At 29.8% G+C, this 72,089-nt stretch overlaps 3 protein-coding genes across 4 annotated transcripts in view; 1 reads left to right on the forward strand and 2 right to left on the reverse strand.

Annotated features, from left to right (window-relative positions):
• Positions 1-1,900: 1,900 nt before the first annotated feature.
• Positions 1,901-9,627, reverse strand: LOC112689772 (DNA (cytosine-5)-methyltransferase 1-like). Its single transcript, XM_025563618.1, has 2 exons — positions 9,359-9,627; positions 1,901-5,675 (listed from the first exon to the last, which is right to left on the reverse strand). Exon 2 carries the CDS (start codon positions 5,561-5,563, stop codon positions 1,937-1,939), a length of 3,627 nt encoding a protein of 1,208 aa, XP_025419403.1. The 5' UTR covers positions 5,564-5,675; positions 9,359-9,627; the 3' UTR covers positions 1,901-1,936.
• A 12,418-nt stretch (positions 9,628-22,045) lies between these two features.
• On the forward strand, positions 22,046-29,820 carry LOC112689799. 2 transcript variants are annotated; one of them, XM_025563651.1, is made up of 4 exons: positions 22,046-22,512; positions 23,709-23,819; positions 24,270-24,799; positions 29,124-29,820. In XM_025563651.1, exons 1-4 carry the CDS (start codon positions 22,386-22,388, stop codon positions 29,139-29,141), a joined length of 786 nt encoding a protein of 261 aa, XP_025419436.1. In that variant the 5' UTR covers positions 22,046-22,385; the 3' UTR covers positions 29,142-29,820. The 2 variants fall into 2 exon arrangements, with proteins under 2 accessions (XP_025419436.1, XP_025419437.1); XM_025563652.1 differs by lacking the exon at positions 22,046-22,512 and adding an exon at positions 23,443-23,529.
• A 14,832-nt stretch (positions 29,821-44,652) lies between these two features.
• Positions 44,653-72,089, reverse strand: part of LOC112689733 — a gene marked incomplete in the record, with an annotated part of 415,778 nt that continues 388,341 nt past the window's right edge. The window contains 2 exon segments of the mRNA XM_025563560.1: positions 44,653-45,326; positions 59,206-59,747. Coding sequence (XP_025419345.1) covers positions 45,294-45,326; positions 59,206-59,747 — 575 coding nt within the window.

The raw sequence follows: 72,089 nt of genomic DNA on the forward strand, positions 1-72,089 counted from the left end.
GTGATGACAAGAAATGGCATGGGCCTGTCAAAATGTAATTTCCCGAGGCGAAATATTGCCCCAATCCGCTCCTGGTGGCGAAGATCGTCAAATAATCATTTATAACAATGATTTAATTTATTAAATATTTTTTATAATGCAGTACAACCTACAAGCTAATAATTGATTTTTTTTTATTAGTCTAATTCCTTCGAGGAAATAATGTTTCGATAAATGTATAATTTGAAATATTAAAAATATTAGAAAAAAATTTTTTTAGATTAAAATATCAGTTTTTAAATATTCTGTTATTTTTACTAGAATATATTAATATGTTGTTTTCCAGTTTTTAAATAATATAATAATATCAGTACTCAACTAATAATAAATATTTTGATATAAAACTAATTTGATTTTTATTGGTTACAACATAATATTGTAAGGAACAAATACATAAAATACTTAATAATCATAAATACAATCACAATCATGTTTTAATCATATATAAAGTAAATATAATCAACATTATATTACATGTAGGCGGCCTTTAGACTTACTTCATAATAGAACATGATATATATATATATATAGAACGTGTTTCAAGTGACTCACCCTTAAATTCATTATTCGTAATAAAGTATAACTATCATATTTATTAAAAACTAGGCTCTTCTATTTCACAGCCAGATCCTGACCCTTTATATTAAAGTCATAACTAACAGGTCTATAATAATACAATTATTCTCATAAAATATCATATCAAATTTTAAAAAAAGGCTAATTTTCTTATAACTAGTAAATAAGGCAAAATTGGTACATTACTTTAACGTTACATGCTAAGTTATCTTTTTTTTTCTTCAAGTGAATATTATTAATTATAAAAAAATATATATGTATCTATTATTATTAAAAATTATTATTTAAAATAATTATACAAAAATGTAATAATTTAATTAATACATAATTACATTATTTTGGTAATTATTTATCATCTCAATGAGATTTATTTTGTAGAATTCCAAATTTGTTGATATTTGGTTTATAATTAGTAACTTTTAATTAAGTACATGCTATAGGTACTACTTTTATCAGTTAGTCAGTTTGTTAGATCAGATTTTATAAAATTAATTTTTGAAAATAGTGGACTCATATGAATAAGTTCAAGAAAAAAATAGACAAAACTGTTAATGCTACTATATTGGGTCATGTTACGTTAAGTATATGTTCTTAACGAATCAAAAATTGAATTAACCGAAAGATGTCAACATAGCAAAAAAGTGCTAACATTATAATGTTATAATTTATTTTTAAAGATATTATTCCCTCAAACACACACATACATAATACTTGTTTCTAGTAACAATTTTAAATTTTAAATTAAAAATGTATATTTCAACAAACCATTGTAATCTGATTATAATGAATACTACAATAAATAAGGTGTATATTGTACACATATATTTCAGATAAAATACAACTAAAAAATAATAAACTGTTACATTGAATCCATTTGACATTTTTTTAATACAAAATATGTAAAAATATAAAACACAAAAATAAAAAATAAATGTTTAGGATATTAAATAGTTTATAACTACATTTTACATATAAGAATAAAATTTAATATTAACTTTTTTTTATAAACATAATAAAAACCAATTTTAAGATAAAAAAAAAAAAAAATGCAACTTTCATATAAAATCAGTATAATCTGAAATTTTCTTTTTCTTGGAATAGGTAAAAGTATTTGTTCCTTATACTTATTCCTATTTCAGAATACGCAAATTTTAAATTAGATTTAATAATGAAAATGAACATGGAACATATTGAATAATTTGTAATAAACTAAATTTGACACTTAAGTATAAATAATGATTATTAATTTTTTCTTTTTATTTAATTTTTTCTTTTACATAGTTAAATATCTACAAAAAAATTATATAAATAGCCTATTTGTCTATTTATTTTCTTTTATATCATTTTCCAAATATTCAGATTTATTATGAAGAACTTTAACGATTTCAAGTCCAATAGCTTTACCCATTGGAGGAGGAACTGCATTACCAATCTGTCGATGTTTGTTAACGATCGGCCCATAGAATTTAAAAGAGTCTTTGAAACCTTGAGACCGAGCACATTCTCTTACACTAACAACACGGTTCTGATCAGGATGAAGCACCCTGCCTTGTTTTCCCATTGGTTCAGGATTTGTAATCGTAGTTGAACAAAAACCTGTCCATGCAATCCGGCCATATAAACCTGCCCAGTTGTTATGCCTATTCGCAGTATGTGGTAAACACCATGGGATAATTGTATTGTTTTGACGATCCTGTGGGTTACATTCATTACCGCTAGCACAAGAACAAACACCACGAAGCGCATTATGTTTACCTTTGCCATTCTTCAAATCATTATGATTGTACACAAGTTTATTTGTCATAGTTCCATCTGACAACTGAACTTTTATGTTGGGTAAGTCTCTCCAATCACTGCCTAGATTCACTGGAATTAATTCTATTCTTGCTTGTACTAATGGTGACATGTCCTTACAGATATGATCAATCAATATAGATTCAGGAAAACAATTATTTGGGTATCTAAATAACTTTTGTAAGTGTGTGATGGGTTTGTTTTTGTATGAAATTTTTTCATAATATGCTCCATTTAATATCTTAGGCAGATCAGACCAAGCATCATGAACAGTAACTGTTCTCATCGGAGCTGATTCTTCATACTTGCAATTAGTTTTAAATTTTTTATCATCAACTTGAATATTCAAGCTAGAACTTCTTTTGCTGAATACATGAATGGGCTCTGGATATAATGGTAACTCTTCGCCAGGTGCTGCTGCGATAATAATTAATCTTCTTCTGGTTTGAGGCACACCAAAATTACCAGCTTGAAGAATACCAAATGTACATTGATAGCCCATGCGTGTAATACATCTCAGAGTTAGTTTAAGAACCATGCTTCTTTTGAAAGATGCAAAATTTCTAACATTTTCCAGAATAAAGAATTTTGGTCGATAAAAATCAAGGAATGATAAAAATGTTACAACAAGACAGTTCTTAAAAAATGAATACTGACCAGAACTAAACCGATTCATACCACTAAACCCTTGACAGGGAGGTCCTCCACAAATAAAATCAACTTCACCTTTTTGTGGAATCATTTGATTTTTATCATTCTTTTTTTTACCAGACATGGCCAATTTCAACAAAAGATTACAGTCATCATTGAACACTGTTGAGTCTGGATTGTTTAATTTAAATGCAGCGGCAGCTTTATCATCAGATTCTATAGCCCACTTGGTTACAACAAGACCACTATCTTCTAAGCCTTTTGATAAGCCTCCACAACCGGCAAATATATCTAAACCTCTCAATGGTTTGATTTTTTTATACTCTGGAATATATTGCAATTTATCTTCCATTACAAATGCATGTTTCATGTTGGGACCTACTTCTTTTCCTATCAGTTTTGCTGTACTTGGAAGTTGATGCTCTGGGATAAGAGAACCAGTAGCAAAATCATATTTTTTAGCGAAGTAAAATCGATCTGGTCCACCAAGATACCAAGCAGTAGTGTCTAGAATATTACTAATGAAAGAAACATAACATTTACCGAATACTTGATTACATTGGACCCTAAATTGTTCTTCTGACCAATATAACATATTCATATCAATATTATTTTTGTTATTTTCTAAAGGAATTTGTTCAGCTCTATACATTCGCTGTACCAAAAGCTTGACGTTTGATTCATCCCCTTCAACAACATAAACTGCTATTATTTCTGCTATTTCAAAAGGATTGGGAGTATTTTCATTGGAACCACGCATTGAATATTCTAACTTCTTACGGTAATATTCTGGATACTTACTTTCATCAACGTTAATCTGTATTTCATTACTACTAATTGTGTTTGATTTTTTATGGTCAAATGGTTTTACTTCTAATAAATTTGCCCTTTGACTTGTTGAAAATATATTGGGTGGTAAGTAAATAAAACTTCCTATTTTATATTCTACATTGTGCAATTTGAATTTATAAAAATATGATATACCGTTAGATTTTTCAATGAATTCAAGTGGTTCAGGTATTTTAGATTTTTTTTCTAATTCTTTAATTTGACAGTTTTGACAGTTTTTTATATTTTTATTTTTATTAATTTGATTTTCTGGTTTTGGATATTCCAAACGTCCAAATTCTTCATCATAGTAGAATTGATAAAAAAATGAATTTTTACTGTTACGATTAACAGGTTCCAAAAGATCTTGTAACTTAGAGCCACCAAGATTGAACCAATTAGCACTGGGTATTTTTTGTGTGACATCTAATATTTTAACTATATCATTAATGTCAATGTTAAGACATTTTTTAATAGCAAATATTTCTTGAGGGTCTGATGTTTCACCAAGAATTGTTTCATAACCATGAATGAATAAGCTGAGGTGAGCTCTATCTTTAAGATTTGTTTTAAAGAAATATTCTATACAACCAATCATTGGTTCCGCCAGGACATGTTTTTTCACGACTACAAACATTTTTTCACTCAGTTTATGATTTTTCCACCTCACTTGATTTCCATCAATATCATTTATACCAGAACACGTTTGTTTAGCTGATTTACTGTCGACACAATTGTCATTATCAAACATAGTTTTAATAAGATCTTTTTCTACTTCATGGTTTTCCTTATCATCAATTTCTAATTGAGCAGCAAACATATTTTCAAATATGTCTTTTACTAATTCTGTGGTAGTAGCTTTAGTAAACTCCCGCTTACTTATATTAGTCCTTACACCACTAGTTTGATTTCTAGCTCTTCGTGATCTTCTGGATGGAGGTTTAACAGATTTTGCCGCTCCTGAAAGTTGACTTAATGTTTCAATAAATTGTGTATCAGTTAATGGTAAAATATATTTATTATTTGAATCATAGTCTTCTACTTGATCAATAACAAACTGAGCATAAGTAATAAGATCTTCTTCGCTGAATTTATTTCCAGTTGCAGGATTTAATGAGTTTACTACATAACTTAGAATATCTTCATAAGTTGGATCATCATAATCACTATTTAACATATATGAAATTACTTTTGAACTTAAATTAATTTTTTCAGTTACAGACTTTATATACTTCTTATAATCACAGTGTGGTTCAATTAATAAATATTCAGCATATTCTGTTGATATACCTATTAATGTCTGCTCGGAACCACCATCATATGTTGTTAGCCACCATTCCAATATAGGCCCCAACAACTTCACTGCAATTCCATTTTCTGTACCCGAACTAAAGTCATGGATTGGTTTTATAAGGCCAGTTAAGTACAATGGAATATCTCTCTCCATCATTCCTGAATCTATTGAGCACAAATGAAAATTTTCATCATAAATACTATAATTAGTTATAGTGTGCTGTACAATATTCGAATCGTCTGTATCAATATTGGTCAAAACTTCGTTTGTTAGTGCAACACACTCAATTTCTGCATCAGGAGGTATGACCACATTTTCCGTTTTTGTTTGTTGACAAAATTCACAACATACATCACTTTCCTTATTACTATCAATACCCATTATAATTTTATTAATATTAATGGCTTTGATCTTTTATTGGTTTTGGTTCAACTTTAAGGTGATTTGTAAGATTTAATAGGTGCCAATTTATTTCTGAACATAAATATTGGACCTAAAAATAATAATAAGCATACATTATTTTCAAAGTTATAACTTAAGAAAGTAGGACACAGAAAGAATTCATAACTTTTAATTTTAGTATGTTTAAACATAAAGATGATTATATAATTTTGATATAAAAGTTATCAATATAAATATTTATCACTAATACATAAGTACTGCTGATAAAAATTTTTATAAACAATTTTTTTTAGACCTATTAAGGAGAATAAATAATTTTATTTTCATAGTTACATATTAATAAAAATAATAATAAATTGTTAACCAAGAGAAACAGTTTTAAATTCATTTTTTCCACTAAGAAAGTAAAATGTAAATTATATTTTTATAATGAAATATTTAAAATTTGGTTTAACTTATTTTTATAATCAATATTCAGATTTTATATAATAACTCTTCTACTTAACAAATGTACCACTTGACATTAAATCATTGAAATATAATTGATTTGATGCATTTTAATTATGCCTTATTTGAAACCTGTTTGGAGAAAAATCCTTTATACTCAGGTTTAAAAAAATCATATATATTTTGCATAGTTTTTGTTTTAGAATATTTGAAATATCAATATATTTTTTACATTTTTATCTCCGAAGCATTTTTTTTTTTTTAATTTTTTTTAAGCTAAATTTAATATTTTATTATTTAACTATAGAATGTTATTTATTTTTAAAATTTAAATTACTATCTATTTTAAAAAAAAAAAAAATAATACAAAATTCATATTAGTTTATTAAGCAATACCTTTATTCAGTGCAGAACTGCTACCCATGAAACTAGGCAGTTATCTAAGGGCCTCAGTTAAATAGCAAAAAAAAAAAAAATTATCATTTTTGAAAAATATTTCATACATAGAATATTATTTAATTATAAATAATGATAGAGAGGAATGAAGGAGGCTATATGTAGCAACGATGGGGCTTAATGCCATATAAAAACTGAAGAATTTTTTATTGTATAATGATAACTTAAAAAATAAATTACCTAAGAAGTCGTTAGTATATTATACATTTTATCTTATAAATGAGAAGTAAAATTATATTTATCAATTGTTGGTAAATGTTATTAGTATTAGTGTATTATAATTTAATTACTAATTATTGATTATTATTTTTTCGCATCATACAACCACAATTAGATGATTACAAACAAATGGTAATAAATCATTAGATAAGTAAAAATAAAAATAAATATATACAATTCTGAGTTTATATGGATATAAATATAAATATAAATATAAATAATAAAATATAAAAATGCTTTAATTGGTTAACAAATATAATTAGAGATATAAATAGAATTTATTGTAGTTAATGGTAACATAGTTGTCTAATTATTGATGTTAACCATTGGGAGGTGTGGGGAATAGCTCCCCAAGGATTAAGTTGAGATTAATCATTGTAAGAAAAGCTAATTTTTTTAAGTCTAGGAGTCCCTTTTATTTTATTTTTCCAATTTGAGCACTGAAAGTAGGAATATCTTTAAGGAAGCTATTAAGTAAATCAGCGTCAAACTGCTTAGCAGAACGATCAATTTCAGATTATTAAATTCAGATAATTAAAAATGATTTAAGATCAAATACAGATGATAACAGACTTGATTCACTATTCATGTTTTATATTGAGTCAGAAATAATGAAATAAATGGACTACAGTGAAGGCATATGTTCTTTTGCAGAAAAAAAGTTTGTTCTGTAAAAATTTAATTTTGTCATTTCAAAATCATGTTAAGTAAACAGTATTGTAACAATTTACTAAATTTATTTCATAAATCTGTCCTTTTATATTTAATACATATACTTACGTATATTTATTTTTTAATTGTAATGATATATGTATACAGGCACAGCTCAAGGGAGGCCAACAGGCTCACGTCTAGTGAGGCATTTAACATTTTAATACTATAGATAATTTAAAAAAAAAGTTTATAATTCCTAGTACCTACTCATATAAAATTATGTGTAATAAAAAATAACTCTATACATTATTTTGTTTTATTCAAACATAGATTTTAATATTACAAATACAATAAAATTTTTAGATATAAATACAAATTTTTACAAAAATCTGCCAACATTTTCCAACACAGATACAGTTATTTTTAATAATAATTTAAGTCCAAACGTAGGTATAACAGATTAAATATATAAAAAAGATCAAATAGCTAAGAACAAATAAATTTAACCAACATTTTTTTACAAATTAATTTTTTCTTCACCTAATTTATATATTAACTCAGAAAAATATGAAAGATATGACTGGACCCACTTAAACTATTTTAATAAACATATTAATGATAAAACAATTGAAAATAAGGTAACTTGCACTTACATTTGAAGTGTTGTAGAAACAGGAAAATCGTTACGTGTAAAATTAGTGTTATAATGTAACATTAGCCAAGTGTTTTATCGGATGTAATATATTTATGTTAAGTTTAAAATGTCCAAGAATGAATAGGTTTTGGACAAAATCTACTAGAGTTGCTCTTAATAGTAACGCTATTGCTAGAAATTATTTTTTTTAAATTAGTGGTTTTTTGAAAGTTGTAATTGAAAATACAATAACTTAGGAAGAAAAAGGATTTTTTAAGGAATATTTCATCTGTTAGAATCTGTAAGAGCTGTTATTTGTTTGTCCGAATTATACTATTATATATTTATATAATTAAATAATTTTAAACACGTACTATAGTCGTAATGGTATCTGTTAAAAATTATCTAATTAAAATTTTTCCCTCCAAATTATTACTAGTTGAAAGTTAAGTTGTCATAATATGACACTTATTAGAGGTGAATGTGGATTATAAATGTATTTTTTGAAATAAAAAAACAATATGAAATTAATTTATAATTATCATTGTAAAAATGTATCTTATTTTATTAAATCTTACATGGGGTCATAGGGATGTTTTACTTTACTATACAATTAAACCAGTGGCATCATTTGAAGGGAGGGGGTGGAAAATGGAACATTTTCCAGTTTAATTTTAACTAATAGTCGGCACATTTAAAAATATAAAAAGTCTTCAAAGAGGTCAATTTTGTCAACAAATAATAATTGTAGGTTAGCTGACCTCATGAATCACTCCTAAATCCTAACCTCTGAGCTAAAAGTAACCACGCTAACTTGAAAAATCATAGTAATTATTTTCTTGAATTAAATTGAAATTATGTTATTCTAATGATAATCTTGAAACATTATTGACGTAATTTAATAGAACTAGATATTATCAATACATTTTTGTTCTCTTGATAAAAATCGAACAAATATAAATGCTTTGAAAAATTGAGATAAGCGTTGTTAACGGTCATTACACGAACACAATGATAATTCGATAATATTGGCTTTGAAAAAATATAAAAACAAATATAAATCAAAATTTGTAGTAGAGTTCGAACGCAGGGAGAAAAAACATTCTCGTATAGTATGTGTTTGTTGAATCTCGCTCAAATATTATGTTGTTAAAGGGCCAGCTGTAGATTTTTGTCGGAGACCTATTCATGAGTCGGCCGGACACTGGTCACAATATTTGTCCATTACAATGGACATTGGGCCTCAGGAGTATAATGAACGGTTTGCGGACATAACAATTTGCGAACGGCGATTCCGAAAACGTTCATACGAAACGATCCGAGTAGAACCGGTTGAACGTAAATATCACAGCGCACATACTTACGGGTGAAAGTCGAAGCCGGCCTGAAATGCCGCGCGATGTGACGAACGGCAAAATCCCCGTACACGTGGGCGACTCGGCGAGAGGTGGAGACGACGACGACGGCAGAGGAACGTACAAAAGACGAACCGAGGAACGATAGTAGACCGAACGGTGGAACGCGCGAAAAACGAATGGCGACGAGTCGGACCGACGGACGGCGCGTTACTTCGGGAAGGGCCGGGCAAGCGAGCGGGTCGGCGGGAAAACCACCGGGACAAAGCGATAGACGGAACGCGTATCGATCAATTGACGGCGATAACAGAGTTTTTATTATTTTCGAACCGATAATTTGTTCGCGCTAATCTTTTAGCGACCGACGAGATTTTATCTACGTTCCGCGTTGGAATATAATCGTCGTGCGTTATTACAATCACGTGCGTGCAACGATTATCGTGCAACAATTAGATGTTATCGGGGAAATAACGACGTCGCGGAAAACCGATAATGTCTCGTTGTCGAGCAAATCTATTTCCGAACGGTGAATAAATATTACGAGGTTTTTTCCCCTCGTGGTTTCCGTGTTGGGCTACGACGTCTAGATTGGACCCGTTTCCGATCCGACCATCCGACTAATCGGACGAAAAACAAATAAATTTTATTTTTAAAACCGACGTATCCGACTAGTCAATACGTCGGAAACGGATAAACATGGCCACTATCATCTGTAATACACACGGTTTTGTTTAATCTCCGATTAGTCGGACTGTCGGATCGAGTCGAAAACGGGTCCTACGTAGCCTTGGACACATCGCGTTCGATCGCTGTTCTCATAAAGGTGCGTTTACACAACGGCCGTGAACGCGAACGAACGCGAATTCGGTTCACTAACGATTAAGTGTAAACAGTACGCCGAACGCGAACGAACGGCCGTTTGTACCATTCGTTCGCCTTTTCGGTGCGGTTCGATCGATTAACGTTAAGATCAAAAGAAATGACATTCAGTGTGAACGTCTTTCGACCCGTCACAACAGATTTGCTTGTGTTTGCGGGTTTTGAGCTGGTTACACACTGCATTTTCGCGTTTTTGAAACGTCGCGTATCGAAACGCGAACGCTGTAAGTAATTACACAAGAAGAGTGTACCTGCGTTCTGAGCGCGTTTTTCTTTACCAAAAATGCGCAAAAACATATTTAAAATCATAGTCCATACGGTCTGGTCATTGTTCAGTTCAAATTACAACGTGCTAAGAGGAGGAACATGGGGCTCTTAGGTATACCAGTTCAAATTTATTTGCTCAATAATAAATATAATTGTTTTAATTTATATAACTATTCAGTCATAAAACAATAAAATATGTATTTTAGTAATTATTAAATGTGTAGGTACATTATAGTTTATGTAATTTTCGAAGGATTATATTTCTTTATACAAGTTCCATAAAAAACAATTAAAGAGTATTTTTAAAACATAAATTTTTCATAATTTCATACAAATTATCTATATAAATACTTATGTATATTTCACATACATTATTCGCTTTGAACCTCAAGTATAAACTTTTCTGTGTCGAATGCCATTGCAGAAAAAAAGTAGGTAGGTAGGTACTAAGGTACAATATTCACTGACAGCTTTCGAGCGCTCCGTTTATGCTTATCGTGTGAATATACATATTTAAATATGAGTATTTAATTTTAGATGGTAAAACGCAGCGTTTCCGAAACGCGAAAACGCAGCGCACGAAACGCTACGTGTGTAACCAGTTTAATAATCAACTGTTTTTTTAGTGTCACTTTTATTTGTAAATTAATTTATGGGTAGTTAAATATTAGTTTATAAATTATGGATTTCACTGACGATCAGTGTATCACGCTAATTAATTTATACAAAGCGCGTCCTATTCTATGGGACCCATCAAATCCTAAGTATAAATTAACGAAACTTAAAATCGATTTTTGGCTCGAAATAGCAAACGATATTTAATGATTTCATGACCACGAAACTAGCCCATGCCATTAGAAGATCGTCCTCGCTTGACGACATTATTATTAAACATTTTAAAAACACAAACATGATTCAAAATCAATGTGTTCGATACTTATTCACACAACAGTAGAATTAATACTAAATAGTATTTTGAAACTCAAATTCCGAGCCAAGGCAAGCGAATGCTGACGAATGCTGAAGAACGAACATGAACGAATAGTCTGCACGGTGGTACCGAATCTTTACCGAATTCACGTTCGTTCGTTCGTTCACAGTCGTAACGTAGACGCACTTTTAAGGGGATCGGTGGTGGTGTATATTTAAGAAGTTAGGTATAGGCAATATTTAAAGTGATTGTGTGAGTCATTTGTGACTGTGTGCGTAGTAAATGATTATTAGTATGTGTACGGGTCTCTGCTCTACATCAGGTACTACCCACTCTACATCTTATCTGCTAATTGACCAATAACTATAACAACATTGTATAGTAATACATGGTAATAATAATTACGTAAATACGTTGTCTTCTGCATTTTATATTATTATTGTTTGACGTTCATTCTACACACCTATTTTTGGCTTTACTGCAAAAACCTTCACAATTTAATTTTTCATTATGTATTTACTATAAAAACAAGAGTTTTCTATTTATTTTAAGTAGGTATAAAGGATTATGTTATAATAATACACGTTGTGTGTATTAATTTATAGAGTATATTAAAAAAATATATATACAAATATTAATGGTTAAGGTAAACCAGATCTTATAGGTAATCCTCGATCAAATCTCGATTCTATAATTTCTGGGACTAAAGATTCCATATAAAATGTTGTGCATTGTGGTTCAATATTATATTTCCAAAATTCCTCGTCTCTTAATATTTTATCGACTACATAACCTATAAAAATATAAAATATTAGATAATGTTGATTTGAAATAAAAAATAAAGTAAAATGTATAAGTTACCTTTGGGCGTCCACACTACAAAATAGCACCATTTTCATTTTGTAATATCAAGTTGTCCTTGTACTTGAAAATAGTAACAATTATTTTTTTTTAATATTAGTTTTTCATCATTATAAATCATGTATTTTATTTTTTGTTATTTCCTCTATTTTTTTTCACTTTGGATAGTTTTTGTTTTTTATTTCCCATTTTACCAAATTATTATAAATAAAACAAATCACGTTTTATAAAAACAAAATCTAAGTGACAAAAAAGTACGTAAAAATCTTACTATTTTACACTAGCGAAAAATACATATACCATGTCCAAGTGTAGTGATGACGTGAGGCGAAGCTCAAATGAACAATATTTCATATTTTCCTGTTGTATTATTATACCTATTATATTTCATTCATACCAAATTATCAATATACGCAAGATATCTTATTATACATTTGTAACGTAGTAATACCTAGAATAGTATAATTACGATTTATAATCTATCTATCGCAAACCGTGGCATGCGATGTAGTTGAAGGAACGGTAGTGGCGAGGAACTCTTCCGCACGCGGCACGCGCTACAAGCCACTGCCGCACTGTCGCGCGTATGAACATCCAAAATATGTATTTTTTTTACTAAAACTATGTAATTTTGGTCCATCATACCGATCGATCCCATAATGCGATGACATTTTTGAAAACTAATCTGAATTCGTTATAATGTCTACTTGAGATCGATCAGTTCACATTTTAAGATTTCTGATTTATATTCTGAATAATCAACGCTTGAAAATGCCGAAATTTCAAAATATTCAAACTATGATGGAATAAAAATTGGATGTTTTGGCTAAAATAACTGTCCTCTACCGATCCCTTTAAGGTTTAAAGCCGTGCACCGTCCGTAATCGATGTTCGTCAAAATGCCAGTCGATCCCATAATGTTTACGCCGGACTCGCATTATCGCAATTACTTGCATGTTTTTTCCCCAGCGCCTATTTTTACTCGTGCAAAAATAAAACCAAACGAACGCGAACCACAGTGATGGGCATACGTATTCTTGCGTCAGTTAATGGTTGGTTAACGGGTCGAAATAACTCTCCCCTGAAATGCCTATTGTAAAATAATTTTAAGACACAGTTATAATGTTATATCGTGTCGTCAATTCTAACCGCTTCCATTAACTAAATATAATAACATTTTATATTTTAACTTACGTTTGATCGGCTTATAGAAATTGAAACGTTAGTAGTTTTGTAAGAGGATATTGAACATTTAAAACCCCCTCAAAATATTTTTTTGGTTACGTTACTGTCTTGCGTGCTCAAATTTGCGGGCAATCCGACATGTTAGATAGACATTTAATGAAATTGGCCGATTGTATGTCAGTTTAAAATGTATATCTATTGAAAAAGGATGGACGTACAAAATGCGCGCGTAACGACGGACGTATTTTTTAACGCGCGTACTAGAGCGGGCACACGGAGCGTTGACAATATGACGTCCGTTGAAAATAATTCTAATTGGCATTGCTATTTATTCGTGCATTTACCATATTGTACCAGTGGTAGTGTTACTTACTGTTGGCTTAATTTTTACTTTTAACGATGTATACAAATTATGTTTTATACTTGATACACTATATACTTGTTATAATTACACATTACTCGAAAAGAAATCGAATGAAATGCCCAACGTGTTAATATCAATATTTAATCAGTATGAACCTTTTTCTAAGTAATTTCGGGTGATAGTTTTGTTAACTTTTTCAATACGTCCGTGCTTTGTGCGCACGTGTTTCCACTTATATCGAAACCGATATAATTCTAAACGCGCGTCGATGATTTTCGACGTGCGTTTTAGAGAAAAATTACGTCGATAAAAATATGAAGTCCGTACGAACGCGCGTTATTTTTAGCGCACGTTCCTCGCGTGCCCACTCCTGCGAGTGACAATGTACTTCTACGACGCGCGCACCGACGTATTTCGTACGTCCGTGTGACACCAGCCTAATCGTATACGTGTCCGAAGCAGCTCTGCGTACCGCCACCGTCCGCATGGTCGTTGAATGGTAAGCGCGAATCGGAGCCGACCGGTGCACCGGGAACCGGTTTTGGTCCGCAGCCCATCCACGTTACTAATTCCACGGCATGTTGCAGCTGCTACAAACGTAACGACGTCTACGTTTCGGTTGAACGATACGATTTTACGGGACTATTTTGAAAACGTAGCGCGGGCCATATGAGTACGCCGCCGCCCTTGTTCCTAATTAGTGATCGCAGCAATATCGTTAAGATAGCGTACACGCGCGCGTGTCTTACCCGCGTATTATTTATACATTTATTTATACATCCGTCCACTTATTACGTTTCGATCGCGTTGGGTTTTACGTGATTTTTCAATGCTAGCGAAATATTTCGACGACGATGCCGAAACCGTCGGGCCATATCTTGATCATATCGATGCATCGCGGTCGGTGGCGGTTCCAGAGACTTGGTTCGGGGTGGGGGGAGGGCTAGGTAATAATTTTCACAAAACAATAATTTTTACAACGCAAATTCCAGTCGTCTATTTTTTGAATTATTATATATTATGTTATATATTTATACTTCACTATAATAGTAGATTACTATCTACTAGTATAATACTATGTTTTCTTTTTGTTTTCGTGTTTGTAATAATTTTTTTCACAATGTAACATTTTTAGAAATACAGGCTTGGGAAGAGGCGCTTTTTTAATTGTTCATAAAATTAACAAAAACAATCGTACTTCATAAATGATTGTCATTAGACATGGTCAGTTGGATTCTGTATCTATCTCGAAGAGAGAACCAACTTTTTGTTGGTGTTCCATCTATTTGTAGTGCTTGGATTTATTTTGTACGTACGTGCGCTGTCTTATTGCCGTATAATTTATGACATAATGTACAATTATTTGGAATTAAGGTATTAAATATTACTATAATATGAGCTTATTATTACAATACGATAATATGGCATGTCTTAGGTCTGTTTTAAAAGTAAATGACCTTAACTAATTTTTATAATTCGATGCGATTATATGATACGATTTTGATACAACTAATCTAAATTGTTTATAGTAAAACGATATAATTATATGTCAAATGTAATGTTTTACGTATTTTATATAATATAATAAATTACAATTAAATATAACTATGTTAATGTCTAATGGTGATTATTTGTTAAGTACAGGCAATAGCGCACACAGGATTTTTTCGGGGGGGGGGGGGGGGGGCGGGTCAAGGTAAAAATATAACATAGTTTAAAATTAACAAAATCATGAAAATCCTTAATATATTTTGACTTAAATAATAGCATTGATAATAGAATAGACTATTCTATAATCAATGATACTAGGTATTCAATACTAGCTCTTCATATTTCAAACTTGTAAAATTTGTAAATTTTAACCTAAACATCGGAGAAAATTTCGGGGGGTTAAAACCCTTTATCCCCCCCCCCTCCCCCGCGTGCGCCACTGATATAATCAATATTTTAAATTAGCTGTAGTCTTTTAAATAAGTGATATTTCATTTTCTATATGTAATTTTATTAAAAGAAATCTATACAAGATAAATTTATTTTGATTAATTTTAATCCTCAAATATCTAGTAATAATTTTTTTTAGATATAGAATATGGTTTGTATTTTAAATTTTATTATGATTCTTAATCTTAAATACTGATGATTATGCAGTATAATAATTATACACAATTCTTGTGCATATCGTTACATAACGATGAAGTCTACGTGACAACTTTTCAAGGTCGTTATGTATATGTATATATTTATACCGTACCAAGTATGGTAGCCAGTGGCGGAACTAGAGGGTGGAAGACAGGGATTTATCCACGGGCGTAAAATTGTAAATGATGTAATTTTTGTAATTATTAACAATCAATTTGATATTTTTAACTTTGTTAAATACTGATATTAGGTTAATACTCAATTAGTATGATTGTATATTAATTATTAGAAAAAATTTCTCGAGAAGAGTATTTTATTATTAGTCTATGATTGGGTGTAATTTTAACATTTTCCCCGGGTGTAAAAATTTCGAGTTCCACCTCTGACGGTAGCATTATATATAACACCGCGAAATAGCGTTTTCACACATAGATTTATACATTCATCTTAATCTTTAACACATAAAAATTGTCTCTACTTATATCATTTATGCTTCCTTAAACTACTTAATCGATTTTGATGAAATTTGGCACAGAAATAGATTACGAGTAGATATACTTTTTTCACAAAAAAAAAAAAATGCAAATATGTTAAAATTAATTTATACTTAATATAATCTAATTAAGTTAAAAAAAAAAGTTTTAGATTTATTCCAATAAACTATTTGTTATTTACGTACCTATTTAGGTTTACATTTTTGCAATGAAAATAATTGAAATACAATAGAACCTCGCTATCTTGAACTTCGGTATATCGAATTTCCATATGTCAAATTTTTCTATAAGTCGAAGTCATTATCCGGTACCCACCGCCTATTACGATTCACTAACTCGAATGTATGACAGATTAGATAAAGTATAAAATGTTCAGACTATAAAATATAAATAAATGACAGAGCTTCTACACACAACGTTGTAATAACATTGATATTAATTGTAGTTCGACTGTAAGTATAGTAACCGATAACGGCGTTAAAGTTATACGGATTTATATTCGATACGTCCAACAACATTCAGGAGTTAATAAATACTTCTAATACTAAACAAAAACAAACAAAAATGACTGATTTTCTACTTTATAGAAAATAATGCGGACTTCCCTAATGACGAATACTAATAATATCAGTGACGTACATAGCGGAATGCAAGGAATGCGGCTGCATTAGGACTTTAAACATAAAAGGGCCTTTCTGACCTTATAGAGCAGTGTTTCTTAAACTGTCTTAAGTAATTTTTTAAGAATGTTTAAGAAAATTACTTTAAAATTTCCAAATAAAGATTAGTAATGGTGTAAAAATGTTTGCACTATAGAAAAAAAATCTTTGCAAATTAGATATCAATATATAAGCCATATGAAATAGTCTAAATTTATATTTAGTCTAATTAAAGTAATTATTATTAAAGTTTTATTATGTATGTATGTAATTATTATTATTATTTTAATTTTAACATATTTTTTAAATAAATACCTTTAATACAATACTTTTATATGATTATAATTTATTTACAAATAATTCTAAAAAAGTAGGGATTTCACGATAAATATGGACATCAAAAAGGGTTCCACGGATAAAAAAGTTTAAGAAACACTGTTATAGAGATTATAGTAGATTTATTATTATATAGATTATTTATACCAGACAAACTTTCCATCACCAAGAAGTAATTAGTTATATTTTTGATCATACTTCTATAATGGATCAGAAATATTATCTATATTGTAAATTTCTATACGTGTACGAATATACATATACTATAATCGTGTATGATATGACTGTATCGATTTACTATCAGTTGTGTTCGGTGTTTAAATTGTGTCAGTGTTAAATTTTATATTGATTTTTTAAAATGGAAAATGAAATTCGCCGTATTACTTCAGAAAGGGTAAATGATTTGTTGCTAGTGAATGGGCACAAATTTAGATATATTAGGTAGCGGGCTGATGGATATGTGAGATGGAGTTACTGTAAAAAACAGTGTACGTCCACAGTGTTAATGACGTTTTATGATTTAGTTTTAGAAAATGCTAGTAAGCATAGCCATCCTGTTGATCCAATACAAAAAATTGATCGACAAGTCAAGGTTTAGAATCGAAAGAAAAAATTTCGATTTTAATTTCAATTTTGATTATTGATATTAATTTTTTTTTAATTTCGATTTTGGTTTCAAATACTGGTATTTATTTTTTGCAATTTTGTTTTTGATTTCAAATATCGAAATTCATTGAAAATTTGGAGATTGAACACAAACATTATATAAATCATAAAACATCAGAAAATGTACTCATAGTAAGTATCTGGATATAGTTGGAAATAGGTATCGGAGTTTTAAAATTTAATTTAAATATTGAATTATTTTATTTAATAAACAATTTGGCGACGTCACGCCCAATTTCAAGCGCAATCGTATGCCTTTGAGTAGTAAATATTTTGGTCTTTTGTTATTCTGGCACTGCGCGTAATCGTATACCTTAAAAAGGTAAGTCGCATCCAATCGTACTCCACCGATAAAAATAGAATCGAATATTTGTATTTATTTATTTGTTATTTGTATTATAATATGCAGTGGCCCAACTAGGGGGGGGGGGTTGAAGGGTTGTGTAATTTTTAATTCCCCCCCCCCGAAATTTTTCTGAAGTTTTTACAAATTCTACGTAGGAAAAAAATGGTTTATTTTGATCACGAAAAACGGCTGATTGATATGAAATATGAATATTATAATTGATAAGAATAAGAACAAAACATTATGAAAAGTTTTGTAACTTTAAAACATCAATAATCTTGCTATTATGATTTCTCGATAGTTGATTGTATAATACTTTTTAATGTGGTATCCCAATATGAAATAGAAGTTAAACAGTTTAATTTGTAATTTAAATATTTTACTCATAAATCCAACTTAATCTTACTTCATTATCCCCACCAAACACCTGCAGAAAATGCTTATTTTTATCAAGCGACATTCGTTTCGCCCAGTATATTAGTTAAAATATGCATTTCACTACGTGCTGATAGACTAAATAGGTGACAGTGGCAAATCTAGGATTCTCTTATTGGGGGAGGATATAAAATAGTTTTGTACATAACAAAACTTAATTAAGATAATTCTGATCGTAATAAATAATCTTTTTTGACCCACGCGGGAGATCTATCCCCTACAATCCCCTCTCCCGTATATCAACTACTGATAGGCAGAAATTTAGGGTTTCGAGGTGCCCGCACTCGAATTTTATTTGCAAAGATGATCACAATATTATTGTGTCGTAAGCGAATTTAATATAATTTCGTTTATACGAGCGATTTCATTTCGCATGTTATCGATTTTCAAACACCGATTGATTGATTAACTCGACGGTGGTTTTTGATCACATTTGAAATTGTACGGTGTGCGAACCGTTACTGTTTCGATGCGATGTACACGCTGATGTTTGTAGAAAATCTCGGACAAGTGTAATGGTTACAAAAGTGGTTGTTTTACTGATTGCATTGAATTAAAAAAAATAATAAAAAATGACAACAGTTCTGCGCAGTGGCGTATCCAGGGGGGTTAGGGGGTTATAACCCCCCGAAAATGTTTAGTGTATGTATATTGTTTATTGATTATAATAAAAACACACAAAATTCAAAAAAAATTTAATGTTCCATTTTTTATAACCCCTCCAAAAAAAAATTCTAGATACGCCACTGGTTCTGCGACAGTTACCCGGATTATTTCTTCCCAGTACGGACGAATCCAATATTGCATTTTTATTATTTGCCCTTTACTATATGACCTTGATTGGTTGGGATTCGGAAAATATATTTACCAACACCAACATTAATGCAAACTATTTTTCTATCATACTTGATGATATTGTGATGATCGAGAGGCCCCCGAATTAATTAGCCCAGGTCATAAAAATCCTTAGGACGAGTAAGTACTTGTACCGCATTTGTGTATTGTTTTAACGGTAATTTATAATTAGTGCATATTAGTATGGAGCAGAGCCGTGTCAAACATTTCAGCGCCCCGAGGCAAAATTTTTTCTACGGGGCCACTGGGCACAGGTAGCATATTAAGTGCAGATAAGGGCGCCCCCTTACTTTTAAAAAACTACGACGCCCAGGGGCAATTGCCCCCTTTGACCCTCCTTTAACACGGCCCAGGTATGGAGTCAGACTACAATATTTTTGGCAGCCGATAAAACATAACCTATCGGCAGTCAAATAACATATCAATAACTTATAAAACGCGTTTAACAAAATGAAACAACTTTTATGGTGAATAACGGGTATGATGTAATTAAATAAATATTTATACATTTATGTATATGTTTATGTATTAGCAAGGCATGTAAGGCCTACGCTATGGATTTGAGATTTCTTTTTTAAATGCAGTACTTTTTTTTTTTATTTGCCTTTGTTTACACATTACAACAATGTAATGCGCTACATTATAAATCATAAATATAATATATTTACTATATTTACATAGGCGGCAACAATGGGGGTTGGGCGTAAGGACCTATAGTTCCTCAAATAAAAAGTTATTATTTAATCAATTATTTTTTACTTTTAAAGCAATTTTTAGTACTTATGACTGAAAAGAATTGGAACATATGTAAATATAATTAAAAATTAAATATAAAATGAAATTTCATATAAAAGTTTTTAGTAACATTTGTTATCTCTTATGAACTTATAATGTATACTTATTATTTAAATAGATTAAAAACCATATTTAATTTTTCAAATTAAAATGTTAACATTTTATTATTTTTATTTTTTTGATTTATCGTATACGATAAATCAAATAATTAATAATTCGGTATCTTTCCATATGCTAGTTAATAATAAATTAACATTTTAATTAATAAATTATAATACCAAGTAACATTTAATTCATATATAATTTTAAATATTACTACTAATATTTGTATAAGGAATTTTTTTTTTAATAAAGATTATTAATGTACTTTGTTGATACATAACAATTGCTTACTTAATGCAGACATTCTCGTTTAAAATTAAAAAATTAAAATTAAAATTTAAGGAATAAAATACAGGATGAATGGAATTCCTAGAATACATTCAATTTTTTCTTCGGAGAAGGGGGGATGTTCATTATTAAATTATATAAAACTATATATTTTTGATAAAATAACTCACATAATTGTAAAAGCAACACATCCTTTGCTTAGTTCAAAACCTAAAGAACTCACGGGGAATCTATTTCCCTATTTGTAAGTCCCCGTAAGGGTCGTCAATATGTTTTCGCCCTGGGGCGCAAATCGTTTAAATGCGACACTGGATATACTCAATCCCGGCAATGATAAATATTTTAATCTTGAGACGAACGTTGGAGGGGACGGGAGGCGGGCGCTTATGACTCGAGGCCATTGTTAAACACTGCCGTGTGAGCTCCGACGTCGACGTACAGTAATGTCCTACCTTTTTTCCTCGGCGGTCCACTTTGGTAAACAATTATCTCAAAGCGGGCCACCGAATATAAAAGTACGAATAATATCAATATTAATATAATAATGTTATTTCGTTACACATAGTAGGGTATACAATGAACATGTTGAATTTGTTTTCAACTATTTTATTGATTACAGAAAAGATTACTGAAGATCGAAGTACACGCTGTAGGTACACATTAATTCGATCAGTACACTATTTCAAGTGCACGGGTTGTACCGTGAAATTTCTACATGAAAATGCTCGAAAATCAAATTATTACATTTTTTTTTACATTTCGTTAAATTTAAAAAAACCGTAACGGTACACATTGATTACCTTCGAGGGTCGAACGTGTACCGAACGTCGCCGGATAACAGACCGTCAGACGTACGCGATCGGAATCCGTTCGTCGAACGGTGCGAAATACGTCGTAAATGTCGACCGTAACAATAGGCCGTACGGCGAGGGACGGTCGTTGAAATGCGTTTGGGGTATGTTCGGTGGTAGTACTGCGTTTTCGGTTCAATCGCCGCGGCTCCGCGAACACCACTCACTACCGGCCCACAGCCTCGGTTACAGTTCGTCTCATCACCGCGGTTCGCATCACGTGACCGCGACACGCGCATACGATCAGCCGTCGTTATCATGGCGTCCGCTAGCGGTCGATACACGGAAAGACACGTATGTCAAATATCCCTGTTACTCTTTTGTGTTGCGCGTACCTGCGCACTGAGCAACACTGATCCGAGTCGAACAGTGTTCCGCTGGTGTCCTGGACGCGCTCGTCGCACCAACAGCATTTGTTTCAACAGCGACGGCAACTCGTCAACGATACACGGTGCTAGCCGACTTCCGTTCCGGTGCACGCCTGTTTTCACATCTGTTGCTGCTGCTTGGTACGCAGTCACCGCGTTCACCGTTCACGACGGCCACTGTAGCGTGCTCGCAATCTTATTTTTTGGTATACCCGATGGCCACCGCTACTACGTTCAAAAGGTCTTTCGAGCTGAGAGCCATTACCTACAAGAATAATTCCACCTTTTTCCGTGTTGGAAACGAGGGGCAACATGACATATTATGCGACGTATTCGATAAAGGTAAATCGAATCTGGTATACGTTGTGGATTCGAAATAGTTGAAAAACCATAACAGTAAGTAGTGGTGGATCCGTTTTTGCTTTTATTTTTTCGTTGCGTCTAACATCTTAAAATTAACATGTTTAGTGAAATTAAACTTACTTGGGATGGTTATGGATACCTACGATATTATTGTTGGAACGGATAAAACACAGTAGTAAACTGGTACTTAGCTGATTCTTAGTCTAACATGCTAGTCGTCCTTCTTATATATTACCTTGAGCTGTTAACATTCATACCTGGAATTTTTTAGACATTATTTTATTTATTTGTATAATTAACAACAGCATTTGATATTAGCGCTTTATATTCTTTAAGTAATTTTAATACTTGTATTTCTTACCCGATTCTTAGTATACTAGTTTTTCCTATATTAAGCTTTAATTAACATTTAACATTTTTAACATTCTTAGCTGTAATAATATTGTATATTATTTTAATTATATTGTTTTATTGCAAACAACAGAAAGCCATAAGTTCAATGGATATTTTTCCTTGTTTGCTAAGACTCTTTGAACATTATTGTTGGTATAATTATGAATGTATCGCATAATGTTTATCAGACATGACTTGACTACACTGTTCGTAGATCCAATGCCGTCATTATTTTTTGCGAGGCTCTTGGCAAAAGCAGTAGGATATCCTTGCACTTCAATATATCTAATCATTCTTACTATTTCTAATTTGACAAATTGTATGTGATCAATTTTAAGTACAAGAAAATCTTAGGAAATTGCTTAAGTTGTCTGTCCACTAACAACGGCACTGCGTAGACTGGTAGAGTTGATCACTCCTATATTAACTTATCAGACTATCAGTAAGTTTTGGTTCAGTAAATAAATTTATGTTTTAATCTTTAAAGGGTCTAATCATTAGACATGAACTTGGACCGTGAAAATGGAATTTGCGATAAAGGTTTCAACAACAGGCTCAGCTCACTACATGTGCTACTTGTTGTATCTAGACTATAATATTAAGGTATTAATTGAAGCATTGCATTGTTTTACTGACTATTTCATTTTATATCACTTGATAACATGGTTAATTCAATTAAAGATCATGGTCCACGGGTTCTGCGTCCGACCTATAGATCCATCACTGCTAACAGGTGTAATTAATTCTTATTGTAACTGTTGGTATTTATTTTTATATCGTAGACAAGCAAGAGATGGTACATGTTTTTGTAGATTCTAATTTACTCATTGAGCTAGGACTTCTAGTAATCGTCGGCAATGTGAATCCAATCAAACGCTTCACTAAAAGAATATGTAAGTTTACCAAGAATCAAGGTAGTTTTTAAAATATATGATGCAATTTATAGTTTATTAAATATTAGTTCACCGTTAACATTGTCATATGTAACTTCTGTTTGTTTCATGAACTTAAACATTAGAACATTTATCATAGTTTGATATAAATGGCAAATATGAAAATTAAGGAAAGGCAATACATTTCTTTTTAAATTTTCCTTATTTTAAATTATTTTTGATATAATTTTACCATTTTTTTTCATTAGTTAGTATAGAAAAATACAATTATTTTTGAAATATAACCTGTATTCCATAATTTAATTTGATTTAAAATATTATAAATTTGCTCAATCATGAGAATATTTTAACATTAAAGCAAATTTTGGTTTCAATTATAAATAACATATCTAATGTTAACATTTTTTAATTTATAATTTTTAATTGTTTAATAATAAATGTATTATTTAGATTGGTCTGAAAGTGCTTCAATTTTCTTGCGTAAGAAATATGATGAGTATGTTCTAAATTTTGGTCCAGGAAAACGTTTTCTAAAAAAAAGAGACATATGGAATAAAATATCTATTGATTTATTCAATGAAATGCGTATGGTAGCCAACTGGAAACAAGTTCAAAATCGGTACAAGTCAAGTATGAGAATTAGACCAAGAACTTATCGATATAAGCCTGGGAATGCTCTTACAACAGCACCGATTCAATCTGGATTTCAAAAGATCAATAATATTGAAGATAGTAAGCCAGGAGTTCCTGAAAATATGATTGAAGTTAATATCATAAATAATCCTGCTCAAGTGAATACAGAAACACAAAATCTTGGTACTGGATGCAACATGATAAACACATCGGTAAAGGTTGAAACATCAGTAAAAGAAGAACAAGTAATAGTAAAAGATGAAAGTATATACGAAGAGGAACAATTTGAATTAATTGAAAGTATCATCTCAAGAATGGCATCTAAATTTGAGGAATCAAGCTTAAAAGTATTTTAATTTTTATAAACTATTTAGTAACATATAGTAGTGTATAAGTAATTAAATTACTGATTTTAGTGTTAACATTTTAATAAATGCAAACAGTTAAAAATAAATTTTTATCTAGATTTACAAATTACATAATAGAATTGGAAAAAGTAACCATCGTTCAGTCTGGTTGATTTTTTTTTATTCTATTCTTTCTTAAGATTTTTCAACTTGACAATTATTAATAATTTACATTTATTTATTTTTACATTAAAAAGATGACAGTTCATATCTAATTATTTTTGTCTATCTAAAATGCTGTCCTATCATAAGCACATTTTTAAAAAGTTAAATATTCTCAATCATGATTATTAAATGTTAAATAGTTTGATGCGTATAAAATTAATTTAAAACATATTTAACACTAAAAGTAGATACAATGTAAATTTAAATTAGATAAAATTGTAAATCCTTAACATAATGTAACTTATTCACCTTGGACAAATGTTAACCTCTCCTCTAGTCATTTAGTTATTGTGTCAATCAACCATATGCTTGATATATATATATAGATTTAGCTTATATTGATAAATTTAGATAAGTCAGTGCATTCTTGTAGACAATTATGCTATTGAAGGTAGGATAAGAATATTAAATATTATTAGAATATTGTTATTATACGTGTAGGGGTATTGTGTGCTGTTGCTGTTTAATAATTATTAATTTATTTAATATTCCATAATTTCATAGTATGAAATTGTTATATTATAACAATTTTTGTTTTGTATTTTACTTTCATTGTTTATATTATGTTATTATGTGTTATTCTCTAATTTGGTTGGTAAGATTGTATATAATTTATTCAAGTAGTTAAAAATAATGTGTGTACTGTTTGTATTGTAATGTTTGTATTTGGATGTAATACTTTTTATGTAGGTGACAACACAGTTAATTTTTATAAGTTTCCTAAAGACAGACAAGTTAATGTGCCATGGACCAATATATATGGTAAAATGGAAATAATAGATAAAAGTAATGCATGAGAAATTAATTTAAAAATGAGCCAAAAGACAAAAAAAAAAAAAAAAATCAGAATTTATTTATAGTTATATTTGGGTCCTATGAAACAAAATAGTAGATTTTTATTTATGTTTTATGTGTTAAAAATTAATAAAATGATTGTTTCCTCATAACTATAGACGATCTTGTATAATAATTAACAGTATAATATTAATAACTTACATTTTCAATTTTTAGTTTTCCTGATAAAATAACTTGGTTAGAATTCAAAACTTCTTCCCCTTTTATAAAATTTCTTGAATTTGAAGAGCATTTTACTTATGAAAATATATCACTTAGTTAAAATGCATCCAATTTTAAATTTATATACTTATATTTATATTATATTATATATTAATATTTATTCTAATATTTATATACTTAAGGCAGTTGAAATTAAAAAAAAAAAAAAAAAAAAAAAAAATTAATAACTAAAAATTAACTAATAATTGAAGAGTTTTTGTTTTATAATCTATAATGAGAAATTATTGTTGATTTAAAAATAACCCATGTGACCACAATTTAAAATAACTTAAATCATGTATCTAACAAAATAATGAAATAATATTATATATGATCAATTTAAGTACCAGTTAACCCTAATATGTGAAAAATATTTAAATTGGTGATTTCAAAAATAGTCATAGTATTGACCACAAAGTCAGTACTAGTACAAAATTGATAGTAAGACCAGCTATATTAAAATTATAAATCTTTGTATCTTTACTAATAATATTTGCACAAAATAAATCATGCGTGTATACACAACAAAGCTTTGATTTCATTTATATCAACAAAACATCATTATTTTCCATTTTTTAAATTTTAAAAATTGCTTATGCCTGGTTTTGAAAAAAAGGTTTTATTTTCAAAATCCTAATTTTGGCAGCAATCTATCCTACTTCTATATCCATTTTCTAATGACATACAGCGTCCTTAGTGTTATCTAATTTTCCCAATTGCTGCATATCCTGCTAAAAGTTGTCATTAAAATCATATGGTTGAATAGATATTTTTTATATTTTGTATTTTATTTTGGAATATTATCCTTCTAAAAAAAAATTGTTTATACCTATAAAATAGCGATGTTATTGTTTTAGGTTTTTATTTTATTATATTATGTTTTTTATGTTTTATATATGAGATGTTTAACCGCCATTCACTTTGTTCTGATTAGTATCCCTTGATGTAAATATAAATTATTAAAATATAATTTTTTAAGAGAGTGACTCATTATCCAAATTATTTTAAAAGTGAAATTAATAAAAAAAATTATAATTAACTTGAAAATGTTTAAAAAAAATTTGGTTTAAAGTCAGTGAAGTCATTATAGTCATTAACCATTTTGGAATCCTATTCACAATTAATAATTAATAATTATTTCATGGTGATTTTTCAGTATTTTCAATTTCAACGAATAATGAGCGTACAAGCATATATTTTAGTGAAATAGTTTTATGTGTTCCGTATTGAATTCTTTTTAACATTTCAGAATGTAAATAATCTGATTGTTGGCGGGGTTTTATATCTTAATTATATGGTAAAATTTGGATTTTTATTAACGTTAGGTCTTAGACAAAATAATAACTGAATTATTAAAATTTTCCGTCTGCTTAAAATTGTACGAACGTATGACGTATTATCACTCTTTCCAAAGTGTGCAAATAAATACGTCAAACTAGCAACCATTTTTGGTTTGTACTTTTTGTTATTTTTATTTTTAACTGGATTAAGAATAACGGTTAATATTATATTTCATCATATGATAGAATTATCATCAGTCATGAGGTATTAATCCCCCATCGTTTTTTTTTTAATTTTTTTTATACCAATTCTTGTTATATTTTTAAGGTTTGTAAAAATTATTTGTCTCATCATATAATTTATATTTACATTTGTAATATAAATATATTTACTGCACCAATAAATATTGATCGGTAGTTATCTCCTAATAAGTGATGACTAATTGATTTTTTTTTTTACTAACCCCTCTCTCATCCGTTGAAAGTTCTTGTGAACGCCGCTACTGGAAGGTATAGTACAAATATATAACTGACTGTGTACTTGGTGACTTATATTTATATTATCATATATTATATACTTATATTTTATTCTTTTTGTCGGACGTATGATGCACCGGTGATGACGTCTTGGCCGCGAGAAAAGCGTTGTCGGCACGAAGTGCAGAACGACAAAGGTTGACAAACTTCTCCACTATCGGGACCAGTAATCTCTCTCCGCGTCTCCACCGTATTCCTATCTGTTTTATTTGCGCCCGTTTTGCCCCGAAAACCGAACGATACCGTCGTCGTGTCTCTGTTGGGCAACGCGCATCCACTCGTGTAATACGTTGATACGTTATAATTAGATCCCGGATTTATATGCATTTAAAAAGTGTCAAATATTGATAATGATCTTGTTTTGATCATCAATAATTGGGAACAACAACGGACGCGTTTGAAAACAATGCGATTTATGGCGCTGCCGCAGTTGCGGGTTATTGCGTCAAATGTCGACTGCTTTCAGCGGTCTATCTGTTAATATTTTACGACAAACGCGAACGCGGGTGATTGTCGGACGCATGCAGTGGTGTAGCCATGGTAGGGGTGGGAGCTAAGAGGCCAATATCCCCTTCTTTATGAGCCGTATTTATGTATATGTACTAAAATATTACACTACTATTTGGTGTTTAAATATTTTAAAACTTTGCTACTAACTAAATCTAAACGTAGACAAATAACTGGTGTTTGTCGTTAGTTAATAGGTAAGTTCTACCTTGATTACTACTATCTTTTTTGTGGTTATTATGAACGTTGCGGTGACCCTCATCTAACACATACTTACATAAGTTTTATGTTATGTCGTGACGATGCTGCCTCAGCTGATCACCGTTAATTAATTATTATTATTCATTATAGTTTAATAAATATCATTAAAACTATTTTCAATTGCCTAAAATACATTTTTATATTTGGCAGTGGTGGGGGGGGGGGGGGAATATGAATGAATTCTCAAAGCATTTCTTGCCTAACCTGCCAAAAAAAGTGTTTAACCCCTCCCATTTAAAAATCCTAATCAAATTAATATTTCCAGTGTATGTTGATTCCTGAGACATTAAAATCTCTATTTTAGTTTGAAATAGTTTATTCTTTATATTTTTCATTAAATTTATTATTCATTTTAAACATGTTCATTGTATAGCGAAAACTATCCAAAATTTATAAATTATGTCATTAGTATTACTGCTTGTATAACCTATGGATAATCATATTCAATAATTTTTTAGTCCTATGCAGCTATATAATAGAGACTGGATTGAACCTGCGGAACACTTACCTCCAGGGTACGAACTTCAATGGAATGTATGGAAGGCATTAAATCGGCTGAGAGTGGGAGTTGGAAGGTCTAAAGATAGTTTGTTGAAATGGGGATACATTAATGATCAGAATGCCTTTTGCCACTGTGGAACAACCCAGACGATGGCAAATCAATTGATATGTCCGTTGGCACCAGAACCTTGCACGCTAGAAAACTTAACAGCTGCCAATCAGAAAGCCAAGGACGTGGCTCAGTTTTAGGCAAATGAAACATCTAGTCGAGACACTTACCATACCATATTCATTTTTTTATGTACCTATTTATTCATTTTATATACATATATTTTTTGTTTTATTGTTTTATATATCTATGTATACTCTAAATTGTAAACAAGTAATAAAAACTAGTCTAGTCTTACTCATAGTCACAAGTATGAAGCCTGATTTCAAGAAAAAAAAAAAGCAGCTACAACTTGAATAAGTGTTATAGCTGCATATACAGCGTAATTCACCAAGCGTAAAACACTCATTACCTCAAAAACTATTTACTTTTTTCAATTTTTTTTTCTTTTCAAAATGTTAGATCTATGCTGCCTATCTGATATGTGACAACATCAATCATTACAACTTAAACGATAAATGTATGTTGTATTTAATACACATATCTACTCATGCTTAAATTGTGTAAATCAAATAAAGAATTTAAAAATATAGTAAATATATATGTGATTAATTATTATACATATGTAAATTATTAATATGTGATTACTCAATATAGTATTTAAGTATTTAAAAAATATGTGTATTTTTTTTTTTTTATTATTTTAAATTATTAATAGTAAGTTAGTATTAATACTAAATTCTGTCTGTCAATGGTTGGCGTTGTCATAAAATAGTAATTTGTACTAAATACAAGTTGAAATATTTTTAACAGCATTTTAAAAATTTTACTTTAATTTTAAGTCTGGGGTTATGAGAAAGTTTATTCCAATTTTTTGAATACATGCTATATCTTTACTTATATTTTTCATAATTGCAAAACGACAATTTTGATATAACTGTATCATCAATTTGGAATAGTATTTTTTTAGCCCTGGACTTATAAATCAAAGTAACATTTCATAATGATTCATCATATTAACAGTGGCGCCGAAGTCCTTAAATTTAATTGAGAGAAAAATATTTTAAAAGATCACAATGTCTAAATATCGGCTTCTATTGTGTACTTGTTGTGGGAGGGATTAATTTTCCCTCCTCCTACTGCAAAAAAATTTATTGATGTTTAATTTAAAAAAAAAAAAAAATTCAATTTTGAATCTTAACCACCACATTTTATGTACTTTTCATACAAACCAAGACAGCCAAAAGACGAGAGTTTTTCTCAATCATTTATACGGAAATTTACCTTTTTGGTGGAAGGGTTAAGACCAATTATACGCACAAAATATGGATCATTATTTTTACACACTAACCAATCACCCATTTAAATAAATATAGCAGGTAGAATGTTTATATTATTTAATATAGATATTTGTATTTGGGACAATATAAAAGGACTCATCTTATATTTTCAAAAAAATTCGGGCTGGAGCTCAACCATAGCATAGGGTTTGGCGTCACTGAATATTAATATAAAGTGTTGAGGAATCCATCATGAATAAAATTAGTTCAGAGCTAATTTATTTATCATAGGTTATGTAATATTTATCTGTTCAAATTATTATCTGTATGTGTTAGTATAGTTTATTCAGAACTGTAAATTGAGTGGAGAAAGATTGATATGATATGAATTAACTAGTGATTTTATATTGTTAGTATTTTATTTAAAATTATAAAAGCTTTGATGGTCAACTATCAAATGTATGAATGTTACTAACGTATAAGATGAGAAAAAAAAAAAGCAGTTGCAGTGTAAATTAAATATTAATAAATTCTTTTGAAACAACTTGTTTACAACATATTGTAATTATTATTTATTATTTTATATGTATATGTTACGCAATAATATATTGTTTTTATAGTATACATTTTAAAAGCAATACTTATGAGTTATGAAATACTCATTGTTTATTTAGCCTATAGGTAAATTTAATTTATTATTTTCTGAATGCATTGATATTGTATATATAATTTAACATAAAATAAAAATGTATTATTAAATAATGGAACTGCGGTGTTATTAAATAATAATTTTAATTAAGAGGACACTACACCCGCATACGTTGTCTCCGTCTTACTAACGTAGAGCATAGCAAATTTGTGTTCAGTAGGACCAATTTCATGGTAAAGGTTTTAATTTTACAGTAAATTTATTTATTATTAAATGTAAAGATAAGAATATTACAAGTGTTTATACGTAAGTTTCTTTCTTTATTTGTGAGTTGCATTTTTAATATTTTACATACTCATAAGTTGATTGAAAATTAAAATATTGAAAACTGATATACAAACACAGATAATATTCTTACCTTTACATTTGGTAATAGGTCAATTTACTATAAAATTAAAATTTACACTATGAAATTGGTCTTATTGAACGCAAATTTTCTATGCTGTATGTTAGTAAGACGGAGACAACACATGCTGGTTAGGCGTCCTCTTAATTAGTGTTTTTATAAACAAATAAATTATTCATTATTATCATGTACCTAATGATTGAAGAATTATTTACTTCAGTTTTATCTGGTTGAACTACTTGATCATTATCATTCTCAATAGATAGATCATTTATTACAGGCTTAATGACTTGATCTACTGGAATTTCCTAAACAAAATAAATAAATATTTAGAAATTTTTTTTTAAAAATTACAGGTATTCTGTTGAATAACAGAATATGACAAAATAAATAAATAATATTTATTATTTGTTATACATAATGTAGAAAAAAATAATATGCTATTTATACAGTTTTGCATATTATACCAATGTATTTATTTAATACCTAATTAATAATATTGAAAATTAATTTCCCACAAAATAAAATACTTACTATAGAACTACTAAATTTATGATAAAACATATCAGAAATGTTTTTACACTTTCCAGCTTCCTTCATGAGCAACTTTCGTTGTTTCTTTCTATTTTTGTCAGCCCCTCCACAGTATTTTCTTTTACCTTCCATTTTCAATAAGATGTAATAAGATGTAATCTTCAAGTAAAAACAAATTTATTCAATTTACTACAAAAATGTATTAGTTCTTCTTCTTTAAGTACGAAAAGTAAATAAGTATTAAGTAAAAGTTAAATAAAAGTAAAATATTATCAAAATAAATAGTTGATACCTATCCAACTCATTAATACTCTAAAATCAAATAAAAACAATAGATATTTATATGATATATCTATAAAAATAATTTTAATACATTTAACCTTTCAAATATTTAATTATTTGCTACTTACCTAAAACGCTGTAAATAAAACTACAGTAATCACGCCGATGCCGATGCATTAATGTATGGTTGACTGATGAAATCACAAAGTTCACTTTTTTAAATGTTCGTAAGAATAATTTTATAAATAATAATAATACAGTGTATTATTAAATTACAATATGTATTTCTATTTTTGTTTCAATTCGTCACGACGTTGAAAATTATGTTCGACTTCGAAAAACCCATAATTTATATAATAATATGGTTTCGAAAAAACATCGATGATGACGATAACGCAATGCACCGTCAGTGGCACCGGAACAATTTTTGAACCGTGGGGGATTTTCACAGCTACAAATACAGAGGAAGGTATAATATTATACCTTTATTATTATATTATAACGACTGTGTCCGATTACATCGGTTGTTGGTAATCAAATGATTCTTGAAATAAATTAGATTACAAATCTATTGTACAGTTGCAATAATGGATTTCCTATTCTAAAAGCTATTCTATTTTGGGTGTTGTGTTTAAATATTAAATCATTTCTATTTTCTAAATAAGGGGTAATTGTCTGCATGTTATCTTATTCTTATATACATACCTCTTATACTGCATAAAATATTAAGGGGCTTCACCACCACGTATTTTTTTTAACAAAAACTACTGTTTCTAATTCCAACGCTATGTGTCGACAATTATCATGATTTTCATCCTGAAAAAATATATGAATTCTCCGTAATATGTACAAGAGAACGATTGAGCCACATTTTTAATTTTTGTAATTTGAATTGCAATAAATATTGTTGAAAATTCAAAAAAATATAGAATTTCAAGCTTAAATATTTAATTAACTAAATACAAAATTTAAAATGTGCCTTGATCGATCCCACGTACAGGTTGTGGAAAAAAGAATGTTTTTTCAGAATGCAAATCGAGATAGTCCTTGCAGACGTATGTTTGAATTAGAATCGTATGTTGGAGGGAAAAATAAACATTTTTTCGCGATCATAATATTACGGTCTGACATGTGCGTGCGAGAGCCCTCCGTACCACTACCGCGCCGTGTCTAGATAATGAACCTATACAGTGTAATATCATTATAAGATACGTTATTTCATGGTATCCTTTAATAATGTTGCCAAATAGTTATATTTCCATGTCCTAATAATAATATTATATACCTGGGCGTTTGTAAACTCCACCAGAATATCGGTTAAAAAGTTAATAAAAGGTCTAATGTAAACTCCGCTAGTTTTTTCTCTTACCTGTAATGGGTATATGTGAACGGGCGCTTGTAAATTACGCCCGGGATTTTTTTGGTTCTAAAATAGGTACAGTAAATTGCGCCCGGGATTTTTCGGGGTCTAAAATGGGTATAGTAAATTGCGCCCATAGTATCTACTATCTAAGTAACCTCATATTTATAAATTTATGAATAAAATACTAGAGTTACAATCTGAAATTGACATCAAAATTAATAGTATAAATACCTATAATACCTAATACCTAATAACTAAATACCTAACCTAATAGGTTCATATATTTCATTTGTTTCTACATTTCAAAACACCAAATCAAAAAAAAAAAAAAAATTCAAGAAATGGAAAAAATTATTCAACAGTACAATAAAAACAATATTACGAGGACTGAATATGTGAAGATGATGTCTCATTACTATGCACATAATTTATAACTGTATTTTTTATTATTTACATTTTTAACCTAACAAAAAATATTCAAAAAATTATTAATTTACACCATAATATTTAAAAAAATATATTAATTTTCCTATTTTTATTAATTAATTTATTAATTTCAAGTAAACCAAAAAAAAACATTTTTGGAGGACAGTGATAATCGCTATATGACTATCATAATAATAATCTTTCTATTGGGTACAATTTACAGAAATTTGTACCTGAAAAATACCGGGCAAAATTTACAATTATTTCCCTTTGTTGGGCGTAATTTACGTTTGCTCATGTGAACTCCGGCAGTATTTTTTGTGTTTTGCCTGTGAATCCTTCCATAGTCATCTAAGAAATTCATTTTATAAAAGTCTACTGAATGTTCATATTTTTATAGTAAAATTCTTACCGAATTTCAAATCCATACTTATATAAAACTAAGTGGCATATCACAAATAACGATTATTTATGATTTTTTTGCTATGATTTAAATATGTAATGTGAACGATATGATATATTATAATTTTTTTTTAATAATATATCGTATTAATTTTATATTACTTCTTGATTTTCTTCACTAGTGGAGTTTACTTGAACTCAATTTTACCTGATTTTTTTCAGTGGCGGAGTTTACATGAACCCAATTTTACCTGTTTTTTTTTTTTTTTTTTGGCGGAGTTTATATGCGCCCAATATTATTTATATATTACCCGAGGTTTATAGATTATAATCGATAAACCTTGCCTATTACCTACATTGGATGTTATTATATTGTATTATCATTCTGTATTTCAAATTTGAATTTATTATTCAGTCACTATTCAGTTTGTGTCTGTTAAGACTATTTAGTAATTGTAATTAGAAAAATGAATTCCAAATATAAAACTAAAATTCCTTTATCGAAAAGAAAAAAAAAGGTTTCATGAAGGGAATATGAGACCACCATACCATACCATGAACTAAAATTATTGAAATAATAGTACGAATTACATTGCACTGCAAACTATTTGCAGCTATTTTTTTTTTATTAATTATTGTTGTACATCAAGACGTGGATAGCTAATTTTCGATATCTACAGCCAGGTCCACACCAAACGCGCCTCCGCGCACAACGTTGCTGTAACATAACTGCCACATTTTATCGCCTGCAACATTCTCGCGAGGACGGACGTCCATACTGCGCGTAGAAATGTATGTTCTAACATGATCATATGTTTTCCAATTGTTGTCAATGTATTCAGTGAATATGCCGTTCAGAGAGCACAGTTGTCCGCTATTGTTTCGTTCTAAAATTTTTATAATTTATCTTTCACTAGTACAATGTCCGATCAAATCACTAGTGCTGCGTTCATTGTTATACATAGCCTACTTAAAAACGAATTAAATTTGATAGTTCAACCCATGCATCATTTTTTTTTATTTTGTTCAAGTACGATTTGTCTTTCGGGTTCCATAAAACTGGTTTTCACGATAGGACTCGATTAGTTGGATAACTCCTCTGTCTTGATCCCAAGTATTTCCTGAATTGCATCTCATGATTAATTATTAAAATTTCTTTTTGTTTATTATTTCAATTTTTTTGTTATAATTATTATTAAAATAATACACAATTACGTGTTCACCGTAGCAGCAACAATACAATACTGACAATTTCTCGTCCAAACCAGATAAGCAAAACGCGCCGAACACCGCGCATTTCCCATATCAACCCGGACAAACGTGCAACATGCACGAACATGCTTGTTCGTACGCGGACTAGGTCTACACCAAACGCGTCGAACATAGTAGCAACGTTGCAAAACATTTTGTGCATTTTGTGTGGACCCGGCTTACAATTCAACAAATATGGTATTCTGCGATAACGATTACAATGAACGACTACCTGGATGATGGTGCGGAAAGAAATGGTACCCGCATTGACGCCACACACACACTAACAATCAATTACAACTAACAAATAGATCTCGGGTGCCAACGATGAAATTAGAAATTGTCTAAATATTGCTCCTTAAATAAATGCTATAGCGAGGCTCCTTAACTACTACATACATAGTACATGCAAGTTATTTCTAAATAAAACTATTAGTTTACTGTACATGTATGCAGAGTTGGGCATTAGCCGAATAAAATATTATTCGATTGATTATTTGAATAAAAATTATTCTTCGTTGATTTATTCTTGATTTTTATTTTATTCATTATTTTAATTTGTATTATTATTCGGTTATTCGTTATTCGTTATTCCCTATAATCATATAAATAATAAATTTGAATCCTAAATAACGATGTATAATAATAATAGACTTATTATTTAGACTTAAATAATATATACAATATATATAAAAATGTTATTATTCTTGATACACATACGTTATTATAGTTCCTATAACAATATTACTAATCTATAATATATAATATCTAATAATACTTAAAAATTATAATATAATATATTATATACAGTCGACTCGCGATAACTCGAAGTCGAAGGGGGATAAAAATTCACTTCGAGATATGCATTATTCGAGATATCTAACTAATTTATAGGGGAAGAATTTTCTGGGGAATAAAACACAATTCGAGTTACCAAGTTTTTCGAGTTATCGAGGTTCGATTTATAGCGACTCGACTGTATATATATAATTATATATTCTTGATACACATACGTTATTATAGTTACTATAACAATATAACTAATCTATAATATATAATATCTAATAATAATTAAAAATTATAATATAATATATTATAATTATATAGTAGAATATATTATATTAGTATATAACATATTATATTATTATATTATTTCACGTGCGACCATGTGACAAGAAAGGCTATCGAGCTTAGAAGTGTTAGCGGTGGAAAAAGAACTGGCTATATTAAAAGTAAAGTACTTAAAGTACTATATTCGGAAAAATAACTTTTCGTGACTATAGTGATTTCGCTTATTTACCATAAAATTAAACGCTGTTAATTGAATTCGTCATCCAAGTTGATCGTAACCAACCTAACGAAACAAAATGTCGTCAATTTTTTTGCTGCCTCGGCCTGCTATATTATCAAATTAGTGAGTAAACTGAAAAAACCGATTATGAATTTAATTGAACAACATTCAAAAAAAAATCACCGGCATTCAAAAATAATATAATTATACCACTGTCTTAATTGCATATCAAGACTTCGGCAATATTTGAAACTACTGAAAATGTTAAGCCGTTAAACGAGGAGGAAGCAATCAAAGTAGGGTCAAATCTATTAACCAATGCCATTTTATATGTTATTAGTATTGGTGTAATAACGTTCAAAAATCAAATATACGGTTCAGAAAGCGACGGAAAAACCGATCAGAAAGAATGTAGTCGAGAGCTACAAAAATTATATAATGATATGGGAATTTTAAAATCGTTGTTCTTTCAGGAGGAATTAAAGCGTTCTTCAGGAGGAATTAAAGCGTCAAACAAATAACCTCTTGGAGCAAAATTAAAAAGAACTCTGAAAAATTAAAAAATAATTAGTAAACATAGTGAGGAATTAAGGCGCCTTAATGTTGAAATTGAAGAATTAAAACCGAAATTAAAGATTTCAACACCGGGAGAATCTTGTTCCGAAAAAAGTAAAAAAAAAAAAGTTGAAGAAGAAGAAGAAGAAGAAGAGGATGAGATACGACAAAATTTGAAGTGCAGGACATTACGTTTCATATAATTAATTTATAACAAATTTATTGCAAGTAGTATATCATACATATTTTAACTGCTCAAACATGGTTATTAGTTTCTTTCGCCCTGTTATCAAATTCAAAGACCAAACATGTTCAAGTCTTTAGGTATGCATTATGTTACACTTTATAAAATGTATTTTTTTTTTAAAAACCACACTTTTATACCAAATAAAATTCTAAATATTTTATCAAAAACAAAAAAAATGATAATATCCGCCACTTTATATTTCAAATCATTTAAATCTATCTAAAACTTTTGTGAAATATAAAAACGAAAATACAAAAAAAAAAAAAATTAAAAATAAATATTTTAGATCATTTGAAGTTACCTACTCTAAAAAACTAATAGAAAACTTTAAAAAATACAAATATTTTAAAATAATATTTTTGGAACTTAATAACTATCATGTCTATTCGTACTCCATTCGAGGCAATTACAAAATTTACTATAAATTTAAATAGTTAATTTATTAAAAATCCATTAAATATGCATGTTATATGCATTTATGAACAAATATGCAGTAATCCTCGAAATATACAATATAAAATTTGGTGTTTAAATTCGGTGTAATATGAATTGTGGACATTTTAAACCTTCATAGACGTGCATACACTTTTTATATACTTTACCTTTATGGTACATATTTGGTAAAATGTAATACCAACTGTCAATGTTCAGAGTTCAGTATATTTTTTATCATTAAATTGTCTGTTGAATTTTGGTTACTTTTTACAATAGCAATCGCAGACTGCTATTCAGTGTCAACAATAGCAGTGATTGTTAAATTTTGTATTTTGGTTTTTATGTTTTCCTAGTTTTATAGCTGTTATTATATTAGAAGTTGAAACATTCAATATAATATGAAAAATAGCAGTAGCATATTGGTGGCTGGCAAGACGTTATTCGCAGGTATAATAAATTTATTCTGTATATCAAGAACGTATTTAACGGGTGGGCCCATGGGGTCCGTCCCCCCCTCCCCCCATTCACCGTATTTTATACATTATTTATTATTGTAGGCTCTCTTAATTTTCACGCACGGGCACACAGTGGAATATTAGAATATCAATATATCATGGTAATATGATACCATCAATTAAACGGATTGGCATTGCTTAATATACACCCTGAAATAATTATAAAACCTTAAGAAGTAGTTGTAGCATATGCTAATAAACACCCCAGACATCTTCAGTTATTGTAATTACAAAAATTATATTTAAAAATATGTTTTATAATAAATTTGTGTAATAAAATGCTAGGGTTCTATCAAACACTTGTACTTTCATTATTTGGTAATGAATAACGATAGTATTTTGAAATTGAAAAGTTGTAACTATGTACTTACTTATACTTTAAACTTTTTGTTTGTGCCCCTACCCCCACAAGAAATTTCTAAATACGCCTCTATATATATATCTATGACATGTGATAGTTGATAATGCTCGTGATCGACGCTGAACGTATGCTCAGATATTAGATATATATATATATATCTAATACAGTGGTCGCCAACTTTTTGGACCTCACGGACCACTAAATACATACTCTAAATTATTCTATGGACTACTTTTAGCTTAAAATACCTTTTTATATAAATACCGTTAAATAAATCGATGAGGCAATTTTTTTCGGTCATATTTAAATTGCTATTTTTATTATTTTCTGCAATGGATCTATTATCTATATAATACCATGTCTAGGGTCTTCTTTTTTTCGGAAAATAACGATAAAAATATTCTGTAAGTAACGTTCAAATTTTTATCTGAGCCACCTAAATGTTCTCGCGGACCACCAGTGGTTCATGGACCATCGGTTGGCGACCGCTAATCTATAAGACTGCTATTTGGTATAATATGCATAAGCTGCTGTTAAAATATCAAATTTAAAATTAATAATAAGCCTTATATAATATATTATCAGCTGTTATTACAAAATAAAAATAGCTGCTATTTATCACTGCTATTTTAAAATATTACATATTTTATATAAATGCACAAATGGGTCTCATATAAATGCACAAAAAATTGTTGATGAAGGCAAAAAACGTGTTATGGATGAAAAATTGTTTGAAATGTCAATATCTGAACACGAGCAAACACAAAGAATATTTAGAACTGCATACTTTATTTCCAAAGTTCAACACCCGTACACTGATATGCCCAAATTAATTTACTTGCAAGTAATGAATGGAATTGATCTTGAATGTATTCTCCACAGTAATGTAATATGTACTGAAATAATTGATCATATTTTCTTTGAGATGAAAAAAAATTAGCAAATGATATTGTAGAACAACAAAGAAAAATATGTATTTTGGTAAATGAATCAACAACTCAAAGTAAGAAATCAATGTTGGTAATTTGTATACGGTATGCAATTGGTGAATTAAATGAATTAAATACATTTTTTTTTGATATAATTGAATTAAAAAATGCTTCTGCAATAACTATAAAAGAAGCTATTTTGCAAGTACTTGAAAAGTATAAAATTGATTTTAAATTTTTAAAAAAAAATTGTATATCATTTGTAAGTGATGGTGCATCTAATATATTGGGACGCAATGCTGGTGTAAGTGCTCTACTGAAAAAAGATTTTCCAAATTTAATATCATGGCACTGTTGTAACCATCGCCTAGAATTGGCGGTAAATGACAGTTTAAAAGAGGTAAATGGATTGAATCATTTTCAGTGTTTTATTGAAAAAGTTTATTCGTTATACTATATGTCACCGAAAAATTCAAATGAATTGTGAGAATGTGCTGCTTCGTTAGAACAACAATTATTGACCATTGGTAAAATTTTTACAATTCGATGGGTTGCTTCTAGTGAACGTACAGTAAGAGCTGTATGGAATAATTTTGAAGCTCTATACAAACATTTTTCCTACACATCTACCGACACTCGCAAAGATTCTAGAGAAAGAGCTAAATATGAAGGATTAAACGTTTGAATATTCTTACTTCAGAAAAATTTGTGTATAATCTTAGTATATTATATGATTCATTAATAAAACTATTTGATTTATCCAAACAATTGCAAAAAAGAGATATGACTGTTGCTCATAGAACTATTCAACGTTCAATTAAAGTTCTAGAATCGATGGCGAATATTCCCGGTCCCAAAAGTCAAGAGGTAATATCTGCTTGTGAAATAAACAAATTTAAAGGCATACCACTCAAATCGTCAATAGTAAAAATACAAATGGCACAATTTTTCATTAGCTTAAGTAATAATATGAAAGTACTTAATTGAAGACTTTGAAGTGCTTTCACCAGAAAATTGGCCTGACAATATGGACATTTAATATGGAGATACAAATATTCGTCGCTTGTCACAATTGTTTCAAATTGACCAAGTTTCAGCTGTTCGGGGTTTTCGTGAGTACAAAGAAAACAAAATACTAAACAGTGACAACAAACCACTTTTAACTATAATTAATTCAATAGCAATTTCATCATCAGAATGAGCGTACGTTTAGTTCGATGAATTTAATTGTGTCTCCTATAAGAAGTACATTAACGTCTAATCATATTTCTTCATTAATATTTATTCATTGTGTTGGACCACCTTTAGATAATTTTAATCCTAAGCCCTTTGTTGAATCATGGATTAGAAAGGGAAAACGTCTGCTACTGAATCTATATGTTTAAAAAGAAACAAGAAAAAGACTTAAATAAAGAATCTCATTCATATTATCCCATATGGAAATGTCTTAATGCTTAATTTTTTATAACTTTAGTTAGTACAGGAGGTAGATAAAATATTTATTATGTATACATTATAATATTGAAATATTCTTAAAATATAATTTATGTTACTGTTGATAATATTGATTTCATCATGTTATTTTTATTATTGTCCATGTCAAATTTAATTTCTTGTACTTCATTTAATTTACATACATTTAAAAATATTGATTATTTTTTATAATTTATAAATATCATAACACGAATAACATTTTTGAGGTAAGTAATATTTAGTAAAACAGTTGAAAAATATAATTTGTAATTTAGTTGATGTCACTAAATGTTAAACAGTATTTTATAAACAAAAATTAACTCATATTAAATATAAATTATAAACTATATAGTAATATATGCGTATAATCTATGAATAATAACTAGGAATTTTTTATAAGACTATATGGAACGCTCAAAGTTATATAGCGATTAGAGTCCCCCTGGCTTTTTTTGCCACTTAGAGCTCTGGTAGTAACGGTTCTAGTGGGAGATCTTTTCCTGCATTAAAACGAATTTAAACACGTCTCAAGTCTTATATGACATTAGAACGTCTGAACGTACGATTTATATAACACGTGTATTGTGTATTTATTGAGTCTGTGCAAGTTGATGATATTTTTTAACTCAATTTAGTTAATTAATTGAGTTCATGTTCAATTAAGTTAACAATTTTGTTAATGTACATGAGAATTACATCAATTAAGTTAAAAATGAAGTTAAAAATTTTGTTAACTTAACTTAACTTCAATTAATAAGTTAAGTAAATCACATAAAAAAATATATATATATATATATAATAGATCTTATTTAACACTAACGATAATGAAAATACAGAAAAATCTTATTAGACTCTAACTAGATTAAAAAAATATAGATTTATTTACTGGAATTGTTTTCAAGCGTTCAAATGTCAAATTTATGGTAATTTATCTGCCGTTTGTTTTTAATAATTTTTAATAAAAATCACATATGATAAATACAATTTAAAGAGTATGCTTTTTAATGTTTAATAACAGTATGAAAACTAAAAATAATCACTGTAGCTGAAAGTGTAACTATAAAATTATATAGGCAATAAATGTATACAGTAGATATAAAATATTAAAATAAACATATAATATTATTAAAATCTAAACAAACAAAAAAAATACAATGGACAGGTTAATTAAAATACCTATTGAATCTCAATAAAAGTCATCTCAAAATGTGATCAGTTATTAAATTATTTTCTCATTCAATAATATTTAATAATATCATAAATTATAGAATAATTCTAATTATAATAGAGTACAATTATTATTAAGAATAATTTAATATAATATGATAATATGTACCTATTTTTGTAATATAGATTTATGGTCACATTTCATGACAATGGTAATGTAATTCATGGGTGGCATGGCTATTTTTACTCAATAGTCTGAAAACAGTACTTTTCCCGAGATCGGTGGGACCCCTATTAATTGTTAATACCGAGATAAATATCATGGTCTCATCTAAAAATTCTTTGAAACTTTTTATTTTTATTTTTATATTTTTATAAATTCTATAAACTTGCTATCGAATGCAGTATTTTACAAAAATATTTTTCTAGTCTTGAAAATCAAAATTAACATAATTGGGATAAACGAAAAAATAATACGTTAATTTCAAGTTAATTTGGAAGGAAATGAGTTAAGTTAATTTATCAGTAATGAAATAAGTTACTGGTAAGTTAATAAGTTAAATGAAATTAACTTTTAACTTATTAACTCGTTAATGCACAGGCTTAGTATTTATGTATACAAAGAAAATATTTTATCAGAAACTAACAACATTATTCCACATTATTACAGGTCTACAAGCATGGGCGTAGCTAAGATTTGAATCAGGGGAGGACAGAAACATAAAGCGATTAGTGTTAAATTCGTAATTCAAATAATCTACAGATAGACCATTGGATAACACATAAAACGTCTAAATGATTACATGTGTAGATAACACTCGGTCCCGCTAAACTATTTTTAGACTTGTCTTATTTAATTTTTGATTTTAATGTAAAACTTACACGTTTGGTATAAACAAATATAATTCAGTTTGAGGAGCAAGGGTGGGCAAGTGCCCCACCTGCCTCATCCTCGCTACGCCAATGTCTACTAGTATTTATAACGAATACGGTAATATAAAATTTTGGACGACTTAAGACTCTCAGAGTATTATTGTCTTATTGTTTGTTTAGTAAATTGGTCAAAAATAGTCGTATATTAATGTTATTGGGTTTTAGGCTATTAGAATTATTTTTATATCTATTTTTGATCAAAACATAAAGGTTTCGACAAAACAAGAAACAAGTAAATCGGATTATTCAATAACAAGAAAAAAATTGAGAAAATAACACGTCTATACAAGAAATAACTGGCGGGAATTTATAATCGAACCACGTTAAACGCGATGCTCGTCCCCAATGTAGTATCCAGGTATAAATAGTATCCGTCCCCTTGATCATGAAACAGACCGTCTCCAATATGTTACTAATTGTTTTAAGTACAACATTTATTTTTGCAAGTTATTATTACAGGGTTAATTTTAAACTTTGAAAATTTGCTTCTCCCGCTTTATGATCGGCGAACTCATCGATAATTTCTTAATATGAAATTTTTTTATTTAAATAACTTTACGCTATTTTCATAATTTCATCGTTAAATTCGCACGTAGTGTATACAAATGGACAACATCTACGATTTAAAAAAGTACAATGGAAATGTTGATTTGACTGTAGGATAAAAATAGGACTTTTGCATAATTTTGCGCTCCTGATGTAGGCACAGTTCGCCATACCCTCGCTACAACACTGCGTGGTTCACAATACAACAACGGTATATGTACGAGTGATATGCAAATGAACATGAAGTTGAAAAAGAAATCGAAATACATTTTTTTGCGGTTCGTTTATTTAAACACATTTACAGTATATAAATTAAATAATATATTTATATAATAGTTAATATTTTTATAGATCCAAGAAAGGAAAAAAAGATAATCGATTCAATATACATACTAAATACGCGCGCGAAACGTTACATACATAATGATATTATACCGACTACTATAATTAGGGTGCTTAATTTTTTTTTCTTCTTCTTCATCAAAGGTATATCTAATCGTTTATAATCAAGTGGAAATGAAAACGTAGAAATTAATTTCAGCTTATACATTATATCTGTATATTATAGTATTATCAATAAAATATTATCGTATATTATTATAATTATTATTAAAATTATGTTCCGTACGAAAAAATGTATATTTTCCGTATCGATTTAAAACAGCACGCAATTATATAACTTTAATACATTTAAAATAAATATTATTGTGTATCGTATTAGTTTAATTGATACGAGACAGTGAAAATGTTGGTCGTAACATCTAGAAATCAATACGCATTAAAATGAACGGGAAAATGTTTTTATCCGGACGTGTTTATAATAATTAATGATATAATTTGGTTGATACGACAAAATGTTTTCGTGTATTGCTATGTATAAACGGCGTTAACGTTAAATTGTGTTCTCCGTTCGGCCAGTATAGCTGGTGACTCGCGCGAATCGACGTCGTCGTGTGCTTCTGCGGTGTTGGAATTATGTCGCGGGATTTGGTTTTTTCTGTCTCACCTGCAAACACAATCGTAACGTTTCAATTAAAGCATTTGGAATACGATTACAACGCGCGTTTAAATGATAAGAAACAAGGGCGGAAAGACACGCCGGGCAGCAACCGGGGGGAGGGGGACAAATAATTAATACCATTTTGCTATTTCTAGTTGACTGTACAAATAACGAAAACAAACGTGTTGCGCGAACCACTAATTAAGATATTACGACGAACACGCAACAACCCGATTTCATACGTGATTACGTCGTCTTATTATGCGATAAGCTAGCGGACCACGCGGTCTATGAGTGGTCATTCGGACGGTTCGTAATATTATTAATTGTGATCGACACGGTGACTACGATTGCGAGTATCATTTGTATTCAATAAAACCACGGGTTATGACTATATGAGTCTATAAGAGCAAAAATGGTCTAACCCACTATTGTGTTACACGTTACATTGTAGTTACAAGGGTTTTTCTATAAATGCATTTTAAATGATTTTTTTCTGGAAAGCAAACACTGATGTAACATTTACTTCTATTACAACGGACAGATAAAGAACGTGCCGTTGTTTAACATGTTATATCACGTACAGTGGCGTAGCTACCATAGGGCAATGTGGGACAGTGCCCTGGGGCCCAGGAGCACAGAAGGCCTTGGACAATTCTGAGACTATACTTCCTTCAAATATTTGAAAAATTTACTAAATATAATTCCTAAATTATACGTGGTAGTTTGATGAAAAACTTTCAGGAAAAATAGTGTACATAATGTATTAAATAATATGAAAATAATAACATAAATGCAGAATATTGTGAGAACATTAACTATGGAATATTTAGAACAGTAATTATTAAATATTAAAATTAAATAGTACGTATCAATCATTTATTCAAAATCAATTCTTGTTACAATCGAGTATTCAAGTATAATAATAATTAACGCAATATGCAATATGTTTTTATAGTATTAAATTGAATTTCCTTTTTACTTTGTATAATTATTAATTATCCGTTAATTATTTTCGTTTATCGTTTCATAGTAAGTATTCACATTTGAAAGAACAATATGACCAGTATATTTTGTGTTTTCATATTAAAATAATATTAGTTAGGGGCCCAATTATTTTTACCCTTTTCTACCTAGTTACACCACTGTCACATAATGTGGAAAAAATAAAACACACGATACGTACTCGGTCGGGAAAACCAAAGGTTTTTTTTTTTTTTAGTGTTTTCATAGAAAAATTCACGGCGGGATGGTCATCTTGGTACTTTTATATATCTCGTATACGTAGGGGCGAAACTAGGGGGTGGAAGACGAGGATTCATCCCGGGCGTAAAATTTTAGAGGATGTAATTTTTGTAATTATTAACACTTAATTTTATATTTTTAACTCTTAAATACTGTTATTAGGTTAAAACTCGATAAGTATAATTCTATATTAATTATTAGAAAAAAATCCTCGAGAAGAGTATTTGATTATTGGTCTATGATAGGGCGTAATTTTAACATTTACTACGGGCATAAATATTCCTAGTTCCACCACTGCGTATACGTACAGGCAGGGGCGGATCCAGAGTCGGGGAACTGTGGGTCAAGCCATTTCAAAAGGCCATTTATTAGGGATGAAACTGAATTAGAAATGAATACCTTGTAAAAAAAAACACAATATGCTCATAAAAGTGTATAAGTATATTTATATTACATTTTAGAATTCGTGATATCACTGATAATGACTTATTTACGATTAATAAATATAATCTAATTTTATCAGCGCAACAATGTATTGAATAAAATATGGTTTACTTAACTTTCTACTAAAATTATATAATTTAAAATATAAATTATGAATTGAAAAATTTTAAATTTTGAATATACATGGCATTCATTTTTCAAATAACTCCGATGGGCCAACTGCCCAAGAGTTCAAATCAAGGTCTAAAAAAAAAAAATTTCCAAGAGGCCAATTTTGTCATCAAATATTAACTATGGGTCCGCTGATCCCCTTACCACCCCCCCTAGATCCGCCACTGCCTACAGGGTCGAAGCAACGAGCTGAGTCCACGCGCAGCGCATCGACGGCGAAGATATACTGTTGCTGATGTTTGGCGAAAGGTTGTTTTTTGCGGACGGCGATGATGACATTAAATTATAATACGTCATTCGTTGCCACTAGCAGACCGTTGCAGGACAAGCATTTCCTGTTCTCCTTTTTTAATCATTTTTTAGTTGCATCAAAATGTTCGCACTCGCACTAAATCGCCGAGAACGCGCGCAACACACCGATAGCTGTAACGCCGCACGTTTTCATCGTATCGTTCAGCCTGCTCGCTCGGGATATCTCGTGAACGTAACCACCCGAAAGTTGTAGTAAACATTTTTACACTTTCACTGCGGACCGCAGATTGGGCCAGTAGATCGTGGGCAGTGTTGGAATGTGACATGGACAAAGTGCGTTTGTATGTTTTACGTCTTTAACTGGAGCGAAACTCATTCCGAACAAAAAATATAATTTAAAACGTTAACAAATATATAATGTACTCATTTGACAGCAGGCAGCCATAGCGCGCGAAAAATCATTTTGGTCCCCTATTGTTTTTCAAACATTTTACCGATCGAATTTAATTATTTTTTACCACTGCGTACGCACAGACGTATATATAAATATAGAAAACGGTTTGGTGTCTCAATTGAAACGCGTATAGAGTGCATCGCTAGTATAGACTTTACACGTGCGTTGAATAGACATTAGTTAATTAATTACATTTTTCATTTGCCGCGTTCGAAACTGCTCGAGATTTATTCGTTTTTTGTTTATCTTTCGCAGTGAAATGATTACTGCAGTCTTAACACGCCAACAATACCGACAATACCATATTACTATTATTACATTATATGTTATGTACGCCGGAAGAAGCGGACACAATCTAAAGTAAAACCCAATCTTATCTTTATTATCGATAAGTATCTATATACGCCACAACGTAATTTCGGTTTATTTAATAAAGCTTAGTATTTTCGTAGCGGCACTATTTTATAATAAACTCTCGTATAATAAACTATACGAGGTATTTGATAAATGATGTGATTTTTTTTCTAAAAGTCATATGCAAGTGTTCATTTAATAGTATGCTCTTTTTTTTATGTACGAGTATTACGGGTTTTAGTTAAAATTCCAAAAATCGGGTTCCATCAAGACATTGTTTAACTAGGTACCGTTAATATGATTATTTTGTTCGCTCACTACTGCACAGGCATTTAAACTACGAGATTATGTTTTTGGCGTTTTCGCTAAGAGATTTTTAGTTTTTTCGTTTTTACTACCTATACAGTTTGATCACTCGTTTCCAGTTCGCGCGGCGTTATTTCGATAGCAAAAGGCGGCCCGCGGACAAATTTTTCCATCTACCCAATGTGCCGATTACACGTCGGCGGCAGTTCGTTAACTACCGCTGACCATCGTTGACTTGAATTCTGTTGTATTACGTTATTACTTGTTTTGTATTAATTTATATTCGTGTTTATTTTGTTTTTATTTGATTTTACGGATAAGAAAAGAAGTAATATTGAATTTGAAAACGGAGAGATTTTGCCCGACTAGAAGGAATTACATTTTATTTTACCGAACCACTCAAGGGCCTTGTTAGTTTGTTTGATTTGTGGCCCAATATGGTCCTCCATGAATATTGGTGACTGTTGGTTCAGATCACTTAACGTAAAATTAAAACAAATAATAATCTGTAAAAACATATAGGTATTTGAATGATGTTCACTGTATATAGTATACTCAGTGCCGCAACTACAAAATAGAAGACCTGTGTGCGGTAATTATATTGGGCCTCTTCCTAGGATTTATTTTTGTTCAATTTAAGTGTTAATTTTTTTTAGGTTTCAAAGCACGTTTTACATCAGTTAGTGCAGGGGTCTTCAACCTTTTTATGCAACGGGCCACATATTATTTTTTTTAAATCTTGCGGGCCGCATTCGTAGTAAAAACATGTATTATATATAAAAATTCAGTTTTATTCTTACAATTTTTAAAATTAGGTAGGTACATTTAAAATTACAAATTAGTAAATTTAATAATTTAAAAAAATTGTTATTGGAACATTTTTCTTGAAAAACGCGTCTTTCATCCGATATTTTACGTTTTTTACTCACCGACATATTGTACAAATATCACGAAGAAAAAGTATGAAATTGAAACTTTTACACATAAACGAGAATATTGTGCTCGTTCCACAATTGATTACGAACCAAAAGACAATAACAATTATATTTTGATAGGTAATTCAATTTATTTCATCGCATATTTCTGATAGCGATAGCTTAACTATTATAATTTTATTGAACTAGAAAATGTAAATGTTAAATTTAAAATGTGATCGCGGACCGCATATTATGACAGGGCGGGCCGGGGGTTGAAGACTCCTGAGTTAGTGTATGATATATGTATTTATATCAAATTAAATACCTATAACCAGTTTTGTATTGGAGAGTGTACGGGGGTACGGCATATTATCTTACGAGAAATTGATACGCTGGTATACAGCCGTGTCTAACTGTTCTGTTTAACTTTTGGTTATATTTATTACGTGATTCGGTATCGGATATATTATTTTTCTATTTTTTTTTTTTTTTTTTTATGAAAAATTCAAATTTATTTTCATTTAACAAGTTTTCATTAGAAAAGTGGGATCCCAAAGACTATGTGAATTCGTGGATGATAAATCATAGATCAGCAGGAGACAATAGAAGTAAATTATGTCACCCAGATGTAGATTCGAATAGTGAAAACAAAACAAGTTTTTGGAGAATACTGACGTAAAAAAAAAGTAACCATAATTTATTTTTTTTTGATTAAATTTTTTTGTCAATGTGACAGTAATAAACGTGATATAAAATATAAGCGAAGTCTGAATTTTTTTTGTATGTCACGTTATAAATTTATACCATAAACACATGCTTTCTAACTTTAAAAATAGATAGAGATATGAAGAGTGGTTAAATTAAAAATCAATAACCATTTAATACAATAATTAGTTCATTTGTTTAGCATGTAGAAGTATTATAGAATAAATATAAAAGTATAATATTCTATTAGGTTTTAAGTGAATACAAGTAAAGTAAATATTGTTTGAGCGAAGCGAGAAAAATTTTTTTTGGTTCCTACCATATGATAGTTACTACATGAAATAAGGCACATACCCATGATTTGTTTTAGCAATATACCAATGTCTATAACTGTTGTATATTATACTTCACTATATTTATGCAGTAAATTTATTTAAGTAGTTTAGGTAGGTATGTTGTATTCCTACTTAAATACTCAATGGACTCATTGTTAAATAAATATTATATTATTTTAAAATATTATAACAATCTTATCTGAATTTTAAAAAATTTTCTTTTTATTATTAAATAATTTTGTGTTTGTAAAGTGTAGTTTATTTGAGGCTGAGACTAGGGGGCCCCCCAAATGTATGTAAGCTTTGGGGCCCGTGTGCGCAATCTGCACACCCGGTTTTTGTGACACCGAGTATACCGTTATTTAAACAGAAAATAAGAACAAATATTGTATTTATTTATCTACGTCGCATACATACATAACTATAATGTACTTACTTACTACTGGATTAACTTAAACTTTCTTCGCGATTAGAAAGTTTAAGAATCAAACGCATATGACTTCAACAAGGGACTATTTTAAATATACTGGCGCTATGATAATGCGAATAATTCATACGTTTTTCTGTAAATTATATCTACGCGTAAATGAAATAACTAATTAGCAGAATACCGAAAAGAAACGTATAATATGAATTATTTACATTTGAATTCGATATAACAAAAATATGTTTGAACGTCAACTCTGTTACATTATAATATTCAGCACCGGATTACTCATTAGGCGGAGTAAGCGCCCATTTAAGGCCTCACTCATTTAAGGGGCCTAGTAAAAACGGAAAACTATATTTTTATTTGATAATGCCTGTTTATTTACGAATTTATGGGACAAAAATCATTATGAAATACAATAAATATTAAATTGTATGTGTTATAGGCAGCAATAATAATAAAATTATTTTGAAAAAAATAGAAGTAATATAATAATTAATTAATTGTTCTTGCAAATAAAAAAATTTAATAAAAATGATTTTATTATTTTTTACAATGATTTGTTAAAATACTCACGTGCTCCATACGCATCAATTTGTTCATATTGTACCAAATTATTTTGCGTATGTACGAAACATATATATTGTTTTATTATACAATTACATCACGATAGGTAGTCTAGATTTCAATGTTTGAAGTTCTGTACAATCGTACTTATCACAAAAGGATAATATCTTGACTCAGCCCTTAAAACATCTATTAAAATCCGAATGTACATAATATTTGCTGTTGAATACTAGATTTGGTAAATTGAACGTCAAGTTTCAAAGGAAGCGGGGAAACACTGCTTCAGATAGCGCAATGTTAATTAAGTTAATTAAATTTCACATGTCTTGAACATATAAGTAATTGTCAAAACGTTTAACCGATTGAAAAATCAAATGTGTTTTATAAGAACTGAAATCCTACGCAATTCTTCTTTGGCAACAATAATAACGACGGTGATTTTGGTTGCTGTTAAACGTGTAAACTTGTATGCTTTTTAAGTGTTTTTAGAACACGTAACGTTAGCCTTAGTGCGTCTTAGACCAAGTAATAATGTTTCCTCCGTGAATAATGTATCCCAGATTATTCTTACACATTTTCAATGATAAGCCGTAGCATATAAAACAATGTATATGGTGTGAAATAATGTTTGCATAGACTAATTATAAACTATTCGTCTACCGACGGAGAATATGCACGCGAATGTCTTGTAAATATAAATACATAATCAGGGTTGTATTAGCGCATAGGCACTATAGACACTGTGCCTAGGGCCTACGAAAATGTGTGGCTACGATTTTTTTGTAGTATTTAAATTGGAATAAAACAATTTTTTTTATGGTTTTTGACAATTTATATTATATATGTTTTGGATTAAAATGAATTTTTTTTAAAATTTGTTAAATCTTTTATTGTATAAAAATGTATAATAGTTATCATATAAAATTTTAGATTTGATTTTAATGTTGTAAATATTATAGTTTTTAAAAGTGTTAACTGCATGAGATTCAACACTTCTTCTCCCAAAGAGAAGGTTTCTTAACCATTTAAATACTGGACAACGGCCCTGCAAGGACTGGGGGTCTAGGACCTATGATAGTGTTACTCCGGGTCTGTACTTAATGTTTCTACACGCGTATTTTAGTTTTTTTTCCCGTTTAACTACATATCGAACTTGGACCGCACGCGTCGAACACAACGTGAATATAGTATTACGCACCTATAAAATAAAAAAAAAATAAAATACTGTAATGTATCTAATCGTTTATGAGATCTACCTGTATGTTCAATATGAAATATATCGCGTACGACGGAATCAACTCGTTACTGTTGCATGCAAAAATATTTAACAGACGTCTTCAGAGCGTGTACCGAGTACTCTATTTTCGAAGGGAACGAAATAAATCTGATCGCCAAAGTAAAAATGCGCACATCGCGGAATTAGAACAACTAATGTGCAGTTGCATCCCACGGGTGATAATGATTCACACACTTCCGTGAAGGCCGTGCAGGATATTGGAATTTAATTTTTTTTCCTTTTAATTTCACAGTCATATTGGCGCGCTGCAGTTCCGTCAACTATGACATCTAATGAATATTTAACCGTACATAGCCTTCGCTGAAAACGCAGTTTACATAATCTGTGGGCAACCGTCTGAAATACTTTACATATAAATAGTTTATAAACTTATGAATTCGACCAGGATTTAATAATAAAGGGGTAATACAAGTAATAATGATTATAATACATAGTGTACAGTATTGTAATAAGTGTGTACTCGTAATCCTTTGAAACTATTCACGTTGTCGGTACATCCGCAGTTGTGGGTACATCGAGATCATCGTTACTCATTTCATACACAATAAGTGATTTTTTTCGGCATGTACTTTAACTAGGTATCTTATTAATTTTAATCGATTTATTCATTCATTAAAACGCCGGAAAACTGTTTCCGAAAAATGTTTTTCCATAAGTAGGTGTATATAAAATTAATGAAGCTTTTAATTTTTATGTAGCTACCTACAAGGCATATTTTTTATTCAGAGCTCGAGCGTATGGAATATTTGACAAGAATTTTTACAGGAAACGTTGATTTATTCATGCATATGGGCAAATAGTTTACTAGCTTATAGCTATGTAAGTCACTTAAAGTATAGCGTGGCAAAGAAATGTAAAACTATTTAGAGAAAACCATTATTTTCTTGTCACACCATTATTCTCGCTTCTAACATTATAAAGTATTGTAGCCGGAACCAAATTTTTTCTCTCAAAAATAATCCTTAAAATAAATCATAATTTTCAATTAAAAAAAAAAAAAAAAAAAAAATTACTTGTATTTGATAACAAAAAATTAAATAATACGCTAAAATATAACGTAAATGAATTCTTGTATTTTTTTTCTTTCGAATGCCGTCACAATAGACGATTGTTAATTTATAACAAAGTTCATTGATACTGACGGGGTAATTTTGTTTCTATTGATGAGTTTTTTACACGCGCCTTTCGGTATATCGCTATATGTTTTGCCCGTGCGTCCATGTATATTAAGACGCTAAACCTCCTATACTAAGATAAAAAAAAAAATGAAACATTTAATTTAACATTCCCTTGGGATACACTTAAAAAACTCTAACAAAAATACGTTATCCTCCAAGTTGGCTATAAGCTCTTATCGACAACAGACTTATAAATTATGTCTTAAATTCGTATCTATGCATTTGGAAAGTTTGCATAACTAATGAAGAATAGAAATACGCTCAAACTGCAGGAATGACGTTTACAAAATGAAACATTCGAATTATCAATATTGAATAAAAAAATAATCGTATGCACTTCTGCAGGCGAAACACAAAACAATTTCAGTAGCATTCTTTATCATGTATATGTTATTCAGGACATGTTCTTCTGTCCAACTGCAGTGTTTGTAAATGATCTGGTAAAATACGATTGAGAACGCTCGATATTTAATTTTTTTTTCTAATGTTGCCAAATTTAATTTAACGATAATCGGTTATCGAACGATTAAGAACGTAATACCTTTTTTTTTTATATACCTCTAGCTGAACAATGATACGGTGATATTTATTGGACCTTTATCGGATTAACCGGATGTTATTAGTAACTTAAATACCATAAACCTATATGAGATACCTACATTATTTGTAGTCGTTGCACAAACGTCAATGAAGTAATCGTTAGTTAATAAAATATATTACGTAGCATATTCCTATTCGTCAAATAATGGACAATAATGAAATTAAAGTTATACAAAATGAACGAAGATCTAGTGTTATTAGATCGTAATAAATATCGTTTTATTCGGAAACGTAAGGACACATGAAATATTTAGAATATGTTAGAATACGCTATCCAGCTATAACTAATTCACAGGTAAAGAAAAATGATTAGTAATCATAGAGCTGGGATTTTAATGCTTTAAAAATTACAAAAACTGCTTCAAAAATTATAAAAAAAAATGCGTTAAAATGTATTCATTATAGTTTAAAAATTATGTGACCAAACATAAAAATATTTAATTATATTAATTTAATATAATAATAATATAATAGGTACCTATTTGTTTAATATTTACATTTTATTTAACTTTATTTAAATTTGATCATCGGTTGACTCTTACATAGAAAAATTTATTTCGACTGTTTTAATTTTGTTTTATTTTTGATAAAATATGTACATGGGCTGATATGCTTGTATTTATAAGTTTATCATTTTAGTAGATTACATACTAAATGCTTATGTTTTGAGTGAACAAACAGTGAAACACGAGTTCAAATACCCTAATATTTAAGAATTAATTGATAAATTCTGAAAAATACTCTAAAAACTTGCAAAATTCCATAAAAATAGCAAAATATGCTATCAAAATGCATATAGAATTTAATTTTTCATAAAATGCAAAAAAATTCAAAATAAAAATAACATAAAATTAATCGGTATCACTTGAAATACATTTTCTGCTTACAGAATTACGTGTTGGAATATTAGATTTGGGAATTTGCATCAAAATCTCAGCCCTAGTCATTACATATTTATTACATATTTTTATAATTTTACATTTTTTATATTTTTTTACACATATTTATTTAACATATGACTTTTTTCTAGAATATTTGTCAAATGATAAATAGTAAATGATATGGAAACGTTGCACTTAAATTCGTATTTATTTTTGGGGTTTTTTTGGGTTATAGCGGTAAGTTCTTTGTTAATTTTAAGTATTCTCAATCGTTCGGTAGTCAAATGCTCGTATTAGTTTTTCACAAACATCCTTTATTAATTATTAATTGTTGTTCTAAAAAAATATTTTGAGAAAAAAGTAGGTATACAACTGTACCGCAGCTGAATATGGAATTGAAACGATAAATATCTTATTAAACTATAGTACTGAAACTCGAGCTTTTCTCTTGTTTGAAAGGGGTTATAATCAGATTTTTAAACGTTTATTGTGTAATAATTAATAATAATAATACAGGGGTCATTTGACGCATTGATCATTGAGAATATTATAGATGTAATACCTATCGTATAAAGACAAGAGAACATTCAACGTGAAACGGCAATCATATATGTCGTGAGATAACGAATCGATGAACGACGTGCGTTTTGTTTGGAAGAAGATATGTACACAATAGCAGCACGCTTTAGGATAGTGCACGGGTGAGATTATATCGCTCGGGTACGTCCTGAACACGATGACAAAACACGAGACCATCAATCGGTCGTATCATACGATTATCGTGGATGACGCTTATAGGATTTACTTTGGGACCATCACCAAGCAAGTTTTATAAATTAATGAATCTTATCGGTGAAGTTGAAAAAAAAAAAACGATTTGAACTTAATTTTCCTTTATTATATTATTTTTCAACTATTTCAGAAATATACTGCTAGTAACAATATTGTATATTAAAATCAATATCTCGACGAAAAAAAGTTTTCCTCAACAGGTCTATATACACTATAATGTCTTTGTTGGTGGTTCAACTACGACGTCAACCATCTCGTCACTTTCGTCGTAATAACCAACACAAAAGTTTTTATTTTTTACATTTTTTCTTACAAAATTTGAGTGTTATTACCGAAGTGGCGAGTCTTTCGACAGCATTTTTTTTTATGTATTTGGATACGACGATTTTGAGTCTTAGGAGTGGGGTCTGCTGCATTAAGTTGATGAATACAACATGCAAGCAGCCGGCGAACGAAAGAAAAACGGAATTGTAGAAAACCGAAGTAATAATTAAACGCCGTGCGACTACCGGATATTTGCACGGCAGCACATGTAACGGTTGCGGGCGGCAATCAACGTTTTGCGGTACCGACACTTGTTTCGCGCTGTAACCGAGTTATCGCTGTTCGTTTTCGATTTCCACTGCATTTGAATACCGACCTCTTATAATCGGTTGAATAAGGAATATTCGCGTTATCACATTTTGGGTACCGTATTCGAATGTTCGCATTCGAAACCAATAGGTCAGACAACAATCCGCCACCTGAAATATTGCTTAACGGCGTTTCCAGCTCAGGAGCGGGTTTTATCACTAACCAAGGGAGGGGCTAATGGAGGTTTAAGAATTTAGTTAGTTGTTTTTTTAAATCTATATAAAATTTTAAACTACAGAATATATTTTTGAGTCCCTCATAAGTTAGTAATTTTTTTCACAATAATGACAAAGCTTAAATAGTTACATTATTGGCATCAATTTTATTCTGAAACCATTTTAAAGTATAGGTAAATACATATAATTAACAACAAAAGTGAGCTATTTATTTATAAAAATAATATATAAAATAGGTACCATATTCATCAATGACCATTGACGATATTTTATTATAATTATTAATATTTAATAATACTTTGCTTTGTAAAATAGATAGCTTAATCCTAAGGAGGGGGCTAATGTCTCCTTAACCACCCCCTTAAACCCGCCTGTGTTCCAGGTAGCGGGTGTGTAGCCGATTCGAAAACAAAAAAAAAAAAAAAAATGACAGACATCAATATACCAAAGATAATTATCTAAATCGATTTTTGAGTTGAATGATTTTTGAGTCTATTCAGATTAAGGCTCGGGAACTATCGGTCCATCGCGGTGGTTAGCGATATTTTCCCGTGGCGGTAAGGCTGTAAAGATAATGAAAATGAAAGATAATGAATTATGTAATACATAATATCGCATTATCCCTGTTACACAGAGGGCGTTCTGTCGCAGTGGTACAATTTAGATCGCAACAACAGATGATACCGTTGTATAAAAATACAAAATTCCACGCGAGCAGCTGTCAATCAGTTGTTATTTATTGGTTTTTTTATATTCTGTTATAAAGTAAATATATTATATTTTTAAAATAGCTGAAGAAACAGAAATGCTCATCGAGCAAGTAAGAAAGTATGTGTACTTATTCGACATATCTCATGAGAAATATAAAAATGTAGTAAAAAAAGCCGAAGCATGGAATAAAATATTCGAAGAACTGGGTATAACCGGTAAGTATATACTTTAAAGTAGAAACTAGAAATATATGTAACATATAGTAAAATATAATAGATTTATTAATAGAATAGACTTCTATATTTATAGCCTTTATGTATCAAGTTTATCCTTTTATTTTTAAGGGCAAGTAATAAAAGAAGTTGTCCCTTGTCAGAACTTGACATTATTGTAAAATGGCGATTATTAAACAATGAAATCAAGTGGACAGATATATGCAACTGCGTACTAGATTACTAGATTACTAGATTATGACTGTTGTAGCAGACCGCTCACAAATTATCGCTGCCTGTGTGCCGTCATCAGATCGCTGACCGCCGCGAGAGACCGCGTTCTGTGTGTCCGAGCCTGAAGTGCCCAAACTCGCGCATGTGACTTAGTCACATGAGAAGCCGATAACGGTCGGACACCCGTCAATATCTAGACGCTCTATGATTCGTTGCCATTCGTCCGACCGCCGTCTTTGTCTATCAAAGTCAGTGACTGCCGCCTTGTATACAGATTATTATTAAAAAAAAAATCTTGTTATTCAAAATAGAACTATGGCGTGGCGTTACGAAAAGAGTGTGGTAATACAGTTCATTACGTATAACAGCGTAATAACGCGCCGACATACTACAACGTTCCTGGTGAAAAAGACATATGCGCAGTAAAAACCAGTTTTCGTCCAAGTGACTGGGCACTTTTATTCTGAATAGACTATACAAATAACGGACATAATACTGTCGAGTAGTTTTGATAAAGAGCAAAAGTTAAAAAACGAAAAATGTAAAGAAAACCATTACCTTATTACTTTTATATTTACATTATCGTTAAACACTATTATTTCGTGTACACATATTATTTCACTTTGGCAACATCAAATACAACAATTATGTGGTATCTGTTCCAAACGAAGAATTTCGAATTTTTTTGGCGGAAAAAAATAATTCCCAATAAACCACGAGTATACGTAATCATCTTTTAACGACCTACGGTGTAGGTTATTATCAAGTTCCAACCCTTAGTATAGTTTTATTTGATTTTTTTCTCTTGCACAGCTACCATAAGCTAGGATATTCATCATCATTTGTGATGTGCAATCAAGTAAACAAATGCATTGTTCGTCCAATACGATAACATGTAGCATTGCAATGGTGTAGAGTTAAAAATGAACGAGTTAAAAAATGAATAAAAATTTAATATGAAATAAAATCATAACCGTACGGTTGTACTGACCGGGTTGTAGACGATACCACGCGGCGGATGGCGATCGCTCTCGACGACGGCCACGTACGTGCCGTTCACGCGACCGTCACCAGGGTGCCCGTCTATCCGCCTGAACTGATACCGAGACATGTGCCCGACCGCGGCCACTCGTGGGTGTGGTGGCGGCGGTGAAGGCGACAGCGGCGGTTGCGGTTGTCCCGTGGTCGGAGCGTCAATCTCTTCGATCTCATAGTTGGCCGCCACGTCGTCGTCGTCGTCGTCCTTGTCCTCGTCGTCATAATCGTAAGGGTCGCCCTCGGCTCCCCCGTCACCCACTCCCATTTCCTTGGCCCTGGCCGCAGCTCTGATGTTCTCCACTGCTTTCAAAATCCACTCGCCCGACGGCCACGACTTTGCGACCGGCTCACCGCGGCCACGGTCCTTGTCGGTCGTCGTCGTCGTCACTGGCACTGGCACTGCGGTCGGCGACGGCCGCATCGTCGTCGATGTCGTCGTCGTGATCGCGTCCGCGGTCGTGGTCTGCACGCTCGTCTCGTCCCGGCCCAACATGCCTGTAACACGCGGTACCGTTAACAAAGCAGTGCGCAATTCAGGAGCTTGTGGTTTGGAGGGGGTATAAGCAGGGCCGGAACTAGAGGTAGAAGACGAGGATTCATCCCCGGGCGTACAATTTTAGAGGGTGTAATTTTTGTAATTATTAACAAATAATTTGATATTTTTAACTTTGTTAAACACTGATATTAGGTTAAAATTCAATAAGTATGATTGTATATTAATTATTAGAAAAAAAAATTGTCGAGATTATTTGATTATTGGTCTATGATAGGGCATAATTTTAACATTTTCCCCGGGCGTAAAAATTCCTAGTTCCACCTCTGGGTATAAGTAACCATTTATTTTTATTTTTATTTTTTTTATTGTGTCGCTTATAATTGAATGTACATATAAATATTGCATAAGACCATTATGCGGTGAGAGGCACTCAAAAACGTTTATTTTTACTGCGTTTGGTTTTTTGCCGATTATTTTTCAAGTCGTATACCTACTGTTTAAATATGTGTTCAAGAGTGTGTCTTTGAGGGTCTTAAACCCTAGATGGTGTAGATGGTATAGGTGTTTATTTATACGTTGGAGTTTTGGACTTCGATTTAGACCATTAGGCTCAAATATTCAAATAATTAATTTTTTTGTTGCGATTGACATTATTTGTAAAACTACTATATTTATAATAACACAATATCATGGATACGATTTTTGAATTGGTCTCATAATATGTTCGCAATCTCTTACGAAAACTTGAAATCGTGCCTGTGCATGCGATCAAAAAAAGCATTGATGGTTGAAGTTGCAGATGACCACGATGGAGATATGTGATTACTGATTAATATACTTAATCCAAACAAAATAATTTGAAACGCATAATAATATATACGAATCCTAAACACCCGTTCAAATTTCTATCCACTTTAGGTCTGTTTTTGAAAGTAATTTTGTGGGTGGATAGTATTTTTCCATTCATTATGCAACCACTATTTATTTTTTAGTGTACGCCACTGATTGCACTGATTGTACTTATCGTACGGAAAATCGTAATCATCGATCTGCTAATGTATGAGAACACTTTTGTTTTGATAATTCTGACTAAAATAATTGTAATTGTTAGGCGCAAGGTGAAAGTGTTATCGAATTCTTCGAGTTAATTAAAATCGATAGACTACCATTATAATTTTATGTAATATTTTCTATTTCAAAATACAAAAATATTTAAAAAGTCCATGCATTAATTAAAACAATATCGCGTATAGTGGTTAGGTAGAGAAAAAACTAATAGTTTTTATCAGGAAACGTCGCAAAATTCAATGTTTCGGTTGAATCGAATTAAAATGTCAACGTTTGATAATTATAAGTAGAGTACAACCACGAATAGTGCTATTCAACAGTCGAATTTGTATTTTATAGAATAACGGTAGAACGTTTCAAGTCGAAATTGACCGACAGCTGGAGTCATAGGAAACCATACACTTATTATCCAGAATTATGGTTTTTTTTTTTTTTACAATTCTTTATACTTGTTACTGCATGCTGACAAAAAAACGTGCACGGATAACAATCATATCACATTTGTTGTTCGACCTGAAGTTAATGAAAAATAAAATAAAATCTTGCACATCAATAAAACAGAACTGTCCACCGCAGCGCTTGATCGCAACGGCAATAGTTACGGCCGCGGGACGAGATTTGTGTGGAAAAATGCGTACGCTGTATTGAACAATTTAAACGTAGTCAAAGACAGCTGCAGTTGGCGTTCGATACGTACATGAGATTCTGCCGATAATAAAATATTGTGCGACTCGAGGAGATTGTTTGGATAAGAAATGAATCGAAATCGAATTTCAGCGTATACGGAGAATAGAATACAAGTAAAAACCCACACGCGATTATTCGACACTTACAACTGCGAATCATGTCACATTACATAACATAATATAATGTTAATCATAGTAAAAACGACTAAAAAAGACTAATAAGACGACTGACTCTTCTATCGTACGGCAGTTATTTGTTATTGTTGTTTTGTGCGATACGTAACGTAATACAAAAATATTACTGATTTTGTAGTATTATACAGCCAGTAGTTTTTCAGTTAATTATAGTTGTTTCATTATCATAATAAGTTTTTGCACGAATGTTTGCAAAAAATTTTGTTTTATTTTTTCTATTAGGAAACAATTTATTTTTTACTAAATATTATAGAATAAATTACATTTAATTTGAGTTAAAAAACGGGCTCTTTACTATTGTACTTGAAATGTAGGGCTCCACTTTTTTTTCTTTTTTTTTTTATATACTCCACAACCCATTCAGGGCATACCTGACAACCATAGTACGCATATGGCAATAAGTAGGTACATGCATATTTTATTCAAATGTATATATATATATATATATTAAATCGCACCTTTATAACCTAACATAAATAATATACTCGATCGAGCGATAAATAATATGCAGCATCATAGTTTTTGTTAATGCGTTTATAATTATTTTTATGTATTATAATTTCCTTTTACTTAAATTAGTTTAACTGTAAATAAAGGTCCATTTAAGGGGGAAATATATGTTTCAATCCGAAAAATTTTACGATCATGATTTATAATGGTTTTGTATTTACATTTATTTCGTTTCCCGTCATCCGAATAATAATTACCAATGTTGTGAATGTATAAATCCATTTGATCCAAAATCCATTTGCAAATTTATCAGCAATAAAATCAAGGTTCTAACAAACGACAACAATAGTTTATTTTGTTATTCCGGAAGGATTGATTGAATCAGAAAAAAGGTTTGTGAAAAATTTTTTTCTGGTATAATACACTGATTGAAAATTTGTGTATAAATTTGTCATTTTACAAACGGAAATGAATAACTTATCGAAGTTTAGGGCAGTGTACTTATTTTTTTTTAAATTTTTTTTGTGAATAGATAAATGAAAAAAATATTCATGTATTTTAGTAAAAGTGCTGTAGGTAATACACAAAATATACTTCAAAAATAATGAGAAATATCTGAAAAAAATTCAATCGTTGAACTTAAAGTGTTTGAAAATCGAAAGTATGTTTTTAATCATTTCGCGTTTTGTTCCAAGTCTTGAAAAATGACGGTATATCGTATTAAATTAAAAACAAATTTATAAGTGATTTATTTGTATAGCAATGATAATAATATTTAAAGGATTTGTGTGCAGAGATGGTTTGAATGGTACAGTTAATAGACTTGTATTAAAAATTTAGTTCCGTAGAAATTTTTTATGTTTAAAATTATATAAATTTAACCAACAACTATTTTTTTCACTTTTACGGCTGGTTTTAATACTTCAGATAGAAATAAATCGGTTTTTATCCTGGGAGGTCAATAATTACATTTATATAGAAGTATTTAATCTAAAATGTTGTTGGTTTTGGTAAGTTTTCCAGAAATGTTTGTATCATCGGAGTTTGTAAAAAGTAATTATTATAGTAATGAATATAGGCATAGGATAATTGAACCATATAGAACTATACATATTTCACATATACGTTTCTGCTTGGTGCACTTATTTTCATGTTTTTTTAATTGTTTCAAATTTTTGTTTTTCTTGTAACTTTACTTATTAACATTTTATTATTTTATTCACTAAGAAAACTTACAAGCTATTTTTAACCAAGCACAATATGCAAATTAAAAAAAAAAAAATATGTAACAAATTATTTCTATATGTATGACAGAAAGGGAGTCTATCTAATGACAAAAACCTTTAGGATTAACATATCAATCAGTAATAATTTATTTGCTTAATTTCATTCAAAATATCTCGATATCAGCGCCTTTTGAGACGAAGAGGGTAGTCAGATAGTTTGAGATAAAATAAACGGGATGTAAGAGGTTGCTTAAGTTAAATGTAATATAAGCCTTGTAATAAGTATACTTATGTACAAGAATTCGTTAAATAAAATTGCTTGATGACATAATATCTATACATAACTTTGTGAATTATTCGTCCGGTTGTTTTCCGTTTTAAATATAGTTTATCAGTATAACGTATCAATATATATATTGATTCTAAAGGCATCTAGAGGGAATTGAGTTGTATCAAAGTTTGAGGAGTCAAAAAATAAAAAAATAAAGCGCTGCACTACCCAGTGTACTGAATTCGATTTACTGACTGTAAAAATTAGAGCCGTTGAAAAAGTTTTATATCGTTTATGTGCTAGATAACAAAATCGCGGTAATACGAAAATCCCGCGGAGGGACCATAGTTGTTTTTTCGAGTTGTTTTTCAATTTTGTTTTCATCAAATTGAAAATAATTTGAAACCCATTTTCCCCCTCTAAAATTCTTTTACTTATAAGTTGGATAATAATAGGTTTGAAAATTAAACACCCCAAAAACCTACAACGATAAATAATGAGAATGTAATATGAAAACGATGGGCATTGTGTTGTATATTGTTATACATAAAAGTATTAATATACCGTTGAATAAAAAAAGGGGGAAAATGTCCATTTTTTATCGAAAGTCTGTTTAAAAGAAAACGTCTAAAATTTGATTTATAGTACAAAGATTTTTTATTTTATTACATATGTTTATTGTTATGTTAAACGATCGTACTCGAAAAAAAAATTGTAACTTAATCGATTCGACAAACGGTTTGTAGTATTGTATATTGCCATTGGTAAATATAAATATAAATATATACTAATATATATATATATATTTGTTAAGAATTGATTTTGAATGTAGACACACTCAAAAATAAATATAAATTGATGCTTATTTGTTTTATTAACGGTTTTCGTGTAGTCATTATAAGATATTTATACGGACCTATAAAGTTGTATTAACCTTTGTTAAAAAAATTTGATTAAAAAAATGTAAATCATTGTTTCACGAACGAAGAAAAACAGCTACGTTCAATAAACAACACATATGTGCCTAAGTGTGGCGTTGTAATTTATTAATATATTTTTAAAATTTGTGATAACTTTAACCTTTTTACATTCCTATTCGAGTGCGAGTTCAATCCGTCCCGCAGTTAAGATGTGTAAACTTCGTGTTAAACACGTCATTCGCTGTACACGACTACGAGCGTACTGTTAATTATTGTAACTACTAATTGTAACCGCTACTATTTAGCAAAATACAGTCCCAGTGAGACGAAACGAAAATTATGAATAAATAAACAAAAATTAATTTATTTATAGAAATAAATAAATAAATAAAAGCTTAGCCTGGAGTTTAATAATATTTGTAAAGTACGACTGGTTTCGAATTAAAAATTCATCATCAGGTAAATACAAAGTTAATAAAATTGCGACGGAATATAAAAAAATAAAGGTTAGTAGTAAAATTGAGAACATTTATTTTAATATGAAAGTTTATTTAAAATGAGTTCGTATTAGACATAGATATGTTAAGAATTATAAATACTTTGGTTATTATAATTTATTATTATCTAAAATAGATTGATATAAGAAATTATTTTTAAAATATAAATAATAATCTGCTTATACATTTAAAATATTATTAAAATTATTTTTCTTAATTTCACTGTGTATACGTAATTCTTCTATAACTGAATTAATATGAATGCATTTTAGGTATTTAATATTTCTAAGTCTGTGTTGATATCAAAATGTGTATTGTAGTTATTTTATAAAACATGTTTAACAACATTTAATTAGGGGCAGTTTTTTTTAATTAAATTTCAAAAATGTGTTCTCTACATCTTATTTTAAAATATCTATATGTTTTGCCTATACACAATTTATTACATTTACATTTAAGCTTATAAATACCAGCATTTTCAAAAGAAAGGGAATATTTTGTGAAGTTTTTAGTTCTATTATTTATATGTTTGATTAAATCATTATTAGTTTTAAAATCGATTCTTTCATTCTTAGTATTGTTGCTTAGAATTTTAGCGAATTTGTTCGATATATTATTTTGATATTTCATACTACAATAATTAACAATATTATTTGATAAATTGTTCTTTTTTCTTTAATACGTTTACAAATTTTTTTAATAATATGTAAATTGAAATAATTTTTTTGGGCTATACTAAAGATAATATTGAGTTCATGTTAATAATTAAGATTGTACAATGGGATATAAGTCATTAAAATATTGAATTGAAAAATTATAGTTTTTGAAAATATGGGTGATTAGAATCACGTGATAGTATTTATTAATTAATTTATTAAGTTAATACATCGAGTTTCGTGTTAACAGTTAATTACGAACAAGTATTGCTATTTAAGAGTACGACAACGAATTTAATTTAATTTTGAACAATACAAGAGATATTGTACACCTTTTGAACATGTAACACCAATAAGTTCGTCGTTTTGTGATGTTCTATTATTTCACTTCGATGGTTTTATGAAAAAATGGTATGTTTATAAATAGTCAGGTTGCATTCTACAATTTCTCGAATTCAATGAGTCTTCGTATTTTGATTTTCTACGAAAGGATAATGTTGTTACTTAACGTTTGAAACGAGGGATCGTTTATATTCTCAGAGAAACTGAAAATAATTCGATTACAAGTTCATAAAAGATAATCGCGTGTATTCAATTACATTATATTATACTAGACGTAAATTATTAATTTGTTTCCAGTGTACCTATTTATATTTAAATATTAATGGTTATTGATGATGAAATGAGTCTCATTGCGATTTATATGAGATATTTAGACCAATATCTTCCGAAAAGAAAATTTTCAGCGAGAATTTCGAAAACTGAATTGAATTTTTCACATTAAGTCTACCAAAGGATGTGAATTCTGAAATTTTCTGAAATATTTAGAAAAAATGGTTGTATCAATTTTAACAACATTTGAATTGTTTCAAGTTAAAATTTGTCTCTTTGAGATTTTGTCCATGTTCTTTTATGAACAAAATCTCGGGTAAACTTAATGGCAAATTCTAATCGGTGTTAAAAATCTTTATCGCGTCGAGAGAACGACCGGCAAGTTGGAAAAATGCCTATACGTGTAGACGGACAGACAATTCCGCTTCCGATCAACCCAAACAATAATGTACCGTTTTAAACAAACGACGTGCAAAAGTTTGTTCAGGGATGATTATACAGTTATGTTCGCGGGTGGTGAGGTGCGTATTATTACATCATTTACACGAACATCTACACGGGTTGTCGCACGGGGTGCTTTTTACGAGTCACGATATTGTATACGCCAGCGGTCGCACGTTAGCCGTCGTTTTTTTTTTTTGATAAAATATCACGTGGACTCGAGCACTCGCGCGAAAAACAATTTATTTATTCACGTTGTACATTTGATAATTTGACAACAATCGTAATGCGGTCAAAAAACACTAATAAAGGAAAATATAAGGCTGCGGATCCTATCCGCCGTACGTTACCGACGAGATGTAATATTATCCGATTCCTGTGACGTTTGTGTTGCATAATTCAAGTACCACTCGCTCCACACACTGCAGACATTACCCGCAGCGGTAGCTTAACGAAACCACCGGCGCCACCGAATATATTTCAATGCATATTTCATCAGTGTTTAGTGCATAATATTGTTGCGTGCATATTTTATATAATTTTAGTGCATTCGCATTTCACAGCCGACTAGACATAAACCACATACTGCATTCAAACTCGGTTTACCGGCACCTTTCGAAAAGTACAGTGTGTACTTGGCTGTCGCCATACCTATGATTTACTGAATGATCGGCGTAAAGCCAAAACTACTTCGTTTGACGTTTTCGGAGAATATACTTATTACTGCATGTATTTAAAGGTCGGATAAAAATTAATATATTATCAACATATTAAACACCGTTAGGATTTTTCGACGTTTTTTTTTTTTTACATCGAAATAATAATTACTCTAATCTATCAAAGTAAAATATCTACAAGGGACATGGGATTCAGTTAGTTCTTTACAAAAAAAAAAAAACAAACAATGTAATAATATCGGTCGACTGAATACACCAGTCGAACTCTGAAAAAGTAACGCAGAGCTTCAATAAGTTTAACAAAACGTATTACGAACACGGAATGCCATTAGGTGTTTTGGAATTGTACGAAACTAAATCATTGTACTCGCACTGGTTGCGTGAAAAAGTAAGTGAATTCAGAATTTTTTTTCATGCTTATTCTTAATGCGCTCACTACTCGTAAGACCGTCATTAGGCTACGCGTGAAGTGTTACATTTTTTTTCAAATTATACCCGGAAACTATAGACCGCTGTGTGTGTTCTTGGATCCCGTAAGCCTTCTCTGATTATGTCACTGAGAAACGCACGGTTCTTACGAATGAAGTGTAAATATTTTTTATAATTATCTGTTTTCCCGAATAATACGATTGTTTCAAAAGCCTTGTATGATCACCAATATGCGGTTTGAAAATTTTTTACACAGGTGGTACTCAAAACGGCTTTAACTGAAATCTCCCCGGAGTAGTTCTCCGTATAAACCGCGAAGAACTGCCGCAAAAAGTGAAATTTATGCCATAACCCGCCATTAACATAATTGATTTTTGTAGTGATGCGGCAACCAATATGAGAAAATACACTCAGTAACTCGACATTTTCAAAAGCCAATTTGTTACTGCCGCAGTGCTCTCGAAAGATTTATTTTAATATTTTAGTTTTTTCACCGTATCAATTTCTAAGAACTGCTGTTGAAATAAAAAGTTTTCCGTACATGTAGTTGTAATTATTCAACATTAATATATTGTTTCCATTAAATTTGCATTTTTATATAAATGTAAGAAATTTAATATTGCTTTAAGGCAATTAACTTGATAAAGAATAACAATACACTCGTAATGGTAATTTCCTAAATTCGTATACCTTGTACGAACGAATAAATCTTATACAAACTCGAAACACAATACGATTGTTATCACGACCCTTTGAAGAATATATCTTGATAAAAAATAATATTATTAATATTATGACAACTTTCATTTTAAACCTATATATTTTAATTTAATTTAAAATTAAGTAAAAACTTTTAATTTTTTTTTTTAGCAGCAAATTAATAACGGTTAATGAGTTTTCAATAAATCTTTACACCCAAAGTGTATAATACCACGTGTTCTTAGAGTAATTATTTTTTAGTGTTCCTGAGCAAATTGTAATGAGTACAAAAGAATTTTTAAGTAATATTTATTTACTTTTTTTATAAGAACAACATGATTTTGAACCCTGATAAATTCAAGAAAGGAACTATATTTTTACCGTTTGATAACAATTCATAATTTCTACACCCACCGTTGTTTTGAAATTCAATTTCTTGAATAAGATTGTTGAAAAATTTAAATTTAAATTTTTTGTTTCAACTGTATTTACGAGTACATAATGCTTCAATTTTAATTTGTAAACTATATAAAATACATAGCTCATGAATACAATGAGAAAATAGTTTTTAAATAAGATTTTTTTTTTTTAAATTATAAGTTTACTAATTATTATTTTATTACATTTGAAGAAGACAGAAGGAAAATTTTTTTATAAACATAATTCCCTTCAATCATTATTTAGATGATAAATAAAATATTTGAAATAGGAAAAAGAGGAAGAAAAAAATATTTTTAAAAATCTTAATAATTTTTCTGATTAATATTTTATTATTTTATAAATATATTTTATTATTTAAAAATTCAATATATAATTTTCGAACGAAATTAGAATTTTTATTTTTATTTATTTATTTACTTTTTTTGAAGAAAAAACGAATATGTAGAATTTGTATGAAAAAATACAATAAGTAATATATAAAAAAAAAAAATGTTTACAAGGCTCCACAACTTGAATAAAGTTAATTTATACTATTTTAAAAATAAAATTAGATTTAGAATTATTTAAATATTTAAATTTTAAAAATTTTTTTCACGGCAAGTTTCCTTACTCAGAATCCCGCCATTTATATTTTTGGGAAAATTATAAATAGTTTCAAAGAACCATTAGATTTAAGTAGAGAAATATGCAAATTTTAAAATTGTTCGACTAGTTCCACACACAGACAAATATATTGTTCGGGTTAAGTTCAAAATGATCAAAATTCCGTATAGCGATTAAATTTCGTTTCATACGCTCACAGTTTATTAAAACATAATACAAATAGTCATCCGCATAGTCGATAAAACATCCGCGTATAAATTAATGTCCGAAGCGAAGTGTAATGTAGGCTGAAAAAAAAATGTAAGTTCTTGTCAGCCAAAATGTGATTCCATCACCCTTTTAGTTTAGCATGGTTCACTCATTAAAATCAACGTCCACTGTTTGGCTAACATATACGTATACGTATTCACAACAGTTAATTAATATAGGGCGAAGTAAAGTATTTTCGGGACATAGGAAATATAATATCTATATCATATATAATATCATATAATATCTTGATATTATTTGTTGAATGAATAATGTAATTCCCTATTACACGAAAATACTTAAATTCACTCTACAGACAGATTAGTGATCATCAGTAGTATTTGAGTGCTTTGATCGACAGAATATTTTCACTGTTGTAATAAATATTATTAGTAAATCTTGAATAATAAAATAAAACAAAAATTAGTTAATGATTTATACTCGTAAATAAATATACAAATAGATAATTTATATATAAAAATATATACATAAATAAATAATTAAAGTACATTACTTGGAGTATCAAGATATGTGTATTGTACGACCGGTTTCATATTAAAAATTCATCGTCAGATAAATCACCAAGTCAAAAAATCGAGATTGAATATGAAAAGATAAATGAAGGAATACAGTGAGAACAGTTGGGCGTTTTACATAGAGATAATTAATTTTAATAGGAAAGATTATTTAAATATATATATTTATGTATGTATTGTTGGCTAATAAATGTATAGATTTTATCACGCCCGAAATTTGTAGTCCCAGAGACGCAATGTTTTTTGATTTTAATTTCAATTGTTCATATGTATTGAAACATTCGTTAGATATTTTCGTGAGCACGTATATGTTCGGCACGTAATGGATTTCAAAACAAAACGATCACTAGAGAAAAAAAAAAATGCAATCCAACGATGGAGCCGAAGGATAATGAACAGCGAAGGTTTGTTAGGGTCATTCCACTACTACAACTGTACACATGTTCATAGTTGCCATGAACAAATTCGCTTGATGTTCGACATTCCCATTAAAGACACGATCGAGAATTCGGTAGCTGTTCAGTATGATGATAAAAATGTTAATAAGGTTATTGAAGCGCATGTAAAACAAATTCGACGCCAAATCGCGTTTATGTAAAAAAAAAAAAAAATACTATGTTAACACATATTAACATAAAATATGAGAATTATATTCTATTGCAATCTTAGAAAATGTTTACAAAAATAATAATAAAATAAAATACGGACCTAATTAGGTCCGTTAACATCATAGACATATTAAGATCTTAATATATATATCTTATTTTAATATATCTATGGTTTATATGTATGATAACTGATGCATCAGTGCTCGAATTGGGAAATATTAAGTAGAGGAGCTCAGTCCAACGATTTGAAAACTGCTTTCCACGTGCGCAATTATTTGACACAGACCCGTGGGGCTTTGTCCCTCTTCCCTCCCCTCCACCAACCTTAAATATATTTTGAATACTACTTTTCAGCTAAACAAATATTTAAATTCCAAATATAATATATTTTGATAGCAATACCAACATAACTATATGTTACAATAGAAAATAAAAATAAAATAATAATTAACATAGGTAATTGTAGGCGATCAGGCAGTCTTATGAATCGAATGATATAATCATATATTTGGTTTTTGTTTTTATATATTTTTCCTCTTTAGTGCGGGCCACGGCCTTAGAAGATTAGTCTAAGATCGTGGTGAGGGCATTTATTTTTTTCCGAAATGACGATATCGTTTATCGCCAATATTAATAATAAACCGTATAATGTATAAAGTATAATACACCAAATTCACAGACATTACTATTTATATTTTTCCAGAAATGACGACGTTGTCCCTTATCATAACCATATAATCTTTAATTATAAAAATAGTTTTTATATTATAAATCGTGAAATTCATTTTCCAATTGACATAAATTGAAATTCACATAAGAATTATTTTGGACATCAATTAGGATGAACGTAGCGTCCCCCCGTTCCGGTGAAAAAATATAGTTGGGGTACACAAAAAAAAAAAAAAATAGTAAAGGAGCTCCGTCTCTCTGCGCACCCTCCCACTCAATTCGAGCACTGGTTAACATACTTCGTGCTACGAAATATTGCATTCCGTAGGCACGTTCGATGAGGCCGATGTGCGGGAATGAACCCGCCGCCGTATGAACTCTCACGTGTGCATGGGGGGGGATATGGGG

The sequence above is a fragment of the Sipha flava genome, unplaced genomic scaffold (assembly GCF_003268045.1).
Source record: "Sipha flava isolate LNK unplaced genomic scaffold, YSA_version1 46_pilon_pilon, whole genome shotgun sequence".
NCBI classification, from domain to species: Eukaryota; Metazoa; Arthropoda; class Insecta; order Hemiptera; family Aphididae; genus Sipha; species Sipha flava.

Coding starts and splice junctions, on each gene's coding strand:
- LOC112689772 (XM_025563618.1), bottom strand. CDS start 5,563: ATGGGTATTGATAGTAATAAGGAAAGTGATGTATGTTGTGAATTTTGT.
- LOC112689799 (XM_025563651.1), top strand. CDS start 22,386: ATGGCCACCGCTACTACGTTCAAAAGGTCTTTCGAGCTGAGAGCCATT. Junction 22,513..23,708: donor ATGCGACGTATTCGATAAAG/GTAAATCGAATC, acceptor TTTATATCGTAG/ACAAGCAAGAGATGGTACAT. Junction 23,820..24,269: donor ACGCTTCACTAAAAGAATAT/GTAAGTTTACCA, acceptor TGTATTATTTAG/ATTGGTCTGAAAGTGCTTCA.